Source organism: Hibiscus syriacus, unplaced genomic scaffold (genome assembly GCF_006381635.1).
Source record: "Hibiscus syriacus cultivar Baekdansim isolate YM2019G1 unplaced genomic scaffold, ASM638163v2 tig00111330_pilon, whole genome shotgun sequence".
NCBI classification, from domain to species: Eukaryota; Viridiplantae; Streptophyta; class Magnoliopsida; order Malvales; family Malvaceae; genus Hibiscus; species Hibiscus syriacus.
The window spans coordinates 4,727,773-4,799,861 of NW_024063059.1; the positions used below are offsets into that span (position 1 = coordinate 4,727,773).

The 72,089-nt window shown below is 33.1% G+C and overlaps 2 protein-coding genes across 3 annotated transcripts; both read right to left on the reverse strand.

Moving 5' to 3' along the window:
- Positions 1-1,339: 1,339 nt before the first annotated feature.
- Positions 1,340-31,798, reverse strand: LOC120158573 (60S ribosomal protein L9-like). 2 transcript variants are annotated; one of them, XM_039169401.1, is made up of 5 exons: positions 31,787-31,798; positions 22,703-22,707; positions 2,992-3,379; positions 1,745-1,867; positions 1,340-1,627 (listed from the first exon to the last, which is right to left on the reverse strand). In XM_039169401.1, exons 3-5 carry the CDS (start codon positions 3,364-3,366, stop codon positions 1,541-1,543), a joined length of 585 nt encoding a protein of 194 aa, XP_039025332.1. In that variant the 5' UTR covers positions 3,367-3,379; positions 22,703-22,707; positions 31,787-31,798; the 3' UTR covers positions 1,340-1,540. The 2 variants fall into 2 exon arrangements, with proteins under 2 accessions (XP_039025332.1, XP_039025331.1); XM_039169400.1 differs by lacking the exon at positions 22,703-22,707 and adding an exon at positions 14,947-14,955 and having other exon boundaries at positions 31,791-31,796.
- LOC120158740 (protein NEGATIVE GRAVITROPIC RESPONSE OF ROOTS-like) lies at positions 9,308-40,883 on the reverse strand. Its single transcript, XM_039169519.1, has 5 exons — positions 40,786-40,883; positions 9,921-10,157; positions 9,677-9,875; positions 9,425-9,593; positions 9,308-9,327 (listed from the first exon to the last, which is right to left on the reverse strand). Exons 1-5 carry the CDS (start codon positions 40,881-40,883, stop codon positions 9,308-9,310), a joined length of 723 nt encoding a protein of 240 aa, XP_039025450.1.
- Positions 40,884-72,089: the final 31,206 nt, after the last annotated feature.

The window sequence follows — 72,089 nt, forward strand, 5'->3', positions numbered from 1 at the left end:
GCTTACAAACTTATCGAATCGAGTTGGACTTTACTTGACTCAACTTGTTAAGATCTCAAGTCAAGCTCGAGTTCAAATCGAATCAACCCCAATCGAGCTTTGACCAAATTTTGACCGAGTCAAATTTAAACTACTCACCATTAAGCACCCCTAATCATATGTTTTTAATTGTGCTATCTATTTAATATTGTTTTTTTTTTCTTTTTTCTCTTAGCGGATTGTTGGGTGGCTGCTTTATGAAATAGCTTGACTACTACTTCTAGAATGCTTTATTGATCGAAGTCAATGTTGAAATGAAATAATTTTATACCATTCAATCGTAGTATTTTGCAACCCTTGCCTTTGTTTCAGGTTGAATGATTCTCGTCTTACCTGCAGTTATCAATCTGATATATCATCTGATGTTAATAGAAATGAGCAAAACCGACTAAATAACTGCACATATGGAATAAATGGAAACCCTGAAAATGAATATGAGAATAAGCAAACAGACAACCAGAGATCGCAGGATTGTACGCCTGATTTTAAAGATGTTAATTGGTAAGAAACCTTTGACAGTGTTGCTAGAGACTGGCACTGAATTTTAGCGATGAATGAGGGCTGGGCACGAGCTCAAACCCGACCCAACCATATTGAGTCAATTTTTTTAAACTCAGGTTTGAGTTGAATTAGGTTGAGTTCTTTATATTATAAAATCAAGTCGAGTTCAAATTTAAGATAAAAAAAAACTTAACCTGAAAAAATAAAGTAATTACACCTTATATATTTAAGAAAAATTACAATAATACATTATTATATATTTGTGTGAAATTAAGTGAGTTTTATCTCAAAAGACGAATCAGAGTTCAAGTTGGGTGAAGTCACTCTAAATCCAAGTTAGATCAAATTTGAGGTGAAAGGTGTATTTATATTGGATCAAATCTGAGGTGAAAGGTGTATTTATATTGGATCAAATCGGATTAGCCAGAAATCCAATCCAATGCGGCCCATGTCTTTCCCTATATGAGTCTAGAGAACAGAGATGCTAGTGGAGAAATCTTGGAAGGAAATCCACAAGAAAAATCTTGCTAATGAATCGTCCCTTGAAACTGCAATATAATAATCTACAACTACCTCATATCATTATCCCCCAAGTTGGACGAGGAAGTGGGACCTATGAATTAAAGAATGACTTAGAAAATTTACAAAGGAATCCAAAATCACGGATTAATGGGCAAGAATCTACTTTTAAAGTTGAATAATAGCAGCAGGAGGATCAGGAAACTTCCATTTTAGTAGTTTACCCAATTATCGATTTAAACCAAAGCTTTTTATGCCTCATATCAATTGCAGCAAAATGTTTCCCAAAAAAATCGCTTTCCAAGTTATAGCGGATAGCAAAGTTTAATGTCACAAAACACAATCGAAATATTAAACGGTCAAACAGATTTTCAAAATTTTCCAGACAACACATGAAGATAATCCTTATAATCAAGATTAATACCCTAATAAGGACAAAGACAGCAAAAGAGCACTATAATTATGGAACAAGAGATACCGATCATTCTTCTTCAGCTATCCTTCCCTTCTCACTAACATAGATACCATCAAGGAACTTTCTAATATCCTTGTTCTTCACATGGCATTTCTATTTGAATCAAAGTTAGACCAGACATTCAGTCAGATACATGAGCACAAATGTTAAACATCAGCTTAATGTTCTACTTGTTTTTAAAAACATATACATGGAAAGGCAGGAGAGTACCTGGTTTATCAAAGCTGCTGAGCGTGATACAAGTTCAATATCATTACCATCCAAAACAATTTCATCCTTAACCTTCTCAGATCGAACAATGGATACCCCTTCCAACATATCCACCTTTCGGACCTGACGTTCAACGCAGAAAACAGAGCAACATTAATATAATGTCGGGGAAATAGATGAAACTTATCTAACACATCAACGTGGTATATTTTGGCTACTTAAACCCTAGAACAGCAAAATTTTTATTGAAAAAGTAAAAACAAAAACGTTTGTCCCATTTATCTTCATCCAACAAATATAAGAATTTCATGTAACATCAAGGCCCAAACAAAACTATGTCTATTGTTCTTATATGTAACAATTTAATTCTTTAAAAAACTAAATTTCAGAAAAAAATCAAATGCATGAGATAAATTATACAAAATATAGAATTAACTGAACCACAACAAAAACATGAGAAAATAATTAACGCATGACATCAGCCAAAAAAAAGAATCGACTTGAATACACAATCATGTTAAAATCTAGAGAAAATAAAATTATCAAGTGGAAAAGTGTATGTATATTACTTTGAACAAAAATACAATTACAGATAAAACACAAATCCAATATGGGAAAATATAAAAGCATAATTGAAATAAATTAAGATAAAACAAAAATCCAATATGGGAATATAATTAAAACATACATAAAAAAGGACATGAACAAACGAACAAATAACAATATATATTAACACATTATATAGTGCTTCGAATATTTGAAAAATAACACAAAAAAGAATGTTTTTTATCTTATAGCTAAAAAGGGAAATTATCCCCAAATCATATGCAAACCCCCTTAAGGATATAATTTTATAGCTCCAAGTCCAGCTAAGCATGACTTCAGCTATAATTTTATAGTTCCAAATAACCACAACTTTAGCAATGTCTCACCAAGGTATCCAATCTTCAATTCGACAATCCCATACAATAACATAAATTAACAGTTCCGGATAAATGTGGGAGCAAACAAAAAGATGCTACATTTTTTGCATGTTATATGCTAGCATTGGAATTAATAGGAATTCAGCATTTCAATAGTACCAAAAAAGATTATGTTAAATAAGAAAACTCCAACATGTGATAAAAGTAATAATAAACGCCTTATTCAAACGTAAAGAAAAGGAATTCAATCAACAGTGACAGTGTGGTTTCAATTATATAAGAAAATAAAAAGTGGAAGACAAGAGAGAGAGAGAGAGAGAGGACCTTCTTCTCGCCAAGGAAGTTTCGGATCTCGATGGATTTGCTGCCGTTAGTGATGGAAGCGTTGATTGGAAAGTGAGCGTAAACGAATCGCATCTTGTAACGGTAGCCCTTGGTGACGCCGGTGATGAGATTCTCAACGTGGCTAAGAGCGGTGCGGATGGCGGCGCTAGTCTTCCTGGAGCCGAACCAAGCTTCAATCCGGAGCTTGCGCTTGCCGGTTTCGTCGTCTTTGATGAGATGGAAGTCGAGGTTGAGGTGCTTGAAGTTGCGGGTGAGCTTACCCCTGGGGCCTTCAACCTCGATCATCTTGGCCTTCACTTTGATGTTAACCCCATCGGGGATATCCATTGTCTCTGACGAAAGTATAGTCTTCATTTTCCTTGCTCCCCTCGGCTTCCTTTCGCGGCTTCCAATTCGATGAATGGAACCAATATATATATAGTCTACATAAAAACCCTAATGCCCATACATTAGTTTATTATATATCTACCCGGGGTTCCCTTTTTGGGCCGGGTTTTGTTGTATGATTCATTACTTTTGGTATCGGTTCATCTTGAAGGTGGATGCCTTGCTAGTTTTTTTAACTTTGAAACCATATTGAATTTTATTGAAACCAAAGGATATATAACCTTAACAATACAATCAATTAAAGAATGAATTTAGGGGATTATGACCACCAAAGAGCTCAATCATAAAATAAAATAAAAGAGAAAACTGAAAGACGTAATAAAAATCGATGTCTTGCTAGTTTTAGTTGTACTTTCTCTGCTTGTTGATTTTTTATCTTGTACAATAGTTGTTTGTTAACGTAATTTATTTTATGGATATGTATCAATCTCTACACACAATTTACGGGAGAGATTAAACTGTACTAGAGGGTACAAATGAATTTTTTTTGCTTCGTGAAAAACGTGTTCGTTTCAAACTTAAAAGTATTGTTAGTAAATAATAATTAATTATTCAAATTCCATATTTCGTAATCCTAATAGAATAAAATATCTAAGAAGAATCTAATGTAACATATAATTAATAAATGTTTCCAAAACTTACAAAAACAGTTTGAAATAATTTATAATGTTCAAAATCCAAAATCACATAAATAATACAAATCATCATTTCCAAACAAAAATAAGAATAAAAATTCAAAATAAAATTTTATATTGAATGTAACAATTTTATTTGATAAGTGAAGTGGTTCTCCAAGTACCGATAGACTCAGTGTGAGTATCTAAAAGAAAGAAGCTAAAAGGTGCAAGATATTAACCTTAGTGTGTCTCTAAAGTGCAACAAACACAATTCGATTCAAACAAAAATATTTACAGTCCGAGTCATAATATTCATATCATAATCTGAATCAACCAGTAATAATCATAATCTGAATAAACATCAATAAACTAAATTTGAATGTTATACAAATGATTATGCACTCATCCACCTGCTACACCATCCGAATAGCGACTTTCCCAAAATCACTCTAACTACAATCACACCTTTTGAAGTGAGGTCCACCCAAAAGGCAAAGACCACATAATCGAAAGTGACATTCGTCCCATCGAATAAATGCACTGAAATTCCCCTGTCAAAATCTAATCCAATATGACATGCAAAATGACATATATATCCTATTTCCGATTCGAATAAAAATATTACATAATCAAATATTCCAAAGCATATATTTTGATTTCGATAATTCATTACAATCACATATTATGTATGCACAACATATATTTCGACTCCGACAATTCAACATGCATCATATGACATTTTTTTAAATTACATTAAACACAATCAATTTTCACAATTAAACATACTTTAAATTAAATTCACAATCAATCAAACCAGAAAACAATTAATCAATACAAATATAACACTGAATAGAGTCATAATGGGTCGATGATTCCCACAATCAACTTTATCAATGGGTCGAACTGAATCAACTCCTACACTGAAATAATAATAATTACTATTCTATTGAGGTAATGAGGTCAAACTAAATTTACTACTTTTCACTAACTCACAAACAATTCTCGAAATTCCAGTTGGTTTAAAATTAGTGGGTAGTGACAAAGAGCGATAACTTCATTCTCGACTTGATTCCTCCTTCAAAAATTACAACATCCAATTAAAATCTCAATCAACAATTTTTCGGACACCTTACATGAAAATGACATAATAATATTTTTTCTGATTCGAAACAAGGATCCGACAATGGGATTTTGGTTTAAATATGGGGGCTACCGAGTAAAACGTGACTGCCAACGTCAGGTCTTCACCGGTAGCAACCCGATTAACCGATGAATCTCACAGTCACTTAGTCGAGGCCTAAAACGACCGGAAACAAGCGACAAGGTGGTGACAAGGGTGCGGCATCAACTTCAACGGCCAATTGGGGTGTTTCCCAGGCTCAAAATCGATCGATTAAACCTTCCCACGTGAAGCCCCAACCACGGCAAAGCCAAGAACGGCCATGGACAGCCCCGAACGATGATGACTCGAGAGTTCAATGCTTATTTACCTTGCCTGAACACGAACATCGGTGACCACTCGACTAGGCGATGAGGCTGGGAAAGAGATTCAATTGATCGGTTGTTATCGACGACTTGTTTTGGAGTGAACGAATGTGAAACGAGACGAGCAGCGGTGGTGAACAAAAGAAAAGAAAGAAAGGGAAAAAATATAACAGGCGGCCGCTCGGGCTTTAAAATCCAAGGTTAAACTTGTTATTGTAAAATAAATGGGTAAATCAATATGTTAGTTCTCAAATTCTCTTAGGGTTTTGGAAATAGTCTGTATCTTTTTCATGCATTGCATTTTTATCTATATTTTTTATTTTTTGACTGCCGGAGGTCTTCTACGGAAGCTACTCTCAACCTGGCGTTGGGGGCAGCCTACTACCCTACCTCCCCCTTACTCCATTGCATATGGGAATTGGGTTTTGTTGTTGTTGTTGTTGTCGTCTGTATCTTTTTCAGTTTTTCAATTTGATCACAAAAGTTGAATTAGGGATTTGAAAGAAAATCCCTAAATTTATGGAGTTTCGAATTTGGGAAAAAAACGAGGTGTTACAATTCTTGCCTCCTTAAAAAAAATTCATCCTTGAAATTTATCGGAATGGAAATTGAATGAACAAAGAAAGTACCCATAATTTCATCTTACTCATCTTGATCCTCATATATTCAAGTATCATAAACCAACTCATACTGCTTCACTGCATATCTAACTAAACTTCTACTTGAGCTAGTCTACCCCTACTAATTGAACCAAAACTATTATCTTGCTCACTACCTCAAATCTCTGTCTAAACTAACCTTAATATTTACATTTATTGATTGATAATTGAGAACTCCTATGAGGTGACATAGTGAACTATCTACCAAAAGAGAAAAACCTAAGATCTGAGTTGATACTTGGAATTCCAAATTAAAATATTTATTTATCCTTTTTAAAATAAAAATAAAAAAGTAATAATTTATTTATCCCAAAAGTTCTCATTTTTACCCGAAAATATTTATGTGCATTCAAGTATAATTTTTTTAAAAAACTTTTGTGGTCGAGCTCCATAATTTGAGGGTTTAACCATACTCTAATATGAATAAATGTAGCTCACTTAGCCCGACCTAAAGAAATAGATTGAATCTAGAGGGAAAAATTGAATTCTTTTTCCCTCATGAAAAACGTGTTTGTTCCAAACTTAAAAATATCATTAGTAAATAAGTATAAATTCCTCAAATTCAAATATTTTGTACTCTTAATAGAATAAATTTTTCGAGAAAAATCTAATGTAAAAAATAATTAATAAATGTTTCCGAAACATGCAAAAATAGCTCGAAAAATTTATAATGTCCAAATCCAAAATCACATAAATAATATAAATAATAATTCCCATATAAAAATATGAATAAAAATATGAATAAAAATTTGAAATACAAAATTTTATACTCAATGTAACAATTTTATCTTACAAGTGAAGTGGTTCTCCAAGTACATATTCTCCTAAGTATAAGTAAATGAAAGAAAGAAGTTAAGGAGGTGTAAGCTATTAAACTTAGTGTGTCTCTAAAGTGTAACAAACACAAGTCAAAATACAATTTGATTCAAACAAAAATATTCACAGTCCAAGTCATAATATTCATCTCATAGTCCGAATCAACCAATAATAATCATAACCCAAATCAAATAGTCATAAACTAAATTTGAATGATATGCAAATGATTATGCACCCATCTTCTTGTCACACCATTTGAAGAGTGGGTTCTCCAAAACCACTCTAACTACAACCACACCATTCGAAGTAGGGTCTACCACAAAGGCAAAGGCCACAAAATTCGAAAGTAATATTCACTTCGTCGAGTGAATGCATGAACTTCCACTATCAAAATCCAACCCAATATGACATGCAAAATGACATTCGTATCCGATTTTCGATCCAATCCGAATAAAAGTATTACATAATCAAATATTCCAATGCATAATTTTATTTTAATAGTTTGTTACAATCATATATTATGTATGCACAACAGATATTTCAACTCCGAAAGTTCAACATCATATTACATTTTTCTAATTACATTAAACACCATCAATTTGTACAATCAGACATGCTTTCAATTAAATTTACAATCAACGAAACAAGAAAGCAACTAATCAATACAAATAGCACTGAATAGAGACACTATGTCAATGATTCCCACAGTCAACTCTATCAATGGGTCGAACTGAATAAACTCCTAGACCAAAATAATAATAATTACTATTCTATCGAGGTAACAAGGTCAAACTAAATTTACTACTTTTCACTAACCCAAAACCAGTTCTCGAAATTCCAGTCGGTTCAAAATTAGTGGGTAACAATGGAGAGTGATAATTTCATTCTCTATTCGATTCCTCCTGCAAAAAAAGTACAACATCCGATTAAAATCTCAATCAATGATTTTCTAAACACTTTACATTAAAATGACGTAATAATATTTTTTTCATTCGAAACAAGAATCTAACAATGGGATTTTGGTTTAAATATGAGGGATGCCAATACGATTAAGATAGGACTATCGATGTCGAGTCTTCACCGGCAGCAACTCAATTAACCGATGACACTCACAGTCACTTAGTCGAGGCTTAAAACGACCGGAAGCATGTGACAAGGTGGTAGCAAGGGTGTGGCAGCAGCTTCCACGGCTAATTGGGGTGCTGCCTAGGCTCAAAATCGGTCGATTAGCCTTCCCACGTGAAGCCCCAACCACTACAAAGTTAAGAACGGCCACGGACAGCCCCGAACGATGATGACTAAAGAGTTTGATGCTTATCTACCTTACCTTAACATGATCGATGGTGACCACTCGACTAGATAATGAGACCGAGAAAGAGATTCGATCGATCGGTTGTCATCAATGACTTGTCTTGGAGTGAATGATAGTTAAACGAGAGGGGCAGCGGTGGTGAACAAAAGAAAAGAATGGTGAAAAATGTAACAGGCGGCCGCTCGGATTTTTAAAAGGCATAATGTAAACAAATACCCCTAACGTTTGTCACTTTCCTATTGATTCGTATTAGCAAGAATGAATAAAAGAATCTTACTTGCGTGGAAGGGGACTCGAACCTGGGGTAAGGGCTTAAAATAAGATAACCATTGCCACTAGGCCAAGCATGCTATTCACTTATAAAGTGAAACAAAAGATTATTTAACCCATATTATATTTTCAGTTTAATTAAACCAGAAAGTTTTGGATTTCAGCCGTTCCGGCAGCTGTCCTAGTTTTTCTAGACTGCCATTGCAGAGATTGAAAGAGAAAAAGTTTTTTCTTTTTTATTTATTTATTTTTTTTCTTTCTTCACTCGAGAGGGTGTAAATCAACATTTGTGGAGATGTCCGTTGCGGATATTGCTTGGAGGCGGGTTAGTCAAGAAACGATTCGCTCGTTAAAGATTACTGCATAAAAGGTGGTAATGTTTTGCATTTGGTCTTAAAACTTTCTGATCTTTTGCTCATCACTGTACAGTCGAGTTGCTTTAAGGAATTTGAACTTCAAATTGATCGGAATAGAAATGTTGGGTATTTGAAACAAATGATTGCCATTAAAGGGAAGGGATTTATGGATGTTTATGAACAAGAAATATTTTTTCATGGAGAAAAAGTAGATTACTAGAGGTTAGTTGATGATCTATGCAAAGATAATGATGCTGTGATTCATTTGGTGGTCCACAAATCAGCCAAAGTTTAATAGGGAGGATTCAAAGCGAAGAAGAAACACTGAGAGAAGATCAGTGCAAACATGTATTTCCTAAAGCTATGGCTGTCATCTTCATGAAACAAAGCAACTTATATTTCCAAAACAATATCTGCAAATAAGAACAAAAAGAATAAAGTTAAACATTCATTGATTTCAAATTAAGATTTGAGTTCTTCAAGCGTATATGTTTGTTTATATCAACTTACATTTAGAATCTGTTTTCACCCATTTACTTCCATCGTCTGCCTTTTCTGTCTTGTCATCTCCATTGATAGTCCTGGCAATATGAGCACTGCTCTCTAGGGATTTCTTGGTAGTCAATTTGTTGCCATGGTTTTGTGGATATATCTTCTTGTGAAGTATAGTTTTCAACATCTGGAAATTAACAGCTCAAAACGTTTAATTATACTTGATTAACAATGTGATTTACTAATGTGATTGATGTGTTTTTTAAGTACCTTCTCCATTCTTGACTCCAGGGCTGGGTCCCTTAAACTAATGGGAGCCGGTGAGAATCCATTTATACAAACGAACATCTTCTTTAAAAGAAACAATAATGATTTCTTCCCTATTGCAGCTTTGGAGTTATCCAAGCTTACATCTTTCCATCTACTGTGGACTAAACTGGTGCTGCAGTGGTCATCGGAGAATCCAGTACTGCAAAACCTTTCTTCAACAGGAGCTTTAGGATCAGTCGATTACGGTGGTGGTTCGACGTGTTCTTGAAATATCAAGTTGAACTCTTTCTGAAGCTTCCCTACTTCTTCTGGTGTAAGGCCGTGTAGATGATTAACATGAATATCTTGTTGTGGATTTGGTTTCTCTGGTTCTTGTTTGATTTTGTTGCCGAATGTTTCGATTGCTAGCAGTCCATGAGGCCATTCGCTGAACTTTTCTTTGCAAGGCTGTTGCGGGGTGGTGCCTGTAAGATGACGACGACTATGATGATCAACAACGAAGATCAAACATGTTGGAGACAAAAACATGTATGGGGTGGTGTCTTTAGAAGAAGTGCACAAGATCACTGTGCTCGATATAAGAATGGTGAATGCTGATAGGCATGCTAGGAATATCTTGATCGGGAAAGGGGACGATGACCGGACCGTTCGATATAAGAAGTGCACAAAAACTTATCGGAGACATATCTACTGGAACGGCTGAAATCCAAAACTTTATGGTTTAATGAACATTTAATATGAGTTAAATAATCATTTGTTTCATTATATAGCTGAATAACATGCTTGGCCTGGTGGCAAGGGCCATCTTATTTCATGCCCTTGTCCAAGGTTTGAGTCATTTTTCATGCAAGTAAGTGCCTTTTATTTATTCTTGCCAATACGCACCAATAAAAATTACTGAAGTGTCAATTTCACGTCCTCTGATCTTTTAGGGTTTTTGAAAAAGTTTGCATCTTTTTCAGTTTTGCAATTTAGTCAAAAAATTGAATTAGGGATTTGAAAGAAAATCCCTAAATTTCTTGGGTTTCAGATTTGGGAAAAAATCGAGGTGTTACAATTCTCCCCTCCTTAAAGAAAATTTCGTCATTGAAATTTATCGGAATGGAAATTCAATGAACAAAGAAAGTACCCTTAATTTCATCTTACTCATCTCGTTCTTTATATCTTCGAGTATCATAGACCAACTCAGGTTGCTTCACTGCATATCTAACTGAACTTCTACTTGAGCTAGTCTACCCCTACTAACTGAGCCAAAACTAATATATTGCTCACAACCTCAAATTTCTGTATAAACTGACCTTAATCTTTACATTTATTGATTACTAATAGAGGGGGTGACATAGTGAACTTTCTACCAAAAGAGAAAAACCTAATATCTGAGTTCATACTTAGAATCCATAATTAAAATATTTATTTATTCTCTTCAAAATAAAAAATAAAAAAGTAATAATTTATTTATCCAAAAAAGTCTCATTTTTACTCGAAAATATTTATATGCATTCAAATATAATTTTTTAAAAACCTTTTGTGGTTGAGCTCCACAATCTGAGGGTTGAACCAGACTCTAATACCAATAAATGTAGATCACTTAACCCGACCTAGAAGAAATAGATCGAATATAGAGGCCACAATTGAATTCTTTTTCCCTAATGAAAAACGTGTTCGTTCCAAACATAAAAATATCGTTAGTAAATAAGCATCATTTCCTAAAATTCAATATTTCATACTCTTAATAGAATAAAATATATGAGAAAAATCAATGTAACAAATAATTAATAAATGTTCCCGAAACATGCAAAAACAATTCGAAGTAAATTATAATGTCCAAATCCAAAATCACATAAATAATAATTCCCAAATAAAAATATAAAAAAATTGAAATAAAATTTTATACTGAATGTAACAATTTTATCTTATAAGTGAAATGGTTCTCCAAGTACAGATTCACCTAAGTACAAGTAAATGAAAGAAAGAAGCCAAGGGGTGTAAGCTATTAATGCATGTGCAATGTACTATGCTATGAGACTTAAAACTGTGCAAGTATACGCAATCGAACAAGTAATATAGTAGTGAGTGAGTATTGTATCTACAGGGATCAGATGGATTTCCAAGTTAAGATAATGCACTAAAATTCTAACTAATATAGTATAGTGTGGTATGAACAAGTGAGTTGGAAATCTTGTGGAAAATATTTAAGTGAAGCGTTGAGGTAAACAATAATATAATGCTATGGCAAAATTGTGTTGAGAACTGGGTATATAAGATAAGTCAACGATACGACCTCGCATATGTGAAACTCTCAAGAAGGATAAATGACTGAGTCTATATTAGAATCCTATGTCTTGTCCTTAATGAATTCTTTAGCAATTTCCAATTAATACAATGCTCGATAGACTTTACTAAGGTGTTTCTAGGCTATCTCTAGTAAGAAACCTGACAGTGAAAATACTACAACAATACCTCTCAATGTGAACCCTAGCATGATACTGTCGATTAAGCCCTACTCCTTTTAGTCTTTAAAACCCTCTCCTTATCTCTAAGGTGGATTAGAACCTCACTATCCTAGTTTAACTCCATTTCTCACGTCGATCTAGCCTAACTCTCTCAATATTAAGCATATATACTTAAAAAATGGCCAACTCTCAAAAGCTCTTACATGTCTAAGAAATTAAAATATAAACAATGAGTAAAGCGTGTATATAAACTACAATCATAAATGAATATTTGTCATTAAATGAATATTTTATTCATTTAAGCTTAAATTAAAGGTAAATTAACATAAAATTAAAGGAAAATTTCGTGAAGATTGCTATTTTCCAACCACCATTGCTGTGAACTCCATCCTAAGGTAAGAGAAATTGTTTTTTGAGCAATTTCCTTTGGATTTTGGATTATGCCGTGAAATATAAAATTGTTTTACGCGAAAAATGCTATCATTTGGTACCAATATTGCATGCTAATCTTGCTTGTGTTCAAAGATCCCAAATTTTAGGGTTTTTGTTCACACTAGGGTTTATGAAATTGATGAAGGATTTTGATGTTTTTGAGGTTGTAGAATCATATACAAGCATGATTGTTGATTAAAATCATTTGTACATGGCTATATAAGCCTATGTTGAATTCAGCTAAATACTAGCTTTTGGGGAAATATATATTTTGATGAAATTAAGTTAGGGTTTGATTATAGAGGTATTGAAGTGTTGAATAGAGGTTGGTTTCATGCTCGAATCAAGTGAAAATTATGAGATTTACACCCCTAAAGCATTCGACCATGAGGAAATAGGTTGAGAAAAATTGTGGAAAAATTACCATGGCTTAGAAATGATATTTGGAAGGTTCTACAAGCCTTATAAATTTTTTTGGGCCAAAGTGTAATTTTTCAAAAGTTGAGGGACCTATTTGATAATTTTGAAAAGTGATGGGCTGATTGTGTAGTTACAAAATAATTGATTTAAATTATTGGAAATTTCTGTTTGAGGGCTGAAATTAAATTTAGAATGTGATATTAAACCATTTTGGAAATTTGGAAAAGTTCAAGTATAAAATGGTGAATATTGAGAACGTTAGTGGCTTAAGTGGTAATTATGGTATTGTTGAGATATTGAGTTGTAAGTTTAATGCTGGAAATTTATTGGGCTTATTTGGGCTTGAATTGAAGAATTTATGGAAAGGGCCCATTTTGAATAAAAAGGAAAAGTTAAGATGAATTTTAAAAGAATTAGGAAATAATGGTACTTTTGAGTATTATTATTTTGTATAAATGTTAGTAAGGATACTAATATTGTATTTTATTATTGTATATGCTTTGTATGGATGCTTGTGTAGATCATGATCAAATTCGTGATACAAGCAAAATGAAGGCAAGGAAAAAAATTCAAGAATAATTGGATTCAAATAGTAAGGCATAATAGTGAGGCATATCAAGTGAATGCATTTATTATGTACTTATATGATATGAGGATGACTTGCAATGAGCCAACCTCGAATATTATTTATAAAAGCATGTTTTACCGTATTTTGAAATATTTTCATAAAGTTTATGAAAATGATTTTACAAATAATTTTAGGGTATGAACTACCCTAAAAATAGATGGATGAACTTTTACATTATTTTAAGAATTATTGATGTTTCAGAATAAATGTTTAATCTGGGAATTTGATTTAAAGGCCTATTGTATGTGTATTGAGAGTCGTAGGTGCATTTCGACATACTTTGTGTATGATGGTTATCGATCGATTTTGTTTAATGTATATGTTGCATTTTCGTATCAGTACTTTGTGTACTTTCGGCACTATATGTGCACCTATGGTATTCATAATAAGTTTATGAATTACCATTTCGTTACACTAGTATAGTGTTGCTGTCACTATATAACCTATGCTTTCATTTAGCACTTATCTGCAACTCATGTACCTTGCAATCTCATTTGACATACATTGGGCAAATAAATGGATATTTTGGAAAATACTGATTGATAGGTATGTTGGACATACTAAATATCGTTTCGCAGGTTATTTGAAATAAAATTGGTTTACCAAGTCATTTTTATGTATTATTATGATTTATACGATTAAATTCATATTTTGATGTTTTATCACATACTTATGTTTTGGTTATGCCTCATTTATATTATTATGCCTCACTGAGTGTATATTTAGCATGTGATGATTTTCACGCGTAGGTAATAGCTTACGATAGAAGTGAGGGGTGCAATTGATATCATCTATCAAGGATTGCCTCATCAGTAACAATATGACATCTCTAGATGTTTATTTTGATATTACTAGTTGGCATGTACTTAGATATGTGGTGATGCTCTGATAAGATACTTCACATTTAGTTGTATTTTTATATTATGTTTGAACTTAAACTACTATTTGATGGATTTTAATTATTATTATATATACATCTATTTGAAGAATGTTTTATAAACTATATTATTAAATTGTTTTATTTAAAGAAACAAAATTTTACTGGTTTCCAAGTACGAAAATGTTTTAAAAGTCATGTGACATCTGTGACTCTTGTACGGGGACGTATATGGTAAATGGGTGTTACAACAGTAATATAACATAGAATTTCAGCCCTCAGAAACAAGTGTCTTCAACATGTTAAACTTGTTAAGAATTCAAGAACTTTTCCCTAGAACAAGATGCTCTACATGTGCGTGCATGATTGTATCCAATCTATGCTTAACGAAGTTAGAGATATTTTAATCAAGTTCTCTATTCTGCTGTAGCATTTATTTAACCATTAAGCACAATTTTACTCCCATTTCCTTACGATTCAATTTTTTGTACTACTATGAAGGGAGTCAGCCTATCACACCTACTTTCCAAGACTTGAAAATGAAGTGGAGAAAACACCACATTCCCTATCCTATTGAGTAGAGTCATCCTGTGACTACTTTCATTCACTTATATGTTATAGCTGCCATTTATTCAAGGGGTTTCCAGGCAATGCCATAGCAAAGAGGAGTGTCCCTCTACAGTTATGCCGTTAAAATTTTTAATAAACACAAGGGAGTTTAATTTAGGCTTTCAAGCTATCATTTATCATTTTAGTTCATTAACAACTATTTATGCTACGATGTGCAAAAGTTCTTTCATAGAAAATTTCTAATGTCCTTAAGCATAGAAAGCATACAATCATGTATTGATTTGAACGCAAACAGTCAAGTCCTAATGTTGGTTATATTATTCTCAACAGTAATTTAAATTCATTCACAGCTACTAAAAAAATTCATCATTATTGTGCATCATCAATTTATTCCAAAAATCAACTTAAACCTAACTAATGCTGTTGCAAAAATTTTGCTAACAATTATCAATGCAAAGACCTAACTATGAATACTACCTCCCCCAAACTTAAAGGATGCAATATCCTCAAGGCATGAAAACTAAATTAAAATTAAGCTAAATGAAATGCACTACGAGGTACCTTGACTAATATCTAATTTGATGGTGGTGGGGTCATTTTTCTCACCAAATACTTGACTCGTTGCTTCCTTGGCTTGGTAATAGGCTATTCAGGTTTTAAGGTAGTGGGTGATGGCATGTATTCCTTAGATTCCTTAGGTGGAGAAGTCCAAACGTGATCGACTATTCTCTTTAAGTGACGTTTGGTCAGAGGTTTGCAAATCGCTATGGCATTTGTGCAGAAGGGGGAACATCATTATCAATCTCATCGTTTGTGCCAACAACAAATGGGTCTTCTTCTTAAATGGGTACAACATCCATGAGGTATTTTCCCTTGGAAAACATGCTAGGGAATTTGTTCCAATAAAAAACTAATATTAAAATTAAACAATAAAGAAATAAAGTAAAGAAAAACAAACAAACAAACAAACACAACAAAACAAAAATTGCTATAGCAAAAAAAAAGTTGAAGGGATGCAAACTCAAAAATATTATGAATTGCTATGGTGATTTTGTCGCGTTCAATTGGAGCACCAATATAGACCAAAATACGTCAAACATATAATAGTTCCACTTTTGGTATATTTTTCTTGGGCATTTTGTGTCTTTTACATCTGTTCGTCGTCCCTTGGTATCCACCAAAAGATTTTATAAAAAAATTGGATATCCTTGAAGAGTGTTAGCCAATAGAAATCATATTGTAGAACCTTTTTAGTATTCCTTGCTCCTCCAAAGTGTTCTCCACATGAAGCTGAATGATAGTGGAATATGACCCCTTTTTGCTCTTTTTTTTGTAGCATCTTTTAATCATTTGGTCAACAAATTCTTTGAAGAGTTAGGGGTCATCCCATTGATAATAGCAAACATTGTGCATGAACTTGTTATTTCCTTGGCTAATTAAATCAGGAGGAAAAATACCACTATCGAGAAAATTGATAATGTTAACATACCACAAAAATGCTGTGGCAAATAATAATTTCTCATCATGAAATTCTTCATTAATCTCTAATGCATTCCTTAGTTATTTTATAATTTTTAGACTAGAAATATGGGTAGCTACTTGGTTTTCAATGACTTTCAAATCAGTAATGGTCCAACCTAAAACCTTTATATGTTGAGCTAAAATATGAATCAAAATACTCTCTTGCTCAGACTTAAGATTACTAAAAATATTTAAAGCTAAGTTCTCATCAAAACCCAAATAATCATATTAAACATGTGAAGGTAAGGGCTTTAACTCTAACGTGGGTGAGTGCACAATTAAGGGTTTGAAAGGAGTAAATTCAGTGAAATCCAAGGGTTCGATTTTTGCACCTGGTATAGATATGAGTAAGCTAGACTAATTTATCTCCTGTGGATATTCCTTGTACTCCTCATTGTATTCTTCATCAAGCTTAAAGTAATTATCATTGTGAAAATATCTCTGCATAAAAAATTTTCAGCTTCCTCTTCCATCATAGATTCCACATCTTGAAACAATTGACACTCCCTAGATTCATCAACAATTTTGAGAGTGTTGAAGACATTGAAATTTATCCTTTGCTCATCCACTCCTGATGGCGGAGGTTTATATTTTGTTGTGGCAATATTTTGCATGTCTTTATTGGGTTTGCTTGTTAAACCCTCAGCCTTGTCTTCCATCGAAGGTGAGTCTTCGTGCATATCTGGATCTTCATGCACAATCTCATAGCTGGGTTCCCCGAGTGTCTCCCCCTAAACTTAGCTTCTTTGGTGATCTGGATGCCACTTAGTAAGGTGAATGCACTACATTGCTCATTAAAAATATCAAAATAATATTTCTAACCTCAAACTAACTTTCTTCAAATTTTTGTAAACTTTCGATTCAATCTGGTTATCTGAATATTTTACCAAACTTTATCGCTTAATAACTTCTTACAAAAATTATGGATCAAAAATTAAATTCCATAGAGAATCCATTCTTAAGGATGATCTATTTATTTATGAAATCAAGATTATTTTTGAGAAAATGATCACTTTGGTCCTTAAACTTTTCCAAAATTTTAGCTTAGTAACCAAATTTCACAATTTCGATTTAACATGGAAAATACACTTTAGTTCCACAAATCTAAGTTAAATTTCATCATTCTAAATTGTTGAAATAATATTTTCTACCTTTCTCTATCATCCTTAAGAATTTCTCAAAATTCTGATTTGATCTAATTATCCGAATTCTTATCAGAGTTTACTGCTTTATAAGTTTTAATACAAATCCCGAATCACAATTTTGATTCCGTTAATTTTGAAGTAAACTATTCATTTACGGGTCAAAATATATAGCTTTTGAAAATTACAATTTTGGTCCCTAAAGTTTTCAAAAATTTATACTTTAGCCACCATACTTTTAGAACATACATTTTGGTCACTATCTAAAATTTGGGGTATTACAATTTTCCCCCTTAAAGAAATGTCATCCTCAAATTTTAAACACATATCAGAGTAGAACAATAAGGAAACTACATTCTTATATTCTCTTCTCTTTTCCAAACTTCCTCGATCTTATGCTTTACTAAGGAAAATAAAACTTTTACAAACGAGTTCATCTTGTTCCTTTGTCTTTTGACTTTATGTGCTAATATCTTTACTATTTTTCTCCATTTATCAAATCTATTTGTATCTTCTTTGAGTTAATAATTCTAAAGCTTAGTTTCCATTTGACCAACTTGTAATATCTTTTCCAAAAATAATACTTTGAGAAACCTTTTATCACCAACTTGGTAATTGATTGCTTTTCCTTTTCACATTTGAATAAGGCATCTGTCAATCAATAACTATCTTAAAATGATCTTAAATAATATTTACTTTATATTCTAGCTCTTTAATCAATCATGGCCAACTATGATTTGATCCTTAAGCTTGAACTAATTCAATGATATTCAACATTTTCTTCTTTATAAGTTTTCGTAACAACTCATCTTAACACTTGCTTGATAATTGTTATTATAGGGAAATTCAACTAAAGACAAATAATTTTCTATAATCCTTTGAGTTCAATCGCACTCATGCCCTTATCATATCTTCTAAATACTAAATAGTCCACTCTGACTACTTTCTATCTAAGTATGGAAAACAACACTGAAACTCAGTTGAATTCCCATACTTAATACAAAGACTTCCAAATTCTCTAAGTAAACTTTGGATCTTTATAAGTTATTATTGAGATAAATACTTCGTGTGATTGAATAACTTAATTTTTATACCATTTATCATACTTATCCATAATCACTTAGAATGAACTTCTCTTGTTGGGTATTCAGAAAATCTTGTAGCAATACGCATCCCAATTTTCTTTTATTTCCTTTAAGGAATAGAAATCGATTGCCATAATCCTAAGAACAACTGATACATTACTTTAACTTGTCATATCAGAACTTTAGAAACAAACTGAGTTATAACTCTTATTATGCTTGACCACCAACACAGACTCTTTAAATCCATATACATCTTAGTTCCTTTAGGGTACATAATTAAAAGACTACAATGCACCTCATAGAGAAATTCTTTCTTCAATTCCTTGTGATTTTTTATATACTTTACCTTTATAGTAAAAACATCCCCTCAACTTAACTTTAAAGTCTTTAGCTTCACCTTTGTCTTCTTGTTCATTCCTTAATAAAAATTTCTTATATTTTCTTTGAATATCGTTTATTTAATCTAACAGAGTAGGGTTTAACCTTAATTGTTTAACTTATACAACATCTTCTTCTTTTGATAATCAAGTATTATCAAAATTTTCAATGCAAAAAAAGTCTTCTGACGTACACGTAAGCTTGTACTTTATCCTTTACCAAATAATAATTGATAACTAACTTATAATCGTTAAGAAGTTTGATCTATCTCCTTTACTTCAAGTTCTACTTCTGTCAGTTTGATAAATACTTCAAACTTTCATTTCTTTGTTAACAATGTAGTTGTATTATCTCTCATCATTAGTATAAAGACACTATATCTTTAAAGTAGCACAACAACTATTAACTCCATCTCATAAATTGGATAATTTCCTTTATGAGTCGTATGCTTCCTCGAAACATAAGTCACCACTACTTCTTGAATTAATACGCACCCCAAACCATCATTAAATGTGTCGCTATAAGATTGTATGATTTATCACAATTTCATTACTCGGGCAATCCACATTACCCGAAAAGAAGTAATATTCAGTATTAATCCATACACTCAAAAAAAAAAAAATTCGTTTATACCACCAGAAACTAGACTTGAATACGAATCTAATCATATATGGAACTATTTCTATTTCAACTTATACAATTTATGGAGAATTTTCTAATCCATATTAGAAAATCTATTTTCAACAGAATTTGTTGCCCCTCTTTCTGACATATCTCCAATTAAAAATTGATATCTTCTAGCATACAGTTCAGACTCAGCTTCTGTTTAAAAAAAAAACTAGATTGACTTATAACTCGAACGATATATGAATCACTTTCTAGTACCTTCTATAGAATTTTTTGGCAATTTTCCAAAGATTCCTTCAATATCATAAAATTCTTGGCAGATTTTACTATTCTGCTTCTTTAACTTTCTTGGAACTTATAAATCCTTAGTACGACACATCTTTTCTCCTAATACTTTATCAAAGGGGAGGAAATCATCGAGAATTTTTTCATGAACTTTTGATAATATCTTACAATTCTCAAGAAATTTCAAATTTAAGAGACATTCTTAGAAATTTTCCACTCCATTATAGCATGTACTTTATCAAGATCAACTTTTATCTCTTCTACAAAAATCACATGACTAAGAGAAACAACTTCAATTAATCAGAATTCACACTTTGATCATTTAACCTATATCCTTTTATACCAAAGAATCTGAAGTACAACACGCTTGTTATGATCTTACCTTGTCATTAGAATCTTTTTTAATAATTAACTACTTATAACCAAATCAAAGATCAATCTTAGAAAATATCGATCCATCCTTTAATTAATCAAAGAGGTAATCAATATTTGGAAGAAGACATTTATTTCTCACCATCACTTTGGTCAGCTGAGTATAATCTATGCGTAATCACATAGGTCCATACTTATTTTTCACAAATAGGGCTTATGTACCCTAGAGTGACACACTTGATTTAGGAAAATTACAATCTTATAATTCTTATAACAAAATATTTAATTCTTCAAACTTGGTTGGACATATTTAATACAACATAAAAAAATAGATATGATACAAAGAAATACTTCTACTTTAACTATATTAAGTTTACCAAAACTCAATTTCTTGTATCTTTAACATGCAATTTCTATATTCTCGATTAATCGTCTCACTTCAGTCTAGAGAATTAATCATCACTACATCACATCACTAGAAGTCCGCTCCATAGAAATATCTCTTCTTTTATCACTTAATACTTATACACGAGTGAGTAGAATTAAAGTCAATCAAAGCAATTCAATTTTTTCAAAAGATAAAAAAATCTATAAGGATCTTGAAATCTTATTCATAGTCTTAAGACATAGGAATATATTTTTCTATAATAGTATCTTTAACACATTCCTTATCGATAAGAAGTAGGACATTTATTATGTAAGATAGAGGAGAATCTCTTATGGCATTAGCCCATTTTCTTGAATGATGTGTTAATATCCTTTTCCACTTATTTCACTCATAATCAACCTTCTTCTTATCAATTTTCAATACAAATACCAACACTAACACTTTTTGCCCTTTCGACTCGTCACTATAATCAAGTTGAATAGGAAATTTATTATTAAACTCAGTACTTTTACTATCAGTTTCATCAGGAAACACCCTAATCTATCAATTAAGACGATTTCTTCCATTTCTGAAATGTAATATAAACACATTTCATAATACATTAGTAAGGAGGGTATTAATCAAATCATATACATGGTCACACCAGATCAATAATTTTGACATCCTAGTGGCATGTACACACTTTACAACATAAAATAAATTCGGTTTAGGCAAAGAAATGGATAAACCTGTAGCTCTGACACCAATAAATGTAACACCCTTAACCCATATACGTACTCAAATACGAGTTAAAGATGTCACACTAACCTTTTATAATGTTTCATACTTGAAAAGTCATAAAATTTTATTTCTTTCAAAAATATCAAATTTACTTTAATCACTAAAAAAATTAATTGATTAAAAATAAAAAATAAATATTTTATCATTCATTTCTAACTTGATTTAAGGCTATAATGTAGCCATTCAATACTGTTTCATATAATGTTTAAAACTTCTTAAAATATGTGTACTTACTGATAACATTTAAAACATAACTTAGTAGACTACTATTTATTATACTTAGTAGTGTCCATTTTTAGTTTGTATATTTGAAAGTTTATGGTCCAATTTATAACTATCATATCAGAGCAGCATAATACTCATACAATATTCATGCCAACAAGAAAAGTAAAAACATTAGAAAATAACATACTGATACTAGAGAGATAATACGGTCTTCTAAAATGACGCCAAACAATCACACATGAAGTTTCCTCTTATTGAGGTATATAAACTAAGGTAAGACATTTTAAATTATGAAAAGATCATAAATAACCTTAGTGCTACTACCATCGTATAAAATATATAAAACTGATAATTCAAACCTTTTTCCTTTAGTGAAATTGAAGATGAAAATTCATTCTTTGGCACATGTATAAGCATATAGGGCCAAATCCGAATACTGAGTAAACAATAGTTTTCTTTCGACTCATATCACATATATAAACACTTTATCACATAAAAGGCACATCATGCCAAAAATCATTATCCCATGATTTTATAAAAATCTTGGTAATCAATATTAGTCACAATAATCATTTCATATTCTTTTCCATTCAATCACATTTTAGAACTTTTACATTTCATCTTCATAGCCCAATATATATTTTAAGAGAATGCAAGGTATGTGAGTCAGACATATTGCACACTGAGCACTTTACGGTTCTATCATCAGAATCATAATATGCATTACAAGTGCAATCATATCATTTGTACCAATGATGCAATACAAAATGTACACGAATGTACTCTATCAGAATTAGAATCAGACTTTACTCAACTTCATGGCATGCCAAGTGCACCTATGACTCTCCCTGCAACATACAATGGGCTTTCAGATAATATTATATCCACTTATTAATCAAGCATTTTAAATCATAATCATTTTCATCTCATGAATATAAAATTCATAACCTGGGCAGTTCATACCCGAAATCATCCATAATTTAAAATACAAACATCATATCAAATACTTTGGGCCATTCATGTCCTAAAATTATTAATAAAACTTTTATATAAACATTATGGAAATATTCCATAATCAGAATTAAACCATAATTTAAAAATAAGTCATACGAGGTTGACTTATCGCAAGTCTTCCTCAATCAGAATAACTAAATAAATAAAACGCACTCACCTGGTAATGCCTCATTAGTGAACCTTTTACTCTCGTACTTGATCATTTGCTTTCAACTCGATTTGATCACAATATTTATCACAGTCCTGCCAAAATCATAAACGAACACTATTTAAAACACATGTTAGTATTGTACTAACATAATCCAAATCCAATACTAAAATCCACAAATTATATTCAATACTTGTTCAATATAAAATCACTTTACTATTCAATACAACTTCAACATTTCCAAAACAAATTATGAAATTCTTTATGTTACCATCTTCATCACTAATCCACTTAACTTTCACAAACTTTACATTTTAACCACAACTTATGAATTCTTTTAGAATTCATCCTAACTTTTCCAATTAATTCAAAATGGTCATTCACCATTTTGTTCAATTCAAATCCATTACTAAAATTTCTAGCATTGAAATAACATATTCAATCTAGTACTTCCACTTTTGCAAACTTGCAATTAAACCCCAGACTTGTTAACTTATTTGAATTAGTACCTAAAATTCAAATTTACAAAATTTGATCCAAAACAATATTCAAACTTAAAATTCATCATCCAAGTATTAATTTCCAGCATTGAACATTCAGAATTGCACTTTTACACATCAATGTCCTATAATTCTAAAAACTTATAAAATGGTCTTTTTATTATCACAATGTTCAAAATTAATCCAAATCAAATTCTAAAGCATGTATAATTCGTCTAATATCAATTATAGACCATAAAAGTTTTTTGAATATTTTCCCCTTATTTTTCTTCATATGGTCGAACCTAGTTAGTACAATGGGGCTTGATTTTCATTCAATTTCAAGCATGAATTCAACTTCCTATGATCAAATTCATGCTATTCTAATCATCCTAACATCAAGTTCAATCCAAATTTAATCAATCTCCATAAACCCTAACCATGGTCGAAACTTGTATATTCATTTCTAGTAAATTTTATTCATCACATAGGCTTGGAAATTAATCCACAATACTAATAACATGAAAATCAAGCTATAAATCACCAAAATCCAACTTGTTCATCCAACTTGTTCATCCAACAAAATTATGAAATTCATCATCCAAGCATCTTTTCATGAACTTTTTATACCAAATGATAGAGAATTTGAAGTAGATTAATTCTCTATCTAATAGCTTCACCCAAAAATAAATCGAATAAGCCATAAAATCAAAATAAAAAAGACTTCCCTTACCTACTATGGATTTCACGACTAAACAAGGAAGAAGAAGCTGAAATTTCTTTATTTTCCCTTCAATTATGGCTTGATACACATGGCTTTATCCTATTATAAATGAATTTAAAATTCATTTAAATCCAATTTACCATTTGCCATTAATGAAACTTGATAACTACAACCTTTCCACTCCACGACATCATCCCTTAGTTCATATTATCCATAAAAGATATCATATTCTTGATTTTTCATATTTCCCTTATATTTTTGCAAAATTTCAATTTAGTCAGTTAAATTTAGTATTCCACTTTAGCATGCAAATTCCATCAAATTCCACTGATCCAAATCAAATTCCACAAATTAAAAATATCAAAAATAATATTTCTAACCTCAAAATACCTTCTTTAAAAATTTTGTAAACTTTTGGCCGATCCGGTTATCCGAATATTTTACCAAACTTTATCGCTTAATAATTTCTTACACAAATTCCATATCAAAATCTAAATTCCATAGAGAATCCAATCTTAGGGATGAACTATTTATTTTTGAAATAAAAATTATTTTTGAGAAAAGTATCACTTTGGTCCATAAAATTTTCCAAAATTGCAATTAGTCACTAAATTTCACAATTTCGGTTTAACATGGAAAATCGACTTTAGTTTCGTAAATCCATGTTAAATTTCATCATTCTAAATTATTGAATAATATTTGCTACCTTTATCTGTGGCGATTTTCCCCAAAAATCACCGGTGATCGGTATATATACCGATCTAACACCGGTCATATTATATTTCTCAATCTAACACCCGTAGCAGTAAAGCGCCTCCCCTGAACCGCGCTATATGTTGATTTGGTGCCACGTGGAGTATAGCACGCCCCCTGCTCCGCGTTATACGCCACGTAGGGGTATAGCGCGGATCAGGGGCCGCGCTATATGCCGTACCAAAATTATATTTAACACGGTCCCTGATCCGCGCTATATAATAATTACATATAACGCGGTGTAGGTACCGCGCCTGATATGTTTATAAATACCTCCGGTTCTCGCATCTCTCCTCACATCTCCTCGCATCTCTCATCTCTTATAAATTAATACAACAATTCCGTCAACGAGTAATAATTCTGGCAATCTTCTTATATTTGATTTAGAAGTTCGTGCGATTTTTCGTTATAAGGTAATTTTGTTATAATTTTTTAATTATACTTATTGTTTATTATCATTATTTGAAAAAATATTATACTAATTATTTTTAATTAATTTTTATGTTTGTAAAATTGAAAAGCGGGAGTATACGACGAAATAGTTTTGCGGTGCATGTAAGAATATAAAATTATATTATTTAAATTATTTACGTTGATGTGCAAAAAAATTTTTGTGTTATATTTTCGTTTATATATAATTTATTTAATCAGGTTTGTTTAAGTTATTTTTTTGCAGATATAATATTGCCGCACTTTTAAACTCAAAGAATGGCGCGCCTTTCAGCTATTGTTTATTATGATGGTGAAATTCGAGAAGATGAAACCGGCGTTGTTTTCGTATCAAATGAGCGTGTTAAAATATCATTCAAGAGAAACATAGCTCTTGAGGAGCTGATAACAAAGATTTCGAGGAAGATTCATGTTGGAAGTAACAGAAGAATGTCGTAGTTGCAGTACAAATTTCCAACATCATTGTTGCCATTAACTTATACAGCGTTCGAACTTTCGAACAATGATGATGTTCAAATGATGGTTGAAGCTCAAAGTAATTATTCAGACGCCGCTATTGAGATGTATGCATATTTTGTTCAAGTGTGTGCTGTTTGGGGTCAATCTTTAAGCTCACACTATGGGCTGGCTGAACATATTGATCAAGTTGACATCCCGACTACAGTAATGTGTAATGATTTTAATGCCATAATGGGGAGACATTCATCTGCAACTCCTTACGATATGTACCGAGATGGGTCCACGAACAATCCGTATGGCAACACCACGTCCAGTTCAAGGGGAAGGCATTCATCTGCAAATTTATTTGACTATATGGAGATGCCATCGACGCAACCATCTGTGCAGTTTCCATTTGAAACGATGGCTTCAAGCTCCAGGGGGAGGCATTCGACTGCGAGCTTTTTCGATCTCAATGTCGATATGCCTTCCAGTTCAAGGGGAAGGCATGCAAGTAGTAGGTTCTTCGACCTAAATGTGGAGAGCATGGAGGAACCATCATCTCCACCAGAAGAACCTTTTCGTGAGCCTGGTGCGGATGGTGCTGAGACTGGACTATTCATTCACCCAGAATCACCGCAATTCAACTCCGATGTTGATGAAGTTCCAGGAAATGTGGCACAAAATGACCCTCCTGCACACATGTATGAAGATGATTATGGTGCAATGTACGGGCCATAATTTGTGGATATACCTCATCTCGGTGACTATGGATATTACTCATCAATAAATAATGGTGAGTTATCTTTAGGCATGGAGTTTTCAAGCAAAGAAGAAGCGATGATGGCTATAAAAAATTACAATATCCGTAATTCTGTTCAGTCCAAAGTCAACCGATCGACGACCAAAAAATATGTATGATACTGTGCCCGACGTGAAAACGGATGCAATTGGATGGTTCACGTATCGAAAATGAAGAGGAAAAACAACATATGGGAACTAACAATATACAACTTTCCTCACATATGTTGTGCTGGAGGTGTCAACCAAGATCATCCAAACTTGGACTCTGAAGTGATATGCCAAGCCATCATGCCCATGGTAAAAGCAAGCTCTCATATAGCTGTTGCAGTGTTGATTTCAGCTATACAATCGCAGTATGGGTACACCGTCTCCTATAAAAAAGCTTGGTTGGCAAAACAAAATGCCATTGTCAAACTTCATGGTGAATGGGATGCATCTTACAACGAACTTCCAGGTTGGTTTAGGCTGGTGCGGGCGTTGAATCCTGGGATAATTGTGGACTTTGAAACCTCCTATACATACCATAATGATCGAGTTCCTCGTTATCGATGCCAATTCTATCGGGTTTTTTGGAGTTACCCACAGTGTGTTAATGCTGCCAAATACTGCAAGCCTATGGTCCAGATCGACGGGACTTTCTTGTATGGAAAATACAAGTAAGTTTTATTATAGGCAGTTGTCCAAGATGGCAATCACAACATTCTTCCAGTTGCTTTTGCTCTTGTCGAAGGAGAAGATACAGATTCTTGGGCTTTTTTCCTCCGAAATTTACGTGCACATGTTATCACGAGGGAAAAAATCTGTGTCATTTCAGATCGCGGAGCTGGGATCAAAGAAGCAATGGAGTCTTTGGGTCCAATGTGGCAACCACCCTTTGTCCAACATAGGTATTGTCTCCGACACATTGTTGCGAACTATCATGGAAGGTACAAGAAGAATGATGAGCGTCAATTAATTGTGCGCATGGGTAAGTGAAAGCAAGTTAGTAAGTTATACATTTTTTGATCATTTTAATTTTGCAAAGAAAGCAAGTTAGTAAGTTATACATTTTTTGATCAGGTTATGAACTACTTCCTCGAACGTTTGAATCAATGCTTCAAGATTTACGGGCAAAGTACGAGGAAGGATACGATTACATCAGCCTCATCAATAAAGAAATATGGACGAACGCATATGATGGTGGATATCGATATGGACACATGGCGACCAACTTGGCTGAGGCAATTAATTCAACCTTAAAGGGTGCCCGTTACTTACCTGTAGCGGCTTTGGTAAAAACTACATATTTTCGTTTGAGGGCGCTTTTTGTGAAGCTCGGGGGATAAGCTCAAACCTGGATGCAAGGCGGTCATGTCTATCACCCTAGATTAGTTGCAGATCTACAGAAAAAATTCCTGCATCAAATGGAATGTCTGTAACAAGCTTCTCTAGAAGGCATGAAATGTTTCGTGTCACAAAGTTACCGCGACCTCTTAAAGGGATTGAAGCTGTGTCGTTAAGAATAAATCTAAGGGACAGAACTTGCGACTACGGGTTTTTTCAAGCTCTGAAGTATCCATGCTCTCATGTGATAGTAGCTTGCTCGCATACAAGTCAAGACTATAACCATTTTGTGGATCCCGTATACCTACTATATGAAGTTTTTAAGGTATATGAATTTGAGTTTCCCCCCATAGGTAATGATAAAGACCCTGATGAGGTTCAAGATTGGCTTCCGATTGTACCAAATCCGAGTTTATTGAGGGAGCGCGGTCGTCCAAAATCCAATCGAATTCATTGCGATATGGATATTCGAGAAAGATGTAGACAAGACAGAAGATGTGGCCATTGTAGAAACCCAGGACACACTAGAAAAACATGTCCACTTCTATTGTCATCAAGTAACAATTGATGAGGAAATGATGTATTTGTTTATCAAATAATAATTCTTGTATTTTAATTTGCATTTACTTCAAGTTAATGTCATTCGATAATCGCTGATAAAGATTAAAAAAACGAACACAATCATTAAATTTTATCAAACTAATAACAATTTGGTATTTAAATATAACAAACTTACAATAAGAATTAAATGGTAAATGATAACCAAATTAAAATAACTGATATTAAATGGTAATAAACAAAATTAACTGAAATATATTAAAAAAAAGTCCAACAAATTTAACAAAATAAAGTAAGTATTAAATGAGAAATAATAAAAGATTACAATTAAACAAAATAAAGTAAATACAAATATAATAAAAAAAATCTATCGATGCTTGCGTCGCGAATGTGTTCCGCAGGGCGGTGGCTGTCAGTCTCGAGGAGGATTTCTTCGTATCACTGGTTCTGACTCCTTGCTGTCATCATCGTCGTCACCATCATCTTCGTCGTCGTCGTCATCCTGAGCAGGTACATTAGGTTGATGAGGAGCTGATGACGATGAAGCACCTCCATAGAATAAGGACCCTGGAGGTGTATGACTGACTATCCCACCGGCCTGCGAAAACTGGGAAAACCAAGACATCGCTGAGTGTGAAAACTGTACAGGAGGTGTATGTGCTGCAGCCATGGGTGATGAGGCTGAACCCACCAAATATCCAGCATATGAACCCCAAGTCAGATCTACAAACATAGACCCATAATAGCCTCCAGGAGGGGTCATCTGTGATGGTGGCGGGGTCATAAAACCAAGTATAGAGATATATGATTTCCATCCGAGCAAAGTAGACTTTCTTCCATTATATATCTGCAAAAGAATTATATTAGTAAAATATTAAATAAAGTAAATACATAATAGTAAAAATATTATAAAATATACCTTAAAAAGATAGAGTATTTGAGAGAAATTTAGAGAATTTGAGAGAATTTGGTGTGATAAAAGTGATTGAGGATTGGGGTATTTATAGGGAGGATGGGGACGTGTAGGGTTGGGTATTTAGGGGTATAGCGCGCCCACTGCACCTCGCTATACCCCACGTGTCAGATACCCAGGTATAGCGTGGATTAGGGGGGCGCTATACCCACGTGGTGCCAGATCACTGTATATCGCGGGGAGGGCGCGCGCTTTACTGCTACGGGTGTTAGATCGGGAAATATAATCTGACCGGTGTTAGATCGGTAAACATACCGATCACCGGTGATTTATTGGGAAAATTACCTTTATTTGTCATCCTTCAGAATTTGTCAAAATTTTGGTTCAATATACTTATCTGAATTTTTATCGAACTTTACTACTTTATAGCTTTTAATACAAATCCCGAATCAAAATTCTAATTCCCACAAAAACATTAATTTTAGAGTAAACTTTTCATTTACGGGCCAAAAATATATTTCTTTTAAAAATTACATTTTTCCTTAAACGTTTCCAAATTTATACTTTAGCCACCACACTTTCAAAACTTACATTTTGGTTACTAGCCACAATTTAGGGTATTACACGTGCCCTCTCTTTTCTTGTTTGAGATGCACCCGCCTGCCTCATTGATTCTACAACCACATCTGGTGATGTCGCCACCACTAAGAAATCCGTCGATCATCATAGAAATCAACAAAAGGCATTGGGTGAAAAATAATTACGCCATCCTTTGATGAAATCACGACCGTCTTCCCTAGAAGTTTTTCCCCGTCGATTCATGCTCCTCGGTCAGAGCACCAAAGATAGAAAAAGCACAAAAAAAAAAAAACAGAAGGCAAATTTCAACATGTAACCAAAATGGGAAAACCTTTTTCAGTATAAGAAGACTTCGAACAAAATAAAATAGGGAAGGCTTTCGAAAAAAATAAAAAAATGAGAAAAGGAAAAAGAGAGAACTTTACCTTAGAACTCATCTCACTGGATCAGGGAAGCCATAGTTTTCAAAGGTAAGGGCTTGCATGTTCGTAGATGTGAAAAAAGGTGGAACTTTTAGGGCTTATTTTTTGAGTTATAGAGGAATAAGGTTCATTTTAGGTTAGTATGACATAGTTTTTTGGGTTTAGATGAAAAATTGGTTTGTTTTAGGTTAAATGGATTGGGTTTTGGCTACCGTGCATAGTGGAGGAACACGTCGATGTGTGGTGGTCAGGGAGGGAGTTTGGCCTTCCTCGACAGAAAAGAAAGAAAGGGTTGAGAGAAAAAACCCTTTTCATATTTGGGAAAATTAGAAAATTAGAGGATTGGGAAAAGAAAGAAAGAAAGTGTATTTTAGCACTTGGTATAGTTCATTTCGCAGTCACTCATAGTTTTAATAGTTTATTTTGGTCACTGAAATGAATTTGTACTTATTTTAATTGGAATTTTCGAGTTTCATTTTGTTTCTATTTTAGTCACTATACATGTTTATATGTTTTTGGGGTAAATGAATGATTTAACCCTTAAATTTTGTTTGAATACCCGATTTGATCCCTTACATTTTAGGTTTAATTTGTTTTAGTCCTTAACATATTATTTATTTATGGCTTAGGTTCTCCTAGTTTTGTCAAGTACGTATTTTGATCGTTGATTAGCTTGATTACCATGAAATAATAATTGAATTATTTGCTAATACGTCCCTATAATTCTATCTTAGTTATGATTTAGTTCTTTAGTCCTATTTGTCGTGCTTGTTTTAACATTAATATGACATATATACTAGATATTCATTAAAATGGTGAAATATCCTTAGATTAATTAATAAAGACCATTAATTTGCATGTATCAATTTTCGAGAATGAATTTCGTAGAATAGGCATGAAAAGTGCCACCTATCAAGGTAGTATGATTAATAAGACGTTCGAGGAATAATGAACTAAAAAATAATCGAGTATGTCTTAATAAAAAATAAATAACAATTATATTAATAATAACCATGTATTGATTTATTTTTGACATGTTTCTTTAATTTTTATTTTATTCATGCTTAATATGATCCTAAATAAATAATGAAGAAATATTCTCGTATAGGGTAGAGATCGATGGGATAACCTTCCCAATGGAGGACGTGCAAATCTCGTGATCTTTTCTCAAAATAGAGAATATTCTTTTAAGTTCTAAATGAATTAATTAATAAGCGATAAAATAAATCCTTAGATGAGTCTTGATTTTTAGCATTATTTAATTCCACTAGCATGATGATATATAAGTGATTAGGTATCAATTTTGGTCGTTATGGGGGTACTTACCCTTCCCCACATGTAACCAATTTCTGATCCATAAAAAAAGAATTTATGGTAAACGTAGATCAATTTGTTTTAAAAAAAGATTTTATATTTATTTAAATTATTTTTAAAGATGATTTAGGTACTCGATCTACCTAACCCAAAGGTCGATGGCGTCTCCTATTTAATTTTTTTCGATTTTCCAAACATATGAATTTTTACATCTAAAAATAAAAATCATTTTTGTTTTGAAAAAACGTTACGACAATATGTGTACATGGTATGTTAGGTTCATAGGATGATTGAAATGACCCAAAATCCACAGTATGGTTATGTGACTTGCTTGAAAATTGACTCTATATGTAATAATTGATTTTGGATGTTAAATTATGGTATGAAGTACGCTACATATTTGATTTGACATATTTAAACCGGTTCAAGTGTGTTAAAGCACATTCATAGACTTTAGGATCGATCGTGTGATAATTTGATGTCTTGTTCTTACATGTTCATGTGAATTTTTTGTATTTTCCAGAAAAATGATCTATCCTGGCTTAAAGGATCGATCCTTTTAGGAAAATTATCTATCATCTCCCTAAAAGATCGATCCCTTGATCTAACTTTTTATACTAGGATTCAAATGATTGATCCCCTATGAAAAGAGATAGATCCTTTAGTTATTTGCTTGATGAAAAACGATAAAATTTGATTCATTAAAGGTCTTAATTGTTTTTAAGTCTTAGTTTGACTCTAGGATGTTTGTGTGAGTTTAAAATGGTCTCAAAAATAAATTGTTAATTATTACTTAGTCTTAAATCAAAATTTGATTAAATTTGTTGTCACCCTTTAATATTACAACTTAGATAATAGGACAATTACATATTTTCTTTTGTTTTTAACTTTTTTATTATTTATATTTTGGTCCCTAGAAGTTAATGTTTAATTAGGTCATTGATAGTTGTTTGATTGATCTGAAAATTTGCATGTGTCTAATTGGGTATTATTAATGATTGTTGATGAACACAATTTATGTCTTGAACATTTAATTGATAATGGAATGCAAAGTGACTGATTTGCCCCTATGTTGTATAATCAAATTTCCTTTGCAATGCATGATTGTATGTTTTTTTTGGAAGACTTACCTTGTGTTATTCTGTTATGATGTGTTGCATGCCGAATGTTTATCTTAACCATTTTTTCTTAGTCGCATGGTTAGGGTTTGTTTGTTTGATTTACTTTAAAATCATTTGGCTTTATCAAAGATATTTTTGACTTAATTATGATTTTATTAATTGGGTAAAAATGAAACCACTTTGCCTTAATAATTTTAAAATTGTTGCAAGTTTTTTTGATCATCAACGTTCTTCTTACTCATATTTTTTTGATTTGTATTGTTGTGTATTACCAGTTTAGGTGATGTTGTCGCATCGTACTTGTTTGGGACCTTCTGATACAAACTATCCAGCTACCGGAGAAAATGGGATAGAGATTAGAGGTGAGGCTATTGGACCTCAGCTCCACTCCCCAACCCTCATTTTGATCTATTGATAGAGACAATCATTGTTGCATTCCATCAAGTCGTGCCTAACACAGTTCTTGCTCCTACACCTGAGCCCGTTGTTAGGAGGTTTACCTTGAGAGTGTCAATAAGCTTTACGATCCAAGGAGTTTAGTGGTGTTCATTGGTCGAGCTGACTGTTGTTGAGGATTGGCTCAAGTGTGTAATTAGGATCCTAGAGTATATAGGTTGTTCAGATGATGAGAAACTTGGATGTGTGTCGTCTTTTCTACAAGGTGATGTATATCATTGATGGTCGACGATCAAGAGAGGTTTTGCGGTTGATTGTGTTGAAATTATATTTTGATATAACACATATTTGCAAAATTGATTTTGAACTTAATCAAATATTTCAAAAATAATCCAAATTCCAAAATATCTTGAAAAATATATTTTTTAATTGTTTTATATAAATGAAATGTTTTTGAGTTAATTAAATATGTTCAAAGTGTTCAAAGCTTTTAATATATGAAAAATACTATTCAATCACTATTTGACACTATTCATGACACTGTTTAAACACACTTATAACTTTTGATAAAAGTTTTCATCTTTACCATCTGAAACATTTTTAATGACTCGATTTTCTTCAATGAATATAATTTTAAGCGAGATTTTTGAAACTTTCATCAAATTTTAAAAACTTCCAATTATCGTGAGTTTAAGAGTTTCAAAACTTTCCAAAAGTTGCAAAACTTCATGTGGAGGTGGCCTTAATTGCATGATTTTAAAGCTTTAAATGACTATAACTCATCCTCAACGGCCATAAATGGTTATAAACACATTCCAATCGATAAAAACAACAAATGGACACTTGAAGAAGGTTACTACACCTATCCAAGGTTAGAGTTCAAGAGAAAGAGTTTTCATTCTTATTTCTTTCATTTTTATCTTCTACATAAGTGTATAGAGCTTAATTGCATATCTATTGTTTTTATTCTTACGAGCTTAAATTTTTACAAACACCTACCTTGTGAGGTATTCTTTTTTAGCAAACATCCTTTGTAAAAGGGGAGAAGTTTTCGTTGAGCCTAAGAAAAAACTTGTAAAGGTTACTCTTTGTCATAGAAAAACAACAACAACAACAACAACAAAACCCAATTCCCATATGTATGGGGTAAGGGGGAGGTAGGGTAGTAGGCTACCCCCAACGCCAGGTTGAGAGTAACTTCCGTGGAAGACCTCCGGCAGTCAGAAAATTAGTGATTTTCTTTTGAAATCCTTACTGTAGAGCTAAGGTAGTGGATGTAGACTTTGACTGAGAAAGTCGAACCACTATAAATCTTGTATCTAATTCTTATTTTTTATCGCTTCCACACCAAATATTTTTAAAGGCCAATTCACCCCTCTTGGTGATTTTTGGTTGATTGATGAAGCCTAACAATTGGTATCAGAGTGGGTCATAGTCGATGATTTAACATCCTTGTGAAGATCCTAGAAATGCTCTATAAATTTCCTATTCAACCGAGAAAATAGCTTCCACTTCTTTCTCATTCTACATGGAGGACTCCCAACCAATCGACAAACCTCCATACTCCAATAGAGCTAACTATGGTCATTGGAGAACTCAATGAATCTATTCGTCCAATCCATTGATCTTGGAGAATGGGAGATGATCATGAATGATTATTCTTCTCCAACAAAGAAGATGAAAGAATAGAGTAATAAAAAATGAAAGAAATTTCAATAAAATACTATGGTCATTCACATATTATTTTGTGCATTTGGTTCTGAAGAGTATGAAAGGGTTTATTCATGTTCAAATTCCAAGGAGTTATGAGATAAACTTGAAGAACTTCATGGTGGCAAGAAAAAAGAGAAAGATATCCAACAATACTAAATTAGTGGCAAGGATATCAATGATGAACCATCAAATTCAAACCTCATATCTAGTTAAAAAATGATATGCTTAATGGCTCTTGATGAGTAAGAGGGATCTTCTAACTCAAGTGAATTAAATTTCTATTTTTTTGATGAGTTACAAGATGTATATGATGAATTAATTTTGAAATTTAAGACAATTAATTCCAAATACAATAAGATAATTTATAAATTTAAAATTGAAAATGATTTTCTTTTGAAAACTAAAATGGATTTTGAAAATTAAAATGAAATTTTTAAAAAGAATTTAGAGATTTCAAAAATGAAATTGAAAAGTTTGAAAAAGAAAATTTTGATTTAAAAATTAAGCTTTAGTACTTAACAAAAGAGAAATAAATTATTTTAAATAATTCATCTAGTTTAATCACAACAAAACACTGACATTTCCATTATCATGGTCATGGTGTACATACTTGTCCAATTAAAAATAAAACATTTCAAAATTTGACAAGTATAAGTTCCTAAGAGAACTAAAGGTATTGAAACTAACATTGGACCCAATGTAATTTAGGTACCATAAACAAAGTAAATGACTCTTGTAGGCATGTTGGAGAATTTGTGATAAAAGTAAAGATTTTGGATGCTCTAATCACATAAAGGAAGGATGTTGTTGGGACCGTCGGCGCACCCCATGGTACAACAGAAACAAAACGTGATGGTTTCACCAACGATCCAAGTACGTTAAATCCAAAATTGGTAGGAAGGCATACGATTACTTACATTGGTTTCCTTGAAAAAAAAAGACAGCAACAACTAATGATGATCACGAACGGTTTGAATCCTAGCCTCCATGAAAAATTGTCTTGGCCTTTACTCTGTTCACCCAGCTGAAAAATTGAGAGCGAAACCTTTCTCTAAAACTGTACTAGGAGTTTCAAAATTTTCAAAAGGGATTAACGACTGCTAGACCAACATATCCCTTATATATGTGTTGCCCTAACTATTAGGGTTTTTAAATTCAAATTTAATTAAGAGTATAATTACATTATTTTAATTAAATTCAATATTAAATACATATTTTATTCATGTGCAATCAAATTGTACATACGTGACACATTCATAAGTTGCTCTTTTTTTCAACCATTGAGTGTGATCCTGTAGGTTCCTTTAATGTTAGTAGTAATAATTAGAACTATTCTAATATTACAAAAAATGTGTTACATCTAGTAATATGTCATTCTTACATAAGTTACGGGAATTCATGATTCATCATAACATGTCCATGACTAATTCTTTTAATGTATTATATCATTTTGTCCTTTATATCTAGAATAGGCACAAGTCTTGGAATAATCATGCTTGTGTAACCCATCTATTATTTCTTGATATCTAGAGTAGACTATAATAAGAAAATAATTTGTGATATCTCATATCAACTTATTCGAGCATGGCCATGCATTTATAGTCTCACTCAATCAAGTGGCCTGTGATATATTTCCTATTATGTAGGAAGCACAAATCTTATCTCGATCATTCTCAAACCACTACATATATCATGATATGTTCAATGTCAGTCTTTATAGTTCAACCAGTTACAGATCATATTTAACTATTTCAAAATATTCAACAATATATGTGGAGATTGCAATGATCTTAGGTCTAAGGATTATATATATAGTTGTCATTATGAGCAATATCGTGACCGTCACATAATAATCCAAGACATATGCTCATAGCAGGTCAATCCGATATATTGTTCTCTAACAATATATTCATGTATTAATCTCGATATCTGTATGTCAATGACATCTCATTGTCATCAATCAATAACATGTTAGTCTTAAGCATATTATTACTATCCATGCCCATAATAATACTTGATTAAGGATCTTTTAATAATAATCACATCAATATACAAACAATATTATCTTTTTGTTTATTTAATGCACAAAAATACAATAAAAAACAACAATAATGCCTTTATTTGATAAAAACAGTAAATAAAATATGTCATTACAATCATTATATGATTGTTCTTTGGGCATACTCTAATAATCTCCCACTAGCACTAAGACCAATTAGTCACATATCAAATACTGAGTGACTTATTGTGACGGTCATGCTTCTGCTGTGCCAGAGGCTTTGTCAAGGGATCAACAATGTTGTCATCAGTGTGTACTTTACATATCTCCACATCTCCTCGATCTATGATCTCTTGAATAAGATGGAAACACCTAAGAATATGTTTGGACCATTGATGATATATGTGTTCATTTGCTTGTATAATGGCTTCATTATTATCACAACAAAGTTCTACAACATCTGATATACTAGGAATAACCCCTAGTTTAGATATGAACTTCTTGATCCAAAAAAACCGCTTTTTCTGCTTTACTGGCTACAATATACTCAGCCTCTGTTGTAGAATTAACTATTGTGTCTGGCTACAACACCTCCGTTAAGACAAAATACAAAACCCGATTGTGATCATGAGTTATCCTTGTTAGTTTGGAAGTTGGCATCAATATAACCTTTTACACTCATCTCTTCTTCTCCTCCAAAGACAAGAAAAATATCTTTAGTTCTTCTTAAGTACATAAAGATATTTTTAACTACAACCCATTGATTTTCCCCAGGATTTGCCTGATACCAACTCGTCATGCTTAAAGCATATGATACATCTGGTTGAGTACATATCATGGCATACATGTACAACCAAATAGCTGAAGCATATGGAATCTTACTCATACGCTCTCTTTCTTGTGGAGGTGAAAGACACATTTCCTTGAAAAGAGAAATACAATGTCTCCTAGGCCAGAATCATTTCTTGGATTGTTCCATACTGAATCTTTTCAGTACTTTGTCTATATATGTACTTTGACTCAGACCTAGATGTCATCTAGACCTATCTTTATAGATCTTAACTCCTAAGATGTACGTTATGTCACCCAATTCTTTCATAGAAAAGCAACTACTTAACCAAGTCTTAATAGACTGTAAAGTAGGTATGTCATTTCCTATGATAAGTATGCCATCTACATACAAGATTAGGAAATAAAAAATGTTCTCACTAGCCTTCTTATAAACACAAGGCTAATATTCCTTTCTGATAAAATCAAACTCTTTGATTGCATCATTGAAACAAAGATTTCAGTGTCGAGAAGCTTGCTTTAGTCCATAAATAGACCTCTTTAACTTGCAAACCTTTCCAACATTTCTTGGAGTGACAAAACTTTCTGGTTGTGTCATATACACATCCTCTTCAAGTTTTTCATTAAAGAAAGTAATTTTGATGTCCGTTTGCTAGATTTAATAATCATGGAATGCAACTATTGCAAGCAAGATCCGTATGGAATTAAACATAGCTATGTGAGAGAAGGTTTCATTATAGTCTACACCCTGAACTTGTCGAAAACCTTTAGCGATTAGTTGCCCCTTGTTAGTTTGTACATTATCATCCATGTATGTTTTCTTCTTGAAAACCCATTTACACCCTATAGGTTTGACCCTTTCAAGTGGTTAAACAAAAGTCCATACTTGTTTTACTAACATGGAATCCCTCTCAGATCTTATGGTCTCAAGCTATTTCTCAGTGTATAGGCTCGACACTACTTCTTGATGAGTTATTGACTCATCTTGTTCCATAGGAAGAATGTCTCCATGTGTGGTAACGATAAATCCATATCTCTCAGGTGCATGCCATTCTCTTTTGGATATTCCAATGGTTGTGTTTCTAAATCTGTTGATTGTTCCTCAACTATTTGTGAAACTTGTTCAACCTCTGATTCACTGATATTTTGTTCTTGAACTTGTCCAAGTTCAATATTTCTTCCATTCCCTTTCTTTGAGAGAAATTCTCTCTCGAGAAAGACTCATGTTCGAGCAACAAACACTTTGTTCTCGTTAGGGTTGAAGAAATAATATCCCTTAGATTCTTTAGGATATTCAACAAATATACACTTATGAGATTTAGGTTCAATATTTGTAGACATTTGATGTTTGAAATAAGCTTAACAACCCAAAATCTTCATAAAAGACATACTAGGATGCTTCCCAGTCCATATCTCACATGGTGTCTTTTGAACCAATTTAGATGGAACATGAATTAGTGTGAAAATGGATGTTTCAAGTGCATGTCCCTAGAAATAAGTCAAAAGATCACTATGAATCATCATTGATCGAACCATTTCTAACAGTGTTCGATTCCTCCTTTTAGAAATTCCATTCCACTACAGCATATCAGGTGGTGTAAGCTGTGAGACAATCCCACAATCTTTCAGGAGTTCATCAGATCTTATGCTCAAGTACTCTCCACCTCGATTTGATTGAAATGACTTAATACTCTTGCCTAGTTGATTATGTACTTCATTTTTTAATTCCTTAAACTTTTTAAGTGCTTCAGATTTATGACGTATAAGGTAAATATGCTCATACCGACTGGAGTCATCAGTGAAAATAATAAATTACTGGAATCCACCTCTGGCTTGCGTATTCATTGGCCCACACACATCACTATGTGTTAATCCCAATAAATCGCTTGCTCGTTCACCTCTACTATTAAAGGGAGCCTTGGTCATTTTTTCCAACAAGCATGATTCACTTACATCATATTGTTCGAAAATAAATAAATCTAAGAATCCATCTTTATGGAGCTTTGATATGAGTTTCTCACTTATATGGATGCAATGATAGTGCTAAAGATAAGTTTGATTTGAGTCATTTGTCTTTGATCTTTTCGTATTTATGTTATAAATAGTGTCATATTGGTCCAAAATATAAAGACCATTAACTAATTGTGTTGAACCATAGAAAACACTATCAAGATAAAACCAACAACAATTATTCTTTATAATTAGGTCAAAACCAATCTTGTCCAAATAAGAAATAGAAATAATATTTTGTCAAACTAAGCACAAAATAAAAATACTCTAAATTTAAATCAAGTCCACTAGGCAAAGATAAAACATATGTCCTTATAGCTAATGCAACAACTCTTGCTCCATTTCCCACTGGTAGGTTTACGTCTCCTTTAGCCATAGTCATTCTCTTTTGCAGTCCCTATACAAAAGTACAAATATGAGAACCACAATCGGTATTTAATACCCAAGAAGTAGATGTTGACAAATTAACATAAATAACATAAATACCTAAACAAACGTTGCGTTGGCTTTTGCCTTCTTGACCTCTTCAAGGTAAACATGATAGTTTCTCTTCTAGTGTCCGGTCTTGTCGTAATAGAAACATTTTCCTTCCTTGCTAAACCCTCTTTTGGGTTTCAATGCATCTTTTCCTTTGGGATTGGTCTTACTATTACCCTTAGACTTTTCCACTATCTTTTTCTTTCCATTTCCTTTGTCCTTTCAGACCATCGAAATGAGCTTAGGTCTAATATTTTTCTTGTTACTTTCAGCAATTCGTAACATGCCAAGTAACTATGGAAAAGTCTTGTTTATTTCATTCATGTTTAAATTAAGGACAATTTGGTTAAAGCTATTCAATAACAATTTTAGGAAAACATTGGTAGATAATTAATCTATGAGAGGAAATCCCAGCTTTTCCAACATTTGGATGTTGCCCATTATCTTGATGACATAAGCTCCTACCATTTTGCATTGAAATAGAGCTTTAGAAGTGTCATACCTCTCTTGATGTTCTTTCCTCTCATATATTTCCTTGAGAGTTTGAATCATCTCATATGCAACCATTTCCTCAAGTTTCTTCTGAAGCTCACGAGCCATGGTTGTAAGCATTAGACATCCAACGTCTAATGAATCATCCATATGTTTCTTAAACTTGTATTTGTCAGCTCTAGAAGCATTATTTGTTGGTTCATCAGGAACAAGTTCTTCAATGACATATTCATTCCTTTCCTATTTGAGAACAATTCTCAAATTACAGAACCAGTCAAGGAAGTTTATGCCATTAAATTTCTCATTCTCAAGGAGTGATCGCAATGATAGTGTATTGTTTGCCATTAAGTTTACAACAATGGAAATATTTAAAGTAAGTAAATTTTCCGAATTTAAAATTTACAAATAGATCTTTCTTTACAAACTGCTCCCACTATTTAATTCAAAATTAAAAACCCTCTTGTTTTAATTTCGAAAAATCAACTTGAAAGTTTTTCTAGTAAGTGATGATCCATATTTCACCCACTTCCTAAATAAAATTTGTCTTTTCTTTTAGAAGAATGGTTATTTTGGTAAATAACACCTTGCTAATTATATCCCATGCAACTCCTCCATTTGGTGAACAACTCTTGTTCAAATCATCTCATGATTCATCGAAATAATTAACCTCTAGGTTTCTAATCCTATTAGAATAACCTAGATAAATTATTACCAATATTTGAACCGGTGAATATCACTTGTGTATTCTTCGTGTTTAACTAAGATAAAATTATGTGGCATTGCTTTAGAAAAACCCACATAATATTGATCGAAGTCTTAAGTTAAAAATAACTTAGATTATTTAGAGGGATTTATAATTATCTCATCGATGTTCATTTTAATATTATGCCCTTATTGATCTTATCAATATTCATTATAGCATTATCATGCTAACATATCATTCATCGCATCACATACATGATAGATATAAGCAGTAAATAAGATGCAATGCTTATAGCCCAAAAAATATTATAACCTAGGTGGCCTATCCCAAGCCAGTGGGAGAACCAATAATCCTAAAACTAAGACTGCTTCTCAAACATCTTCTCACCTTTAGGTCAATTCATTATTCTGCTCCATTGAATCTTCATAGGATTACAATTTTATAAACTTATTTTATATACAAGGAAGTAAGATGAGAAGATAAATTGTAACACCCACAGACCGATGCGGGTGACCCTATCCGATCTGGGGTGTCAAATTAGGGCCACCTGAGCTACCCACAATAAAAATCCCAAAAAATTAAAATTTATGTTAAAACGTATAAAATCATAAAACAAATTATAATTTAAAATACAAGTTTAGAAAACCATTCATACACTACAAATAGAATTGAAATCATACACGTTTCAGACGTAGATATAAAGTCAGAATACCACCTACATGTTCCTTAAACAAATGCACCGTACTCCGCAAGAAAACCTGTGGAACTTTAATACTGATGATGATAGCTGCACAAGATCAATTCTTTTAACCTAAAATGGTGAGTAACAGAGTGAGCTTTGGGAAGCTCAATAATACAGAACTACCGAGTGATGCTAAAGGACATGCATATAAATGGGGAAAACATAAATTTTCCTCATTAATTTAGCCTTCTACAGGTTTTCAGAATGAGATGAGGTTTCACTGATATTTCTTAGAGTAAAAGACATGAAGATTTTAGTTCATAGGAAATATTCAAAGGACCAAGTTTTCAGGAGAACGGAATAGGATGTCTAGTGTGTTCTAACCAAAAACCATTGAAAAGAGTACAAATCTTTTTAAAACAGTAACAATTTAAAACATATTTTTAAAACCAAAGTAAACCCTCCAACCGAAAACCTTTATGCAGTTTCCCTAGAACTGCATCCATAAGGACTTACCCTAAGCACATAATAAAGGATTCACCCTAAGGGAGTGCCTTGGAGTCTGAGAGCCTACCTAATAAAGTTTTTCAGGGCCTCGGAGCCTACCCAAGGGTCACCGTAGGTTTATAAAGAATTACAAGCTCAATCGGTTTGAACCTATTTAAGGAATTACCAGTTTAACCAAGCTGAACCTGTATACTCCAACCTACCCATACATTACCCATTAGAAATCACAATGAGCAGTAACTTTAATATCAAAATAATGATCCAATACTTTATAGTAAAAATGATCATGTAGTTATTTAAATCACATAAATGCCCTCCACCCATACACCATATGTAATCCTATGATTTACTAAAGGGAGTGCCTTGGGGCCTGAGAGCCTACCCAAGGGTCACCTTAGGTCCGTCAGGAATTACCAGCTCTATCGGTCTGAATCTGTATAAGGAATTACCAGTTTGACCGAGATGAACCTCCAAACTCCAGTATCCTACCCAAATAATATCCCAATAAAATAGTTTAAGTAGTAACCAATAGATTTCATGATCCATAAATCAGGAATGGTCATATTTTACTGTGAAAATAGGTAACCAGAGAACATATTTTAGGTAACCATAGCTCATAAACCGCTAAATTAGTAAATCAGTAATTTCAAAAATCACGTTTTAAAACAAGTAAAACATTTACATGTCACATAAGGAACACACTAGAGGATCCATATATTATTCAGAGATACTTGGTATTTATCATGTAGGGGACTATGAAACTTTTGTAATTTAATAGGATTTCAGAATCAAGATCATATAGTATTCATATTTTTTTTCCGGAGGCAGTTGAGTATCTGTCAGACATTTAGATTATTTTACCTCAGAATTATTGAAGATTTAGATATAACATGAGTGTTCCTATTATTCAGGCAAATCAGGGGCATTTTAGGCATTTGATTCTCGGAGAATTCTTAGTAATTTAATCTAATAAAAGTAGAGCGATGATTTGTAGAGTAGAGCGATGATCTGTGGTATTTAAGAATATATATTGAATTATCAGGATTTCGAGTCCAATTGAACCAACGATCCCAACACTGCGATATTTGTCAATCATTCGGACCGTGATACTTCACTATTATTCACTTCTTATTATTGACTGCTCCAGTTGATCTGATCAATATCAAAATCATCCTTGATCAGTTCTTAAGGAGACGAATAGGCATTTCATTGGTATTTATTTCATTTTCACTTTGTAATAATATCCAAAAATATCCTACGACTTGGGTCATGCTCCATAACCTTTATAGGCAGTACATCATTAGGTTCATCGGTGATCCCATAGTCTATACAAATACATTCACTTGATCCAAGTCATAAAGGTATTTAGGTCATCTCGATATTCAGGGTTATTTTAGTCTTTTTGGGGTCCATGCACATTAGTTATTTCAAAACTTGAGAATAATCCATCATTTCAATACTTCAATTACATGTCGCACATCTAATAATCTAATCTTCAAATGATCGTTCAAAAACAAAGTGATCGCCATATTAAGAATTTCCAAATATAGAAGTTTATTTTTAGGGGTTTTCAAATAGATCAGGAATTTAATCGCTGATTCCAAGGTTCAAGCAAATCAAAATTTGAGTTCTCAGGTCATCTCCATTATCATAGCCATCCATAGTTCTTTTTATATTTTAAGCATATTATCGTCATTGAATTTAATTATGTCAGTGGCATTACTTCCGATAAATTGGGCTTCAAAGTATTCTAGTTTCTTTAGAGTTCAAGGTATTTTGGTTATTTAATCATTAGAGGTTATTTTAGTTATTCTGTAGCTCGAGGACATTTCGGTAATTCATTTTCAATCCAAACATATGTACTTTTTCTGATAATTAGTCAAGTATGTCATTTCTGGGTTATTTTTGACCATCAGAGGAAGTCTTGGTCTTTTACAGTACAAGGGCATTTTCATAATTTTACCTTATAGAGCTATTTTTGGTAATTTATTATCCAAATATTCCCATTATTTAACATTTAAAGAAATTAATCAAAATTTATGGATCTTGAAGCAAATTCATTTATTAATAAATCACTAAACTTATGATTATTTTTGACTGATCTTCTAGTTTCTTATACGAGCCATCCGAGTCTTATACAATTACTGTCTTTTTACCAAAATTCTGTTCGAGTTCTAAATTTTTTAATTTTACCTAAAGGACCAGTTATTTCATCGATACCGTTACCAATTATCAACAAGTTCCAGAAAACATACAAAAGGTAGTAAAATATTACCTCGGTTTTCATGCTCCACCGACCGAACATTTAAACTCCATTCGATCACTCTTGAAATAGAATTCAATATCCAATAATTTATTGGTTACATAGAAAACTAATTTATGTCATAAACTGAATTTAATTAGAAAACCAAATTTGATTTTGAAGATAAATAACTGAAAAACGACTTATTGAGAGCGAATTTGGCAAAACGGACTTCGGATTCGGGCTCAAGACGTTGAAAAACATAAAATATGACTTTTAATTTTTTTGAATCTTTTGTCAAATTCGATGGTCGACGGTTAGACCGGTCAAAGTCAACGGTCAGACAGATCAATGGTCAACTTTAGTTAAAGTCAACGAGTCAGGTCGATCGGGTCAAGTTGACTATGTCTGACTTGACTCAACGGGCTGACTCACGACTTAAATTAACTGAATCGGTCAACTTAATCGATTTGACTCAATATTCCAGAAGTCATGGTTGGGAAGGAAGCCCACGTGGCGACGCGTTCGGTGGTGACAAAATCTGTTTCAAATAGCCAATTGCTCCCTGAGAAGCTAAACACAATTATCAAACCAAAATAACCAATATTAACCCAATAATCCAACCAAAACATTGATAAAAAATTAAATAAAAATGAACCGAGCTTACCCAACGGTGGAGGGAAAAAATCGATGATAAAATGATGATTTCGGTTGGGTTTCGATCGGAACGAAGCAGGGAAATAGATGACAGTGGTGGTATGATGAACGGATCACCTAATCGGCCGAAAAAAGTGATTAATCCAAGCCGACGGAAAGGTTTTCGACGAAGTTTTGATCGCCTCTTCCCGACGAACGATGGGGGTTGGAGGAGAGTGGCAACATGAGTTTGTTTGTAGTGACCAGGCACTTCGATTGGGGATGGCGGTGTCTCAAATGGATGAGCGACTACGTCAAAACGAGGAAGGCAAGCCAACGGGTTTTCTTTCTCATACATGATGAATGGAGAATAATTTTGGGGTTCTCCAGTCGGGTTTGGTCACGGATTGTTGCTAAGGCGAACGGCGAGGCAACCGCTATAGATGGCCGGACAACGGTGGTCGGCAGTGGGTTATGGTGTGGCTGAAATGAAAGGTTATATTATTATTTTTATTTTGGTTTTTCTTGACTTTAGATGGGGAAGAGAGATCTCTGGAATTCTTGGGCATTCTCTGGTGTTGGGCAGTTTACGGGGCTAGTCCCTGGTCTTCTTAAACTTTCAAAATTAGCCCAAAAAGTTACAAAAACTTTTACTTTAGTCCTTAAAATAAAATAATTTATTCAATAAATTCATATTAAAAAATGGGGGTGTGACAGAAATACAATAAAGGGCTATAACCATGCATGCCAAACACTGTGCAAATCAAACATATCATACATATGCCATTACAAGTTTATTATTAAGAACCTATATCAGCTTACAACCTTTATTTCCCATGAAGGGGTCAAGGGTCGGACGAGTCCGGTTATAAATTGTTGAAAAATGACACCCACTATTACTGTGAAAAACCTCATGATTTGATAACTTTTATCAACTAATCATTTTATTGGAATTTTCAATCCCTAATGTTTTTTCCACACTGGAACAACCATTTTTCCTCTGCTGAAGCCAATCTTTCATCACAACCACGAGTTCACAATATTAACAATTAATATATAAACACTGAATTGAACATCAACAATTATATGATTAACATTTGAATCAATGATAATAATAATTGTTTTACTAGATTAACAGATTAATCGTGTCACTTATTGATTCAAACACAATCAAAACATATACTCACCGCAAATAGTAAAATGAACATGTATCTCATACATATCACATCAATAAAGAATTTTAACCCGAATCCATATCATACAAGTGGCTCTAATACCACTATTGGGATCGTCGAAGCACCCCATGGCACAACAGAAATAAAATGCGATGGTCTCATCAGCGATCCAAGTACGTTAAATCTGAAATTGGGAGGAAGGGATGCGATTACCTACATTGGGTTTCTTGAAAATCATTAAAGATATCAGCGACTAATGGTGATCATGAACAATATGAATCCTAGCCTCCACGAAAAATCATCTCGGCCTCTACTCAGTTCACCTTGTTAAAAAGTAGTTGAGAGCAAAACCTTTCTCTAAAACTGTTCTATGAGCTTTAGAAATTTCAAAAGGGATTAACGATTTTTGGACCAACATATCCCTTATATATGTGTCGCCCTAGCTATTAGGGTTTTTAAATATGAATTTAATTAAGATTATAATTATATTATTTTAATTAAATTCGATATTCATGTGTAATTAAAATTACTCACTCTCTCTCACACACACACACACACACACACACACACACACATATATATATATATATTAAATACACATTTTATTGATGTACTATCAAATTGTACATATGTGACACATTTACAAGTTGCTCTTTTTTTTAACCATTGGGTGTGACCCTGTAGGTTCCTGTAACATTAGTAGTAATATTTTGAACTATTCTAATATTACAAACGATGAGTGACATCTAGCAATATGTCATTGTTACCTAAGTTACGGGAAGTCAAGATTCGATATAACATGTTCGTGACTAACTATTTTAATGTATTATATCATTTTTACTTTATATCTAGAATAAGCACAAGTCTTGGAATAGTCACACTTGTGTAACACATCTATTATTTCGTGATATTTAGAGTAGACTATAATAAACAAATAATTTGTGATGTCTGATATCAACTTATTCGAGCATGGCCATGTGTTTCTAGTCTCACTCAATCAAGTGGTATGTGATACATTTCCTATTAACTAGGAAGGACAAATCCTATCTCGATCATTCACACCTGACTACATATATCATGATATGTTCAATGTCAGTCTTTATAGTGCAACCAGTTACGGAGCATGTTTAACTGTATCAAAACATACAACAATATATGTTGAGATTGTAATGATCTCAAGTCTAAGAATTATACATATATTTGTCACTATGAGCAATATCGTGACCGTCATATAATAATCCAAGACATATGCTCATAGCAGATCAATCTAATATATTGTTCTCTAACAATATATTCATTTATTAATTTTGACATCTCTTTGTCAATGACAACTCATTGTCATCAATCAATAACATGTTAGTCTTAAGCATATTATTACTATCCATGACCATAATAATACTTCACTAAGGATCTTTTAATAATAACCACATTAATATACGAACATTATTATCTTTTAGTTTATTTAATGAACAATAATACAATAAAAGAAAACAACGGTAATACATCTATTTGATAAATTTAGTAAATAAAATATGTTAATACAATCATCATATGATTGGTCTTTGGGCATACTCTAATAGGGTAACCTCTAAACTTAAAGTTTATTAATTTTGTATTTTGTTTGCCTATTGATTTTTATGCATGCATAGTATTGAGCAAGGATGATTATAAGTTGTTTGTTATCTCAATTTTTGTTGAAAACGTGTTACGATGGACATATTTTAAAGTTAAAAGATTTTATCATTTTTTAGTTCATCATAATATTTTTTGGTCAAGTAATATTTTTATAATTTCTTCAAAATATCTTGATCTAAATGTGCTTTGTCGAATATAACACTTGGACTCCATTCAAAAAGTTATCGCAAGTCTTCTATTGTTATGGTATTCTTTTCCAAGGCTTGGTTATGTAAATCAACTGGAAGAGATAGTCCATCTTCCTTTTGATGTGAGTCTTGTGGGGTATGTATCATCATCCATCTATTCGAAAACATTTGTCCGCGAATCTGAAACATCAAAGGGGGAGTATTAGAACCTTTGAATGATTTACTCACACTATACTTAACGAATATATATACTTTGAATCTTTGAGACTTTTTTCTTCTAATAGGTTCGAGTAGAAACATCAGTCCAAAGAAACATGTATTATCATCATTATAGATTCTGGAGCATGTATCATTCATTCTCTCCTCAAAAGGATTCGTCCATGAATACGAAAATACAAAAGAAAGAGAATTAGATGTGTTGGAATGAATGCTTGTAAAATACTTACCCGAATCAACGTGTTTTGTCTTTATACGCTTTAGTAGAGGTTTCTTCCTTGTTAGAATTGATTTCTTTTTGTCTTGCAATCCTTTTTTTGGCACAAGTATTGTAATCTAGTGTTTAGGTTGAAATTCAAAATGGTGATGCCCACTGTTAGCTTTGTTTGTGATTGATTCATATGTTCTCTCCATGATTTTACTTGTTTGTGGAGAGAAGGAATATTTGAAAACCATGTGAAAAGGTTCATTAAAATAATCCATGAAGTCTCCTAAGTGTGGTCTAAGAACTAATAATTCTAGTGAGGAGTTTTTTTTACTTCATAACCTATTGATTTGAAAATGAAACTTGTCTACAAAATAGAACTTATTAAAGCACTTTTAAAAGAATGAGTATATATATAAAAAATCTCTAAGTAATCATGATATTTATATTTGATATTTTGAATTCTTAGAATAGTATCATTGTTTTGAGATGTAAAAGTATACCTTTGGGAAAGTGCATCTGATAACTCCCTCAAAAGGCTACTTTTAAGGCCTTTTTCACTTAAGTTATTGTTTGTTTAAAAACCCATTTAGGTCATTTTAGATGCATATACTTGCATATAGTTGCATTAGTGATGGTTGTGCTATTTTATCTTATAAAGGCGTTGTATGAGGGAAAGGTGTGGCTGTTTATATTGTGTAGGAAATAACAATAAAAAGGTTGAACTGGAAAGGAATGCTACGACATCACACGTTTCTGGCATTTCTATCATAGAAAAAGACAAACATATATTTTTAAAAAATGATAGTTGGTAAGGCACGTGTCTGATGGTTATAACCGCCTGCTGGGGACCACTGCCACTTGGGAGGATAAAAGTCATGCCCAAGGAGTGACTCTAGGGGTATGATGGATATTTGGAGTGTTAAATCCCATTAATACCCTTGGATAGTTTTTTATTATTTAATATTCCTCACATGAGAAAGAAAAAAGGTTACACACACACCATCTTCAGCTAGATTTTCTTCACCTTCTCCACCGTATCCTTCCTTCCATTCTCTTAGTGGTATTCCTCCATTAACGAGCTCCAAGGAGTGGTGAGCTAGGCATCCGAGAGGAGCTAGTAAGCTAAGGCGAGTCGTTGTGGTTGAGGAGAGCTCTAGTTGCGTGCATTGAAGGCTTATTCTCCCTTCCCCTTTCCTATTATTTTTCATTTGATATTTGGTTATTGGAATGAATAAATTTCATGTTTTGTTTCATGGATGATTTGAACCCCATCATGAACTAACCTTATTTGGTGAGGTTGATATTATTGATGCTTAATTTTGTTTTAATGGTAGATTTAAATTTATCTTTTGTATTTACTTGTTTTGCTTATGAATGTTTCGTCTTCTAAGTTTGTAGGAGGTATGAGAGTGTCCATTACTTAAATGAAAGCTAGGTGTTAAAGAGAAACTTGGTCATTAATACTTATAGTATTCGATAGAAACACAAGTAAGATCCGTATAAACAATGAGATGTAGTATTTTCTTAAGCTTAAACCGTCATAGTAATACTACATCCTAATCCCTTAGTGCTTGAGAGTGACTAAGAGAGGATTTCAATGACTAATAGGGGTAGTTTTTATCAATAACATAGGCTACCATAGTTGAGACTGAGAGGAGATGCCGTGGAAATATATTATATTAGGTTCCTTTGACTAGAGATAGCTGGAGCATTTTTAGCAAACTCCGTCGAGCAAGTAAAGCTGAGATAGATTAAGTCTACTTGAGAGATAAGTTTTAGCATCCTTAAATTAATCCCTACAATTCATTCCCCTAGGTAGCTTCTTGTGTGAGGATTATCAAACTATCATTTATCTATTGTTGTTACCGTTTTTCATTGTCTTGATATTTCTATCATTTTCAACATTATAATCTGCTCTTGCCACTACATTTTCATCTACCATACTATCAATCCATATCCACTAACATATACTTTTCATTTCCGTGACATTCTCCATTGGTACATATCATCACTAAATATACTTAGATACATTAGTGCTTTGCTTTAGTTAAACTTTTTAATTTCCACCAATCCCTGTGGAGATGATACTCACTCATCACTTTATTACTTGAGTGATTGAGTATACTTACACAATATTTATGTATAATTTTATTATATTCATAACATGCGATTTGGTGTATGCCTAGAAGACATTCTTACGAGCATATTATTTTTTTCAACGCGAAGTTAATTAGTTTTGTCAAAGCATATTATTTTTTCTTCTTTATTCTTGTATAGTTTGCTTTATTTTTTTCAGGCTTATTTGGTGTATGCCTAGAAGACATTCTTACGAGCGATTGGAACTAATAGAACCTGAGATTGAAAGAAACTTTAGACAAGGCGTGCTCAACGTGCTAGAGAAAATATGTATCAAATTGGAAATCAGGGCATTGGTCAGGATGACAGAAATCAGAATGTCGAGGCATTACAAAATGTTAGACCTGCTGATAGGCCTCATGTTATTCGTGATCATTTAAATCCGATGCTAGATGATCTGAATCCTGGAATCGTGGTACCCAAAAATCAAGCTGCACATTTTGCGCTTAAACAAGTCATGTTTAATATGTGGAATTCTATAGGGTAGTTTGGGGGCATGCCAACTGAAGATGCTAGACAATATATTCAGAATTGTTTGGAGGTTTGTGATTCTTTTCGCCAAGAAGGAGTGCACGATTATGTACTGAGATTAAAGTTGTTTCCATATTCTTTGCGTGACCGAGCAAGGGCTTGGTTGAGTGGTGTTCCATACAGTTCGATGAAATCATGGGCCGATTTTTGCAAGAGTTTCTTATTGCGATATAACCCACTGAACATGAATAATAAGCTAAGGAATGACATAGCATCCTTTCGCTAGGGAAACGGCCAATCTATTTACGAGTGTTGGTATCGTTACAAGAGTTTGTTTTGAAAGTGCTCAAATCATGGTTTTCATGATTGAAATCAAGTAGTTATGTTTTATAATGAAGTAAATGCACCCACGAGGATGATGCTTAATGCCTCGGTAAATGGGTCATTGTTGGATAAATCACTTGTTGAGGCGTTTGCTATTTTGGATAGAATTACCAATAATTTCTATCAATTTCCTTCCTCAAGGCTTGGGAGTGGCAGGAAAGCACCTGGAACATTCAAGTTAGATACCAAGGACTTGGTGTATGCTCAACTCTCATCTATTACTAATATGCTGAAAAATTTACAACACTCCACTAAGGTAAAAGAAGTGAAAGAAACTAGCTCGACATGGTTGTTATGACAAGGTAATCACCACGAGAGAGAATGTCCAACCAACCATGAGTCCATCAACTTTGTAGATAATTTAATCGAGGAAATAATAATCCTTATTATAACACTTATAATGCAGGATGACGGCAACACCCAAATTTCTCATGGGGAAATTAAGGAGCCCATAATGCCAGTAAATCCACTCGTCAGCAGAATCACACTGAATCTAAAGGCTACCAAAATGCTATGCCATGGCATAATACCAACAAAGGAGCCTCATCTTCAGTGAGCATTAGTTATTTGGAAGCTACAATTCAAGATTTCATATATACCACGAAGGCAATGCTACAAGACCATTCTACTCGAATTAAGAATCAAGGAGCTTTACTTCATAGTCAATGCGCCTTACTTCAAAGCCATAGTTCATCTTTAAGAGCTTTGGAAGGTCAAGTTAGTCAGATTGCTACGCCATTGCAAGAGCGTCAGCAAGGATATTTCAAAGTGAAACTGAAGTCACCAAAATGCATGGAAAAAACGTTGTAATGTGTTAACTCTTAGGAGTGAAACGAAAATTAACCAACAAGTCAAGGTTAGGGGGACACAACATGATAATTCTACCCCCATTGTCTACCCGGTTGAAGCTAAATTACACGATGATATCACTTATGAGAAGGACAAGGAGGACGATTCTATCAATAAGCCTACCGAGGTACAAAATTTTGATGCCAAGGTGAAAGCAATTCCTAGTCCTACTGTTAAGGAAGCTATACCCCCACCACATTTACCGCAAAGATTGAAGATGCATAATGATGAAGTTCAGTTCAAGAAGTTTGTGGACATTCTTGATCAGCTTCATATCAACGTACCTCTCTTGGAAGCTATTGAACAGATGTGACATATGCCAAATTTCTTAAGGAAATTTGCACCAAGGAAAGAAAAGTGGAGAAGTATGAGATAATTGCCACGACAATAAAATTTTGTTCTTCATTGAGTAAGTTGCCACCAGAGCTGAATGATCTGGGCAACTTCATTATTCCCTGTTCTGTAGGAGCTAATTTTGTTGGAAAGGCACTATGTGATATTGGTTCAAGTGTGAACTTAATGCCAAAATCTATATTCTTAAATCTTGGCATAGGAGAGAGACCCACCTAGGTGATTTTACAACTTGCCGACCAATCCCATGTTAGATCTTAAGGGAAAGTCAAGGATGTCATCATAAGGGTGGATAAATTTGTATTTCCAATTGACTTCCTTATTCTTGACTGTGAAGTTAATGCCAAGGCACCCATCATTCTGGGTAGACATTTCCTCACCACTGGTCATATTTTGATAGAATGTGAAAAAGGTGAACTCACCATGAGAGTGGCCGATCAGTGTGTGACTGTCAATGCGTTTCTTACTCTCAAGTATGCTGATGACCATGAAGAATACCAAGGCATGTCTGAACTGAACTCATTAATTGAATAAGAAACCAAACATTTTTTCCTGAACAATTTCTTTCAGTTAGCAGACAAAGAATATTCGATTGATGATTAAAACTTAGAGGACTATGACAAATTACCAATTAGGGTGGAAAAAATCTAGTTTACTACTATCTAGATGAGGTATGAATTTTGAACCCCTGAATTTTGATGAATTTATTCCTCCTAAGCCATCGTTATTGCATGCACCTACCCTAGAGCTTAAACCCTTGCCAGGGCATCTTAAATATGTTTACTTGGGTAGCGCTAATATTTTACCGGTGAATATTTCCTTTAATCTTACTAATAACCAAGAGCAAAGTGTGTTAAGTGTTTTGATGTAGCATAAGAAAACACTTGGTTGGACTATGGCTGATTTTAAGGGAATTAGTCCCATAATTTGCATGCACAAGATCTTGCTAGAGTAATGGCACGTCCACTCAATAGAACCACAACGAATACTCAACCCAGTTATGAAGAAAGTGGAAATGAAAGAAATTGTGAAATGGCTTAATGCTGGAGTGATTTACCCTATATCAAATAGCTCATTGGTGAGCCCTATCCAATGTGTACCAAAGAAAGGTGCCATAACTGTGGTTACAAATGAGGATAATGAGCTATTATCCAGTCGCACTATCACTGGTTGGAGGATATGTATGGATTATTGTAACCATTTTCCTCTATCCTTCATCGACCAAATGTTAGATATATTGGCAGGAAAATAATTCCACTGCTTCATAGATGGGTATTCTGGGTACAATCAAATTGCCATCACATCAAAGGATCATGAGAAAACTACATTCACTTGTCCCTATGACACTTTTGCTTTTAGAATGATGCCTTTTGGACTCTATAATGCCCCGATAACTTTTCAGCGTTGTATACATACTACTTTTTCTGATATGGTTGAGGGCTTCCTTAAGATATTCATGGATGATATCTCTATTTCTGGAGACAATTTTGAGTGATGCCTCACCAATCTGGAAAAAGTTCTTAAAAGATATCTCACAAGGGCATTGAGGTGGATAAAGAGAAAATTAAAGTGATTGAAAAATTGCCACCAACAACCTCTGTCAAGAGCATAAGGAGTTTTATTGGACATGTTGGCTTTTATAGAAGATTCATCAAGAACTTCTCAAAAATCTCTAAGCCCTTTTGCACTTTGCTTCAACAAAACCAACCTTTTGTGTTTGATGAGTTATGCCTCGGAGCATTCACTAAGTTCAAACAATAATTGATCTCAGCACCTATTGTAGTTCCTCCCGATTGGACATCACCATTTGAGCTAATATTTGTGCGAGCGATTATGCCATAGGAGATGTTTTGGGGTAACGCCGAGGTAAACATTTTCATGTTTTATATTATGCTAGTCATACATTGAATAAAGCACAATTAAACTACACCACCACTGAGAAAAATTACTTCCCATGTTATTTGTTTTTGATAAATTTAAACCATACCTAATAGGCACTAAAGTCATTGTTCTCACTGATCACTCGACTATAAAATACTTAGTGAACAAAAAGGATGCAAAGCCTTGACTTATTATGTGAATCTTACTTTTGCAAGAATTCGACATAGAATAGAAAAGGTACTTAAAACCAAATTGTTGATCATTTATCTAGGCTAGAGAACAATTCTGAATGCCATGACGCTGTAGATATTTAAGAGGAATTTCCTGATGAGAAAAATTTATATGCCACGACAATCCCGTGGTACGCTGACCTTGTTAATTTGTTGTTAGTGGGATAGTGCCTTTTAATTTGAACAGTCAGGACAAAAATAAATTCAAGCACTATACAAGGTATTATTTTTGGGACGAGCCATATTTGTTCAAGCATTGTGTTGGCCAGCCCATTAGACGATGTGTACCTGAAGAAGAGCAATGCGATATTTTATACCATTGTGACATGGCCCCAAGTAGACGCCATTTTAGAGGAGCAAGGACTACTGCCAAGGTCCTACAATCAGAATTTTATTGGTCAACTCTGTTCAGAGATACTCATACATTTTACAAATCTTGCGATCGATGCCAACACACTGGAAACATATCCAGGTGACATGAAATGTCATTGCAAGGTATTTTGGAAATTGAGCTGTTTGATGTTTGGGACATCAATTTCATGGGACCATTCCCATCGATCTATACATCTTTCTTTCTGTGGATTATATATCCTAGTGGGTGGAAGCAATAGCAACATCAAGGAATGACTCTAAAACCGTACTCAAGTTTTTACACAAGAATATCTTCACTCGGTTTGGAGTACCTCGAGCCATCATTAGTGATGAGGGAACCCACTTCGATAACAAGTTGATTGACAAGGCATTAAGGAGATATGGAGTTTTCATAAGATTTCCATGGCATATCATTCACAGACAAATGATCAAGATGATATATCCAACAACGAGATCAAGCAGATTTTAGAAAAATTGGTGAACATAAGGCAAAAGGATTAGTCACCAAAGTTAGATGAGGCACTTCGGGAGTAGAGAACAACATTCAAAACTCCTCTGGGCATGTCACCATTAAAGTTGGTGTATGGGAAAGCTTGTCATCTCTCTGTTTAGCTTAAACATAAGGCGTATTGGGCCATTAAGTAATTGAATTTTGATGCTCAATTAGCTTGGGAGCAGAGACTACTGGAACTTAATGAAATGGACGAGTTTAGGACACAAGCATATGAAAATGTACAGGTATACAAAGAAAACATAAAAAAGTGGAACAACCAAAATTTGATGTGAATGCATTTCATGTTGGCCTACAAGTGATTCTTTACAATTCCAGACTTAGACTTTTCCCCCGAAAGCTTAAATCTCTATGGTCAGGTTTATTTGAGGTGCATCATGTTTATCCCCATTAAGCTGTTGACATCAAGAACATAGATGATGAGACTATCTTCAAAGTCAACAGCCAGTGTTTGAAAGCTTCCAATGGAGTTCCTCCTATGCGTGACAAGGAAGTGGTGTACCTGCACGATGCTTGAGTGTGCCCAACTGAAAACCAAACTTTAATGCCACGACATCGACTTTCGTTGATTGTGAATAAATAATGAATTTATCTATTATCATTTTTTCTTTTTAGTTCTTTTTTTGAATAATTATAATTATGTTTTATTTTGTAAGGGACCCACAGTACTGCAGCCGTACGTGGAGCGGTTATCAAGGGAGGAAAAGACAAAGCAATGAAAGGGGGAAAATATTTTTTTACTTTATTCCTTTCTTTAATTTATTTTTCTTATTTTTACTTCTCTCTCTCCATTGTCTTTTAATATCACATTTAATTTTATAGTTTACTTTTTCTTTTTCCCACCTACCCATTTACCCCATCCACTCATTTCTTTTCAACCGTCCACTCACTCCATCTTTCTCACTATTTCCTTTAACTTTTCCATACATCTTCTTCTTCCCTCATTTTCCACCATAGCAAAAAATCTTCAAGAACACAAAGCTCACTCCTTTTTCCTTTGTCTTCCTTCAAAACACTACAAAAATGATGCGCACGAGACATACGGAGGTTGAAGCTCCTATTACTTAACAGTTCGAAAACAATGAAGCAAAGGCGTGATTTCAAAATTTCAAAAACCATAAGTTTTTCTTTGAGTTGGGGTTCATTTTCACTGATGGGCAAGATGGTGGCTTTGGGCCAGATATGATAGCCATTGTTGAGCCATTAAAATGGCACAAGTTTATGAGACACTTGGTTCCGTTAATTATTCTTTAGTGAAGGAGTTTTTTTTCCAATATTTCCAAGCTAAATGAACATTCCATTTTTGTACATGGTAAATACATTCGTTTCACATCGTCTACCATTAATCAGTATTTTCATTGACAGGGTGTTGAAAATCAACAGGAAAAGTTTGAGAGAGATGCTGATAGTGCAACTTATGATGTAATTTTGGAGGATTTGGGATTTTTGAATACCTTTTGGAATGGCTGACAAATCAGTCGTTACTCTGTTAATAGGGATCATCTTCAACCACGAGAAAAACTGTGAAAGCATTTCATGAAGCATAAGCTCATGTCGACTGCCCATAACACAATGGTAACCGTCCCATAATTAGTGCTTTTGCACTCTATTATGGTTACACATACTATTGATGTGGGTAAGATAATTGTTGAACAAATGCATGATTGCTTAAGTAAGAAATCTAGTGCGTTGGTCTTTCCTAATCTTATTACAATATTATGTCGAAAGAAAAAGGTTAGTGACAATAATTTTGATGAAGTTTTATCTGGTGTCTCAGCCATAACAAGAGTCCGATTGCCATTGCTGTTGAGTTTGGATAACCCTAAGTCTAAGGCAACTGCTAATACGGAGTCTGGAGATGTCAAACCATCCAATGCCGAGACAAGACTACTTGCTCTCGAAGAAGCTATCCAGTAGACACATACTCATTTGAATGCCCTACATGGTGATATGAGAAATTTCTTTGGCTATGTGAAACACAGAGATGTTGTGGCGGAAAACTATGTTTCATTAAATGCTTTCCCAAGTGCAATAGAATTTTCCAGGTTTCCAGATGAAATTCTTACGACATTTAATGCCGAGGTATCTCCAAAACCAGATAAAGCTAATCCCCTGTTGATGAACCGATTCCAGACCCCCTGACCCTCGATTCTGAACTCACATGTGGTCCCAACTGACATAACCTATAATCCCGTTCTTACACCTGAACCTTATCTCACTCGACGCAACAGCCTTCGTACAAAGACATTGGCTGAAGGCATCAACATCTCCCATTACTATTATACTTCTTTCGATTCCAGCCCTGCACCACTTTGCAAGCGTAGAAGACAAGGAGCTGCCAGCACCTCCACTGTAACACCACCACTGAAAAAATGAGGTATCACTATTTGCATTCATTTTGCATTCCATTGCATGGCATGTAGTTTTATTTCTTAGTTAGTTCTCTTTAAGCATTGCAGACAATGCTTCCCTTAAGTTTAGGGGAGGTAGTGTTCTTTGTAGAACATGTGCATGATAGTATTAGCATAACGTTATGCCATGACATCAGTAATTGGTAAGATAGTTAGAAAATATGTTTTGGTTATACCCAATGATGATGAACTTTTAGGATAGAAATTGAATGTAAATGACTATTGTGAATGATAGAACTGACTCTAGGACTTGATGCTTTGTGAATTACTCCTGCACAATTTTTCTGTTCACTATACATAGGAAATTTAAGAAATTTTTATGAAGGAGCTCTAGTCAGTCTTGGCATCAAAATTTGGTATGGTACTTAAATGATAAATCCATGAGAACTCCCTTATGTATGAAATTGTGAATAAATGCTTCGACATAGCTGTAGAGGGATACTCCTCTTTGCTGTGGCATTGCCTAGAACGTTCATGAATAAATGGCAGCTAAATACATATGAGTGAATAAAATAGTCGTGGGACGACTCTGCCTAACTAGCTTGGGGGTGGAAGGTATTCTACCTTTTAGCTAGAGTGTGGGAAGGTAGGTTTGATGGGCTGAATCTCCTCGTAGAAGCTTAAAATGCAAAAAAAAAACAAAACAAATATATGTATTAAGTAAAAAGGGAGTATAAATGTGCTTAATGAAAGAGTAAATGCTGGGGCTAAACTAGGGAACTTTATTAGAAATTGTTTAAATTTGCTAAGTATAGATTGGATACAATCACACACACATACTACCGCAAAGACTCTTGACCTAGGGAAAATTACTTGAATTCTTGATATGTCTAGTATGTTGAAGCATAATTTTTGTGAGGGTTGAAATTCTATTTTTGTCTTGATTGTCTTGCTATTAAACATTGCCATGACATTCTGTTTGTGTTAAATCCTATCCATTGCTCGAGGATAAGCAATAGCTTAAGTTTGGGGGCATGATAACTCCTTAAAAAGGCTACTTTTAAGGTATTTTTTCAATTAAGTTATTATTTTTTAAATGCCCATTTAGGTCATTTTAGATGCATATAGTTGCATTAGTGTTGGTTGTGTTATTTTATCTTATAAAGGTGTTGTATGAGGGAAAGGTGTGGTTGTTTATTCTATGCAAGAAATAACAAGAAAAAGGTTGAACTGGGAAAGAATGCTGCGAGATCACACGTTGCTGAAGCAGATAAAAATGCCTTGGCATTTATGGCGTAGAAAAAGATAAACATGCATTTTATAAAATGGCAGCTGGAAAGGCACATGTCTGATGGTTATAACCACATATTGGGGACCACTACCACCTGGGAGGATAAAACTCACACCCAAGGAGTGAATCTAGGGGTATGATGGGTATTTGTAGTGTTAAAGCCCATTAATATCCTTGTATATTTTTATTATTTAATACACCTCACATGAGAGAGAAAAGAGGTTATACACTCACCATCTTCACCTAGATTTTCTTCACCTTCTCCACCATATCCTTCATTCCATTCTCTTAGTGGTGTTCCTCTATTAACGAGCTCCAAGGAGTGGCGAGCTAGGAAACCAAGCTAAGGGGAGTCGTGGTGGTTGAGGAGAGCTCCAGTTATGCGCGTCGAAGGCTTTTTCTCCCTTCCTCTTTGTTGTTATTTTTCATTTGATATTGGATTATTGGAACGAATGAATTTTATGTTTTGTTTCAGGGATGATTCAAACCCCATCATGAACTAACCTTATTTGGTGGGGTTGATATTATGGATGCTTAATTTTCTTTTAATGGTAGATTTAAATTTATCTTTTGCATTTACTTGTTTTGCTTATGAATGATTCATCTTCTAAGTTTGTAGGATGCATGAGAGTGTTCATTACTTAGATGAAGGCTAGGTGTTCGAGAGAAACTTGGTCAATAATACTTGTAGTATTCGAGAAAAACAAAAGTAAGATCTGCATAAGCAATGGGGTGTAGTATTTTCTTAAGCTTAAACCCGACATAGTAATATTATATCCTAATCCCTTAGTGCTTGAGAGAGACTAAGATAGGATTTCAAAGACTAAAAGGGGTAGTTTTTATCAATAGCGTAGGCTGCCATATTTAAGACCAAGAGGAGATACCGTGGCATTCTATTATATTAGGTTCATTTGACTAGAGATAGTGGGCTCATTTTTAGCAAGCTCCATTGAGCCAGTGAAACTGAGATAGATTAAATATGCTTGAGAGATAAGTTTTAGCATACTTAAATTAATCCCTACCATTCATTCCCATAGTCAGCTTGTTTGTGAGGATTATCAAACTATGATTTATTTATTGTTCTTACTGTTTTTCATTGTCTTGACATTTCTATCATTTTCAACATTATAATTTGTTCTTGCCACTACATTTTCATCTGCTACCACATCATACTATCAATCCATTCCCACCAACATGTACTTTTTATTGCTGTGACATTCTCCATTGGTACATATCATCACTAACTATACTTAGATAGAGTAGTGCTTTACTTTGGTTAAACTTTGTAATTTCCACCAATCCCTGTGGAGATGATACTCACTCATCACTTCATTACTTGAGTGATTGTGTATATTTGCACATTATTTGCGTATAATTTTATAGTACTCACAACAAGCAACATCTTCTATTATGTTTTTCTTACACTGGTCTTTTAACCACTTAAAAGATTTATGGTCAGTATAAATGACAACTTCAACTGCTTTAACATGTACAAAAAAATGTTAGAACATCATTAAAATCAGTAATAACATACCTACCTTTGGGTTCTTGTAAATTCTGATTCATCACTGAGATGCCATAATGACTAAGCCTTTCTGGTGGTAACCCATCATGTAGGTCACCTAACACCATTCCATAACTCTATACAAGAGAAACGAACATACTAGGCAAGCTAGTTTTTTTTCTTCCAAAAATGTAAGGCTCTTTGTCAAGAAAGTTCTCTCTTAATTATTTTGTGCTCACATATGTATTTTAAATTACACTTTTATTCTCACAGTTATCTTCGGTCATATCTCTTGGATCATTATTCTTTTAGATTTTGCAACTAGTGACCACTTTTGTTTTTAACTTTTTTTCATTGTCTTTTTGTTTTTGTGTTTCCCCGCCCTCACAAATTGTAATCACTTGATTTTCAAGTGCATCTTTTCTTTCCAATGAAGAAAGATTGATATCTTCTATTACAATGTTGTGAGATTCATATTCATCGATGTTGGTGTCCAATTCATTATCTACGACAAAAGGTAAAGTTGAAGAAGAAGTGGATTTGTTTGAAGTACCTTGACATTGTTCTCTGAATCGATAACTCCTTTGTTGTTTGTTTTCAATTATGATGGCTTTTCGTAGTGCATCTTGAAGATCTTCGTAGTATTGTTTGTTAAGTTCATCACTGATGTATGGATTAACACCTTTCATGAACTGATAATAGTGGTAATATTTGTCACTCATCGCATTAAGGACTTCATCTCTTTATAATAATCTTACATGAATTTATTACCTTTTTATAGTCTTCAAAGTCTTTGTATGTTTTCCTTGGTGTAGTAAATTGGAAAAAACTTTTCTTTCATCATAGATTTGAGGTTACCCTAGGAATTGATTGGATGTTATCTGCATAAAACTTATGCACATCATGATTGTACCTTATTTCTGGGTCCAAATGTAGCTAAAAATAATTTTCTTTTTCAGAACACTTGTAATCGTTGAATATGAACTCCATCTTGGTTTCCCACTCATAGTTGGTGTGTGGGTCTTTGGAGCCATGCAATTTGGAATGTTTGATTGTGGTATATTTGGCTTGAACATTCTTAAAAGTACAATACTCAGTGAAACAAATAAAATGGGAAATAAAATAAAATAAACATCACAATTCACTCTGATGAAGTAATACATTGAGAGGCATGTAAGCTGATCTTAAATATCTATTACCAAGAAGTCTCATAATGTTGATGTCAGAGTTAAATCTCTAACAAGGATGAAAAGAAACACATAGTACCTATAAGAAGTCAAACAAAGGGTAATACTCTAATAAAACATGAATTGTAACGCCTAATTTCCACGAGAAGATAACTTCCACTTTTGTTTCATTCTACATGGAGGAATCTTAACCCATCGATAAGCCTCCATACTTTAATTGATCTAACTATGGCCATTTAAAGAAATTAATGAAGCTATTCATCCAATCCATTAATCTTAGAGAATGAGAGATGATCATGAATGATTATTCTTCTCCAACGAAGTAGATGAAGGAGTGGAATGACTATAAATGAAAGAAATTTCAACAAAATGCTATGGCCATTCACATCTTATTTGTGCATTTGGTCTCGAAGAGTATGAAAGAGTTTCTTCATTTTCAAATTCCAAGGATATATGGGATAAACTTGAAGAACTTCATGGTGGTAAGAAAGAAGAGGAAGATATCCAACAACATTCAACTAGTAGTAAGGATATCAATGATGAACATCAAATTCAAACCTCTTATCTAGTTTAAAGATGATGTGCTTAATGGCTCTTGAAGAGCAACAGATATATTCTAACTCAAGTGAATTAATTCATATTGTTTTGATGAGTCACAAGATGCATATGATGAATTGATTTTGGAATTTAAGATCATGAATTCCAAATACAAGAAAATAATTTCTAAATTCAAAATTGAAAATGATTTTCTTTTGAAAACTAAAATGGATTTTTGAAAAAGAATTTAAAACTTTCAAAAATGAAAATTGAAAAGTTTGCAAAAGAAAATTGTGATTTAAAACTTAATCCTGAGTGCTTAACAAAAGAAAAAGAAATTATTTTAAATAATTTATCTAGTTTAATCATGGCAAAATGAACACATTGCTATTATTATGGTCATGGTGTACATACTTGTCCTATTAAAAATAGAAAACAAATTAAAATTAGACAAGTATGGATTTCTAAGGGAACTAGGGGCATTGAAACTAACATTGTACCAAAGCAATTTGGGTACCAAAAACAATGTAAATGTCTCTTGCATGTGTGTTGGAACAATGGTAAAAAAACTAAAGATTTTGGATGCTCTAATCATACAAAGGAATAATGAGTAACCTCTAAGCTTAAAGTTTATTGACTTTGTATGTTGGTTGCCTATTGATTTTTATGCATGCATGAGTACCAAGTATTAATTGTTAAATGTTGTTTGTTATCTCATGTATGTTGAAAATGTGTTATGATGGACATATTTTAAAGTTAAAGCTTTTATCATTATTTAGTTCATCATAATAGTTTTTACGGTTAAGTAACTTTTTATGATTTCTTTAAAATATCTTGACCTAAATGTTCTTTCTTGAAAATTAATTTTCTTTCAACAAGTGATATACATGATTTATTGAATATTTTTTAAAATTATATTGACTTTGAATTTATGGTACCAAGTATGATAATTGTTTTAAATTGATATCATTTAAATGTTGCATATGATAGGGGAGGCAGCGTGGTGATGGACGTTGCTCGAAGTTGAAGAACCAAGCCTAGGACACTAGACTCAATCAAAGAATAAGATGTAATGAAGTTTAAGGATTTTTTTTTCAAAATAGGGATTGGATAGGGTTTCTGGAAAGTTAAACAAGTATAAGTGAATAAGACTAAGAAAATTAACAAAGAATACAAATAAGATAAATAAAAGGATAAAATAAGAACACTTATCCAAATTAAGATTTTATAGTGATGATGGGCAATTTGATGAAGATAATTATGATGTGATGACATATAGTTTTCTTATGAACCCTTCTAGACTCAATTTACGAGGGAAACCCAATTATCGGCTCAAACCAACGCTCCTAATAACAATGAAGAGGCAAACCAAAGTGTGAAGATCTCCCTTACGAAGAACTTGAAAGAACTTAATGTTGAAGAATACTTTGAAGAACTTGCAAAAACAAACTCTCGTTGTAATATATTCAAGAAAATATGTGATTAAAATGATGAATGAAGCCTCCTTTATATAGGGTGAGGAGTTCCATGAATATAAGTAACTTGTGAATAAATATTATAAAATAAAGTCATTGTTGTGATTCTATCCTAATTCCTAATAAAATAATAATAAACTAATATTAAAGTTTTAACCCGATCTATGTTCATAATAAAATAATAAATATAATTCTAAAAAATAATGCATCATTCTATATTAAATTATATTACAGGTAATCAATAAAATATTCATAATTCGTAATATTTTCATAATCTTTTATTAATCACTATTAGAACTTCTACATGCGATGCCTTCACTAAAATGGATGTATCTTGAATTCATGACATCGACTGACGTATTTCAAGTATCATTAGAATCCTAAGGGAAAATCGGTCGTACCTCTAGATCACATGTCAACGAAATAACACCCGGATCCCATTTAAAAAGATCTCGCAATTTTACTGTTGTTCTAGTCTTCTTTTCCAAGGCTTGGTTGTGTAGATCAATTGGAAGAGATAGTCCATCTTTCATTGATGTGAGTATTATGGTTCATGTATCATTCTGCCTCTCTTGAGAAAATTTGGCCTCAAATATGAAACATCAAAGGGGGAAATGTTAGAACCTTCGAATGATTTACTCATTACACTAACCGAATAGATATGCTTTGAATCTTTGAGACTTTGTTCTTCTAATAGGTTCGAGTAGAAACATTAGTCCAAAGAAGCATGCATTATCATCATTATGTATTATGGAGCATGTATAATTCCCCCTCTCCTCAAAAGTATTCGTCCATGAAAATAAAAATCCAAAAGAAAGAGAATTAAATGTGTTTGAAAGAATGCTTGTAAAACATTTACCCGAATCAATATGATATGTCTTTATGCACTTTAGAAGATGTTTCTTCCTTGTTGGAACTTTTTGCATGTTGTCCTTATAACACCCCAGCCCAAATCAAGGATTGGGAGCATTACTGAGACCAAAAACAAGACCAAGATCATTGAACATTGAATCAGACATACGCAGTAGAAATACAATTGAAGAGCCATTTTTTCGAATACAAGATTACAAATCTCGATCAATTTACTCATCAATTAATTCGATAAACTATGAAACATAATTTAGCTAAGGTAGTTTTATTTAATTCAAATCTGCAATTCATTAAGCCGATTACTAATATCCAACCACATGCATAGTTAGGAATTTATTGAACTTAAATTACTACATCATCATTTCATAACCAACTTATATATTTACATTACAAAAAAGACTCTTAATAGATTATACCAAATGACACACTAGTAAGCTATATACATTCCAAAGAGTCATTTACGCTATATACATTAGGGGTCTATTAACTCCATAGGTTATACCATTTCATTAAGTTCTTAGGTACATTTCATAAACAACTTAATTACCCACCATATGCATGAGATTTGAACCATTATACTCAAAGCTAAGTCACAAACTAGGAGTATAAGGATAACGAAACAAGCCATACTTGAAATCTTGTATTGAGTTGATTGAATATGGAGGTTAAGCTTCATATACTCTAGAACATGTGGTTTGGGAAAGAAAGGAACAAGAGTGATAAGTACTTATAGTACTTAGTGAGGTAACACTTAGGTTCATTGAGTCTTTACTATTTAGTTCTCTCCACAATCAACTAATATATTGATTTAATGTAATTACTACATACTCTAATAGTATAACATTCAATTTGAATAATCTACTTGATCTAGCTTCAATTTTAAAAATGGAGAGAGTAAACAATCATACATATTTAATTTAACAATAAACTAAATAAACCAATTAACATCTCAATTCTTATTCCATTCGATCAATGCATAATTCACCGTATATGCAACACTATCTACATGGCACTTTAAATTAAACAATTAAATCTATATAGCAATTCTACTTGAAAAAATTATGCATATACAAGCACTCTTCTGATTCAATCTTATAAATTAATTTAAGCATTGGTTTCTAGTTCATTCTAGATAAGCAAGTCCCCAACTAACTATCACCATACACTTTAGTTGCACCGTAATGTTGGTCAACCAACATACTATCGTGAAGGACCATATAATGTACTCTACGTCTATCGTCAATAAGCACCATAGTGTTGGATCGTAGTCCTCTATACACAATTGAGCTCTAGACTCTAATGCATGCCCTTATATCATGGACTAACTATTAACCAAGGACATTGAATCTTATTTGCTAAGGAATCATTATTTTATTTTTCATAAGATAACCATCAAGGATTATTCCATATCTAAATTATTTTTTTTCAATTCCAAATTGATCATGGTAGCAAGCAACCATTTTTTCATTCAACATTTCAATTTAATCGAGTTCAATCTTGGCAGAATGTATTAATTCGTCAATTCAATCATGAAAACATGCAATAGTTTACCATTCAATTCAATTCAATCATGGAAGCATGCAACACTTCACCATTCAACTTGATTTGGTCATGGTAGCATGCAATAATTCACCATTCAACTTGATTCGATCATGGTAGCATACAATAATTCACCATTCAAATTGATTCGATCATGGCATCATACAATAATTCACCATTCAACTTGATTTGATCATGGTAGCATACAATAATTCAAAAAATAATTCAATTAGATCATAGAAACATGTATTAATTCACAATCCAATTCAATTTAAATCAAGGTAACAAGTAATAGCTAATTTACTAATTAATTTCATATGACACTCAATAACTTATATCCTTTAATTAATATTTCTTTCCTTTAATTTTAAGTTCTAATACGACTTAATTTCATTTTAGCATACTAATTTCTTGAGCAATTGAACATAGCAATGAAAATAAAGGGTGGTTGGGACCTAATTCCCAACACTAGTATAGTTATACTCACAATACTCCAAGTTAGCCTTGAATTATTATCCCTCTTTGTTTATCTTTGTTGGATCCTCCCTTAGTTCCTTCAGCCAATTCCTCAATTCCTTTCTCTATCAATTTATACAAAATATAGGGAAGTTGTTAGAATCAATACAATAGAAATTCCAGCTCAATTAACTATTTGACACTAAGAAAATTCTATTTTGGTAGACTGCACACCTTGTAGTAATATGATCATAACTTTTAATTTACTAATTGGATTTTCAATTTTCTTTATACCCTTATAAGTATAATTCAATTATATTTAAAAACATGTATGGCTTGTATTTTAATTTTTATATACAATTACAATTTTGCATTTGAAGTTAGACAGTTAGACAGTGACCATTCTGTCACTCTTGCAATTTGATGCATTTTGGTGAACTAATTCACCTAGAATTATTATCAATTTGTTTTAAATATTATTAACATTTCTTCTTTTTATCCTTTCCCTGTATTTTCATATCAACCTTAGCCTTTAATATTCCAATTAAGTCCTCCAATTAATAGATTTTCCAGAACAGTCCAGGTTTACCTATTTTTGCTAATGTACCATTTACAAACTACCAGTTCATCTATAATTTTAGCCTTACAATTTATTTTACATTCTTTTTAGTCTCTGCCCTATTTTTATTGAGCATAACAATCTTTAATTATGCCTAATTAGATCCTGAATTTCCTTAATTTGTTCAAAACAGTCCTTAATCGATCTATAGTTACAATTGTGACTAGTTTCACTCTAAGGCCAAATTCCTAAAATTTTACAACATTTGATATTGTTTGAAACTTAAATGTTCAATAAATTTAAATTTCCAGCAACTTTATCCTAAATATATTTTTTGCATTTTAGTACAAAACCTTACAAATTTCTTAATTTAGTCACATGCATGCACAATTATTTCGGTTATCACCTTAATTTACCCAACTCAACAAGGTTCTTTATCACTTAAATCTAACTCAACATGACCACAAAAAATTTCTAGTATCATACAAGCCAACACTTTAAATTTATCCAATAATCAAGATTAGCAATTTCTCAAGGATTAACTCAATTAAATCCTTAAATTTCGAATGAAAATAGAGAAGGAAAGACTTACTTGTTAGGCTATGAAATTTCTTAGTTAGTTCAAGCTCGAACTAAGCTTGCATGGCCAGTCTCCTTCTTTGTTTTCTCCGTATAAAGCCTCGAAAAGAGCCATTTCAATTTAAGCTTGATAACTATTGTTATAGGCGAATTCTACTAGAGGTATGAATTTCTCCCAGTTCTTTCCGAAATCGATTACACAAGCTCTAAGCATGCCTTTAAGTACTTTTATTACTCTCTCGGATTGACCATCACTTTGAGGATGAAAGCTCATATTCAATCTCACTTTAGTGCTAAGGGCTCGCTGTAAGGATTTCCAAAATCTTAATGTTAATCGAGGATCTTGATCGAAAATGACAGAAGTAGGGACCTAATGTAATCAAATTTCTTCATGAATGTACAATTAAACTAGAGTATCCAAACTATAGCTCATTCGAATATGGATGAAATTAGCTAATTTAGTGAAGCGATCTATAATTACCTACACAACATCACATTTTCTTGGTGAACAAGGTAAACCACTTACAAAGTCCATAGTTTTTTTATCCCATTTCCACAGAGGAAATTCAATAGGATGGAGGAGTCCAATAGGAGCTTGATGTTCGATTTTGATTCTTTGACAATATAGGCATATAGACAAAAAATCTGTAATGGCACACTTCATGTGAGGTCACCAATATAGGGATTTAAGGTCTATATACATCTTGATAGATCCAAGATGAATTGAGAATGTGTTTTGATGAGCTTCCTATAAAATTTCCTTCTTCAAGTCACTGTTGCTCAAAATACACACCCTATTCTTAAAATAAAGCATACCATTCGAATGAATGGATAAATCTTCATCGATTTTTTAGTTTAGCTCTAAAATGATAGCTTAAAGCTTAGAATCAATTTGTTGCAGGTCTCTGATCCTCGAGATTTAGCTATATTGAACTTGTATTTCACTCATTAATCCACATTCTTAATACATTTGAGTGAGTATTAATAGCATTTGAGGTCAAGGTCGGTTTATGACTAAGAGCATTCACAACCATGATGGCTTTTTCAGGATCATAGTCGATGACTACATCATAGTATTTGAGTTGTTCAAGCCATTTTCGTTGCCTAAAATTGAGATCCTTTTTAGTTAGGAGATATTTGGGACTCTTATGATTTGTAAATAGATAGCAATTTTTACCATACAAGTAATGCGTCCAAATTTTGAGGGCGAACACAATAGTAACAAGTTCCAATTCATGCATCGGATAATTGAGCTCGTGAGTTGGAAAGATGTATAAGCAATTACATTATCGACTTGCATTAAGACACATCCAAGTCCCAAATGTGAATCATCACTACAAATTGTGAATTCCTTGCCCGATTCTAATTGGATGAGGATCAGGGGATGAGTAAGAGCATGCTTGAGCTGATCAAAGCTTCACTACTACTTCTCTTTCCATTCAAAGGATACATCTTTTTGACGAATTTTAGTTAGGGGTAAGGCAATAATAGAAAATCCCTTAACAAATCTTTTATAATACCAGGCTAAACCGAGAAAGCTTCAAACTTCGTTCATATTCTTTGAAGGTCTCAAATTCATAATAGCTTCTATATTTTTTTGGTTCCACTTTGATTCCCTGTGTTGATATGACATGACCAAGGAATAAATTTTTCAATAGCCAGAATTTGCACTTGGAGAATTTTGTGAACAACTGATGTTCTCGAAGTGTTTGCAAGATAATCAGGAGGTGTTTGACATGTTCCTCTTTTTTACGAGAATAGACGAGAATATCACCGATAAATACAACCATGAACTTGTCGAGATATGGTTTAAATATGCGATTCATGAGATCAATGAACGTGGTAGGGGCACTAGTTAATCTAAATGTCATAAAAAGAAATTCAAAGTGACCGTAACAAGTTCTGAAAGTTGTTTTTGGCATGTGTTCCTCTTTAATCCTTAATTTGATAATAACCCTACATTGAATACAAAGACGCATCATACCATCCTTTGTTTTTACAAACAAGACAGGTGCACCCCAAGGAGAAAAACTAGGCTGAATAAATCCTTAGTCTTGAAGGTCTTGTAGCTGCTTATGTAGCTCTTTCAGTTCAAGTGGTGCCATTTGATATGGTATAATGGACACCGGATTTGTTCCATGTTGGATTTCAATCCCGAACTCTACTTCTCGAGTTGGAGGTAGGCCAGGAAGTTCCTCAAGAAAAACATTGTCAAATTTAGAAACAACAAGTTTATCAATTAAGTAAAATTCAATTTGATCTTGTAAGATCATAGACTCAAAAAGAGAGGTAGGTTTTTTTATCAATTAGGAGTATATATTCTTTCCCTAAACCTCAAAGATACAATCTTTTATTTTGGAAGTCTGCCTAATCTTTGTGTTTGCTTAACCAATCTAAGCCTAGTATTAAATTAAGCTCAGAAGATGGCAGAACGTATAGATCGATAAAGAAGGGCACATTTCGAATAGTCAAGAGACAATCTATACAAATCAAATTAATGTTTGAAATTCCTCCGAATGGGTTATAGATTACAAGACCTATTTTAATAAGTCCAGGCTTTAATTTCAAATTTTCTATTATCTTTGAGCATACAAATGAATGAGTAGATCCCGTGTCTATTAAACCATAAACAAGAAATGAGTTTAACTCGATGGTCCATGCGATAACATCGAGAGCTTCTTCATCGTCATTTCCTTGAATGTGATAATGATTTGTCTTAACTTTTCCATGGTGGCTCGATTGAGCTCTTTTAGGGCCTTTTTTTTTATTTTCAGGATTGGAACTTGCAATAGAAGAATTTCTGTTCGGGACTTTATTTGGATTTTGCGTACAATCTTGGATGTAGTGGTCCAAGGCTGCACATAAGTAGCATAAGTTATGATGAGTCCTACATTGACCAAGATGATGTTTTTGGAAAATTTTGCAAGTTTGATATTGAACAACCTTACTCGAATTCCCCATACTATCCATAGAGACCATCAGAACTGAATGCGTAGAAACTGGCTGAGGCTTCAGAATGTAGTTGCATTTCTGAGTAGAATTGCGATTGTAAGAATTTTCCTGGCTATGTTTGAACTTCTTGGACTACCAATGGGGCTTTTACTCACTACTAGATCGTTTATCTTTCTAGGAATTTCCACTATTACATTTCTCAAAAGTTTTCATTTTTGAACCCGTAGTGATAACCTGGTTCACCAAGCTTTAAAATTTAGTAATATCAAGGGCAGTAAATATATGACTTAACTCATCATTCAGTCTGTCGATAAACATCCGACATTTGTTGCTCTCCTTCTTGATGTATTCTGACCCATACTTGCAATATTTGTAAAAGTAGCTCACATACTGCTCGATGGGCCAACCACCTTGTTTGAGGTAAGAGAAACTCTTCATGCATTTAACCAGATACTGCTCACTAATATACTTCTCTTCTACAAAGAATTTCCATGTAACGCATTCAGCAAGGGCAGTCAGGGTAATGGTTTCCCACCAACTCAATGCTTCATCTACCAACAAGGCCACAACACACTCGAGTTTTTGCTTATCCGAGCACTGTAATTGCTTGGTTGGAATTCGAGTCGTGTTCTCAAGC

Bases quoted from the DNA above. Each gene is read 5' to 3' on its own strand.
- LOC120158573 (XM_039169401.1), bottom strand. From the start codon at position 3,366: ATGAAGACTATACTTTCGTCAGAGACAATGGATATCCCCGATGGGGTT. The intron at 1,868-2,991 runs GTCCTCTCTCTC...GTTGAACGTCAG, and splicing joins ACTTCCTTGGCGAGAAGAAG to GTCCGAAAGGTGGATATGTT. The intron at 1,628-1,744 runs GTACTCTCCTGC...TGATTCAAATAG, and splicing joins CAGCAGCTTTGATAAACCAG to AAATGCCATGTGAAGAACAA.
- LOC120158740 (XM_039169519.1), bottom strand. From the start codon at position 40,883: ATGGCTCGTGAGCTTCAGAAGAAACTTGAGGAAATGGTTGCATATGAG. The intron at 10,158-40,785 runs GTATGACACTTC...TGATCATCATAG, and splicing joins AGGAAAGAACATCAAGAGAG to TCGTCGTCATCTTACAGGCA. The intron at 9,876-9,920 runs GTAATCGACTGA...AAGGTTTTGCAG, and splicing joins GAACACGTCGAACCACCACC to TACTGGATTCTCCGATGACC.